A 53,798-nucleotide genomic window follows, 5' to 3' on the forward strand; every position below is an offset into this window, starting at 1 on the left:
TTGAAGTAATAGCATTTCTAAGGTATTTGAAAATCGCGCCACGGGATTCCACTGGCTGTTGAGTAGGTAGGACGCAAGCGTCCCACCTAGCCCATAGAGGTTAATGTGACTGACTTAGGTTTTGAAGTACAGGAGAAAATTCTTAACCTCACAGCACCTATAAATGAGGAACGGTGGGCTAGTACCAGTAAAGGACGCATACGACAGAAATGACCAAAAAGGGTGGTTAGGAAATTGCGCCCCGGGGTTATTGGTCCACCCAGCTCGAGTTAGTCATCAGAGGCCAGTTATAGGAGGCTAAAGTAGACACAGGGGGAGTTTTGACCAGGATGGGAGTAGCTTTGTCTAGAATGATGCTGTTGGCGTCCTCAGGGAAGTTCCAGATGAATACAAAGCTGTGAATCAAATGGGTGAAAACTTTACCACTACATTCTTTTGGTAGTTGACAGTAAATAAAAATGTGGATTGGATTAATGACATCATTGGATTAACCTGTTAGGGCTAGGGGGCAGTATTGACACGGCCGGATAAAAAAACGTACCCGATTTAATCTGGTTACTACTCCTGCCCAGTAACTAGAATATGCATATAATTATTGGCTTTGGATAGAAAACACCCTAAAGTTTCTAAAACTGTTTGAATGGTGTCTGTGAGTATAACAGAACTCAAATGGCAGGCCAAAACCTGAGAAGATTCCATGCAGGAAGTCGCCTGTCTGAGAAGTTGTGTTTCATCTTGGCTCTTTTTATTGAAGACTGAGGATCTTTGCTCTAACGTGACACTTCCTACGGCTCCCATAGGCTCTCAGAGCCCGGGAAAAAGCTGAACGATATCGAGGCAGCCTCTGGCTGAAACACATTATCGCTTTTGGCAAGTGGCCGATCAGAGTACTATGGGCTTAGGCGCGTGCCCGAGTCGACCGAATGCTTTATTTTCTTTCGTCTGTTTACCTAAACGCAGATTCCCGGTCGGAATATTATCGCTTTTTTATGAGAAAAATGGCATAAAAATTGATTTTAAACAGCGGTTGACATGCTTCGAAGTACGGTAATGGAATATTTAGAAGAAAAAAAATCACGAATTGCGCCATGCTCGTCACCCTTATTTACCCTTTCGGATAGTGTCTTGAACGCACGGACAAAACGCCGCTGTTTGGATATAACTATGGATTATTTTGAACCAAACCAACATTTGTTATTGAAGTAGAAGTCCTGGGAGTGCATTCTGACGAAGACAGCAAAGGTAATAACATTTTTCTTATAGTAAAGCTGACTTTGGTGAGTGCTAAACTTGCTGGGTGTCTAAATAGCTAGCCCTGTGATGCCGGGCTATCTACTTAGGATATCGCAAAATGTGCTTTCACCGAAAAGCTATTTTAAAATCGGACATATCGAGTGCATAGAGGAGTTCTGTATCTATAATTCTTAAAAGAATTGTTATGCTTTTTGTGAACGTTTATCGTGAGTAATTTAGTAAATTCACCGGCAGTGTTCGGTGGGAATGCTAGTCACATGCTAGTCACATGCTAATGTAAAAAGCTGTTTTTTGATATAAATATGAACTTGATTGAACAAAACATGCATGTATTGTATAACATAATGTCCTAGGGTTGTCATCTGATGAAGATCATCAAAGGTTAGTGCTGCATTTAGCTGTCTTCTGGGTTTATGTGACATTATATGCTAGCTTGAAAAATGGGTGTCTGATTATTTCTGGCTGGGTACTCTGCTGACATAATCTAATGTTTTGCTTTCGTTGTAAAGCCTTTTTGAAATCGGACAGTGTGGTTAGATTAACGAGAGACTTGTCTTTAAAATGCTGTAAAATAGTCATATGTTTGAGAAATTGAAGTAATAGCATTTCTAAGGTATTTGAAAATCGCGCCACGGGATTCCACTGGCTGTTGAGTAGGTGGGACGCAAACGTCCCACCTAGTCCATAGAGGTTAATGTGACTGACTTAGGTTTGGAAGTACAGGAGAAAATTCTTAACCTCACAGCACCTATAACTGAGGTACGGTGGGCTAGTACCAGTAAAGGACGCATACGACAGAAATGACCAAAAAGGGTGGTTAGGAAATTGCGCCCCGGGGTTATTGGTCCAACCAGGTCGAGTTAGTCATCAGAGGCCAGTTATAGGAGGCTAAAGTAGACACGGGGAGTTTTGACCAGGATGGGAGTAGCTTTGTCTAGAATGATGCTGTTGGCGTCCTCAGGGAAGTTCCAGATGAATACAAAGCTGTGAATCAAATGGGTGAAAACTTTACCACTACATTCTTTTGGTAGTTGACAGTAAATGAAAATGTGGATTGGTTTAATTACATCATTGGATTAATGACATCTATTATAATCAACAGAGATTCATGAGTGAAACCGGGGATGCAGTAAAGGGGTTCTCTGACCAATTATCCGCCACCTCCCTCATGACCTGGTAAAATAGACTGACTCTCGATATGTTATTGGCAGAAAAGGGCGGGGTATGTAGAATGATTGGGGTTCATTGCTGTACGGTTATTTTTCTAATAAACACAGCTCCAGACGGATCAGTGTTGTAATCACTGTGTTGTGGGCTGCTTTCACCTGTATGAGTGTGTTTGTATTGTGTGGTTGTTGTTTGGTCCCGTGTGCGAGAGGTCTCATTTCCAGGGTTCTGGAGAGATCGATAACGGAGCAGATGGTGAGATACGGACCAATTCCAAGTTCAGACCAGTGGGACGACAAATATCTACCGCCGAGCCTGGTGGAGGATTCATTCAATTATGAAGAGCCCATGTTAGATGAGACCATCTTTAGTGTTTAGGAAGACTGTTTCTTTCAATGAAGGTCATAACAAAAATCCTAATCCGAAGAGTTATGATTGGAGGTGGCTTCGAACAGTCATCGATAAGTATGTGTTGACAGTAAATGCATTTGTTTTCTTTGATGTCCTGAATTAGTTTGATTTTGTGTGATATTTCTGAATCCAATAAAGATAGATGTGTTATAGTGTATGTGAAATATTTAGCCAATAGGGAGGACTGTAATGGAAATTATATGATTAAAGGTTTGACTAAATGATTTCACTCAGAAACCATATAACCTGTTGAAATGTATTAGAAATTATAAGGCTATAATAAGGTGTTAAAGAGTATAATCCAATGCTGTGTGTGAGTAGATTTTTAAGACTAGGACACTGTTACTACTTCAAAATGAGCAGGGCAGAGTTGACAAGACGACCTTGGGAAAGGAACAGGAGAAGAGGCCTCCCTAAGTTAGGGAGAAAAACAATGGCCTGAGAACGGCTTAGCTGGCAGGAGATTAGAAGACAGGTTGCAAGGTTTGATAATGAATGTATGCGTACTATGGAAAAATACAGCCGCCTAAAGCGGGGTGGAGTTCTCTACTGATGCGAGTTCATTTGGGTGTGTGTGTGTTAATATAAAAGGCTTTGTGCATTGTATGGATTTTAGCACTCTCATAAATAAACGTTTTGACCATTGTTGGCTGGGTCTCCATCTGCTTCATTCAACCAGAATCTTACACACTCTGGTGGGGCAGACTGAGTAGTTTAATTGAAGTTCGGTTTAAGAACATTGATAACTTAATTCCCGTAACAGTTTTATACTCCGTAAAAGATAGAAAAAAATATTACAACAAATGTTATGGTTATACTCAAATATATTGATTAATAAAAAAAACTTCTTTATGGAAAAAATGTTTCAAAATTGTATTTTATTTATTATGATATTATGAATTGAAATGGAGTTGTCACATATGCAGTTATCTAAAATATATGGGAATGTCTGCTCAATCCAAATTTACAACCAACTAATTGCAGCACTACCACAAAAATGGAGTCGGCAAGTGGAAAAGGGAGACGGTAGGGAACTTGTTTGCCTGCCATACATTAAAGATACAAATTGGCTGAAAGGAACTAGCATAAATGGAAAAATATACCAGTTTCATCATAGGACAAAAATGTTGACAGCTGCGCCATACAGGTTGCAAAATAACAGGGAGGAGAATTTCGATGTACCAATTCCATGGCATATGGTTAATGAACTGGTACAAAAACTACACTTGACTCAACAGTTTTCAATATAAATGATTATATACATTTCTTGCCACCAACAGAATACTATATATATATATAATATATATATATATATATATATATATATATAGGGCAACAATACAACAATCTCAGCTCTGTAGATTTTGTTGTGAAGAGACAGAATCAATAGATCATTTATTCTGGTATTGCCCCGATGTAGCTAGTTTCTGCTCACAGGTTCAGGAACGGTTAAAAAAAAATCACGTGCTTAAAGTTAACCTTACAAATAGCAGTGTTGGGTGATTTGGAAAGACACAGTCAGTCAATTACAATAACCCGCATAATAATACCTGCAGGAAAGGTTTTCATCTTTAGCTCACAATCTGTGGATACCATACAATTAGAAAGGTTCAAACATTTTGTAAAACATCACATCCCAATTAAAAAATATATGGCACATGGAAATGTATGTGTAGCAAAAAAGCTGAAATAAAACTATGATATTTGTCCTCTGAAGAGGGTGGTGGAGGATTGTTGTTGCTTTTTTTACCAAGATTTACAGCCCAGTCAGATCAGGGGTGTATTAATTAGTCACCCACCGTAGCACAACGTTTTGCAACAAAATAGTAGTTTCTTTGGGACAAATTCAGGTAGTGTTGATTTAGGATCAGGTCTGTTTCCTAGTGAATACACCCCGTGGTGTTGAATAGGAGGGTTGATCTAGGATCAGGTCTGTTTCCTAGTGAATACACCCCTTGGTGTTGAATAGGAGTGTTGATCTAGGATCAGGTCTGTTTCCTAGTGAATACACCCCATGGTGTTGAATAGGAGTGTTGATCTAGGATCAGGTCTGTTTCCTAGTGAATACACCCCATGGTGTTGAATAGGAGGGTTGATCTAGGATCAGGTCTGTTTCCTAGTGAATACACCCCATGGTGTTGATTAGGAGGGTTGATCTCGGATCAGGTCTCCCCGGTCCAAATGATTCCAATTATTATATGCAATGTTTTTACACAACACTGTGTCTCCATAACATTTGTACAGTTATTTTTGTATTTTGTACCCCAACACTGTTACTATCCATTCTACCATTAGGTTGGTACCCCAACACTGTTACTATCCATTCTACCATTAGGTTGGTACCCCAACACTGTTGATCTGAAGCAGTGAACAAAGACATTGGTCCAGCTCCCCAAGAAGGTTGATCATCCTGGAACATGACTCATTTCCTTTTCTCAACATCATGTCGATGATGTCACGTGCCTTCTCTGTCCTCTCAGCTATCACCTTCACTGACTCCATTTCCTCCTGGTTGATGACTGTGTGTTGCAGGAGTACGTCCAGCAGTTCATTCAGGACAGGTCCTGATACTCGTTTCACAAACTCTGTCCGTACAGAACGCAGCTGCTGCTCTGCGGAACCAGTCAGACTGCTCTCAGTCGGACCTCCTGCCCCCAACACAGCACCTGAGAGAGTCAGGTTACAAAATAACTACATTTGAACATTTACATTTCAGTCATTTAGAAGCAGACTTCTTTCAAAGTGACCGACAAAAGTCTAAATTGCATTATTGAATCTTTGCATTGAGACCCTATTCTCGAACAATAACGACATGCATCAATGAACACATCACACCATTACTGTTTCATTCATATTCAGTTTCACAGAAAAACAGTCTGGGGCATTCAGAACCAGGCTAATCTACATCAAGTCCTGGAGGAGATGTCATTGGGTCATTCAGAACCAGGCTAATCTACATCAAGTCCTGGAGGAGATGTCATTGGGGCATTCAGAACCAGGTTAATCTACATCAAGTCCTGGAGGAGATGTCATTGTTCTTGAAGACAGTCTTTTATAATCAGGACTAGTCCAGGTCCTACAGTAAACCATGTTGACTGGCCCTCAAGTCATTGGTTTGTATCTCTCATGTTTACTTACTAGTTGAATGGGTTTCAGTGATGTATTCATCTGAAAGAAACAAAAATAGGTTATATCACTCTAAATAGCATCTGTCAGAAAATAAGTTATTGACATATTCTCCTACCTGTTCGTAGCATATCTCTCCATGCTATCCTCTCATCATCCCCAATTAACTCCATCTCAATGTCAACCCCTGTGTTTCCCATAATCATCTTACAACAGCTTGGTGTGGTGTCTGCAGGTAACAGCTGAATCTTCTGTAGAAGGCCATATGGTGCAATGGTTGCGACAACAGACAGAGAGAGAGAGAAAGGGTGAAATATAATTATATTCCAGTTATTCATATTGTCATGACTCTCCTGGCTGAGGATCCAAGGCCTAAGATCAGCTTGGCAAATGGCTGACAGATAGCCAGACCCCACAGGAGAGGAGATGGGGGAGTTGGGCCAGTTTTGACACCTTAAATAAATAAAATCTCTTTCCTGCTCTTCAGTGCCAACCAAAAGGCTCCTGCAACCAGGACATCCCGTGGTCATTTTTATGGCAGTTTGTAACTTGCAGAATCCTTCCAAGGTCGAACCCACCAGAGGTGGACTGTCATGACTCTCCTGGCTGAGGATCCAAGGGCTCAGATCAGCTTGGCAAATGGCTGACAGATAGCCAGACCTCTTTCCCAGAGGAAGGCCGGTTATGACACCTTAACACCCGGTCATAAATTAGGCAGGAGGGAAATCTCCCTCTTGCTCTTCAGTACTAACCAAAGGAATGCCTTTGTTTTCCAGGAAACTTTTTCCGCCAAAACTATAAAAATGTCAGAAAAAGTTAATATTGGAACAATATTTAAACGATAGAAATGTGGTGGGGATCTAAAGAATAATCATGTCATATTGTTTTATTATTTTGTGATGTCAATAAAAACTGTATAATGAAAATAATGTAACTTGAAGAGCTTTCACACTGTGCATGTCAGGTTTACATCCTTTACGTTGTGTAGGAAATATGAAGAACGATGAAACTATTTTTGTTAAGATAGGAATGTGATTTTCGTTTTCTAAGGAGATCATCGTTTTTCATGTCCGTTGCACATAAAACTAAACGACGCCCCCAAATGAGGTCAGAAGACTGTGTCATTGTGATGGAACCGCCCCTTTGGCCAGAGTGCTTAACCTGTTAGGGCTAGGGGGCAGCATTTGCACGTCTGGATAAAAAAATGTACCCGATTTAATCTGGTTACTAATCCTACCCAGTAACTAGAATATGCATATACTTATTATATATGGATAGAAAACACTCTAAAGTTTCTAAAACTGTTTGAATGGTGTCTGTGAGTATAACAGAACTCATTTGGCAGGCAAAACCCTGAGACATTTTCTGACAGGAAGTGGATGCCTGATGTGTTGTATTGACTTTAAACCTATCCCATTGAAAAACACAGGGGCTGAGGAATATTTTGGCACTTCCTATTGCTTCCACTAGATGTCACCAGCCTTTACAAAGTGTTTTGAGTCTTCTGGAGGGAGATCTGACCGAACAAGAGCCATGGAACGATGATGTCCCATTAGACACCTGGCGCGCGAGTTCATGTTGGGTACCCTCGTTCCAATACGTTATAAAAGAGTATGCATTCGTCCACCTTGAATATTATTCATGTTCTGGTTAAAAAAGGCCCTAATGATTTATGCTATACAACGTTTGACATGTTTGAACGAACGGAAATATATTTTTTCCCCTCGTTCATGACGAGAAGTCCGGCTGGCTTACATCATGTGCTAACGAGACGGAGATTTTTGGACATAAATGATGAGCTTTTTTTAACAAAACTACATTCGTTATGGACCTGTGATACCTGGAAGTGACATCTGATGAAGAGAATCAAAGGTAATGGATTATTTACATAGTATTTTCGATTTTAGATCTCCCCAACATGACGTCTAGTCTGTATCGCAACGCGTATTTTTCTGGGCGCAGTGCTCAGATTATTGCAAAGTGTGATTTCCCAGTAAGGTTATTTTTAAATCTGGCAAGTTGATTGCGTTCAAGAGATGTAAATCTATAATTCTTTAAATGACAATATAATATTTTACCAATGTTTTCTAATTTTAATTATTTAATTTGTGACGCTGACTTGACTGCCGGTTATTGGAGGGAAACGATTTCCTCAACATCAATGCCATAGTAAAACGCTGTTTTTGGATATAAATATGAACTTGATAGAACTAAAAATGCATGCATTGTCTAACATAATGTCCTAGGAGTGTCATCTGATGGAGATTGTAAAAGGTTAGTGCATCATTTTAGCTGGTTTTATGGTTTTGGTGACCCTGTCTTTGACTTGACAAAACATTACACACAACTCTTGTAAATGTACTGTCCTAACATACTCTAAATTTATGCTTTCGCCGTAAAACCTTTTTGAAATCGTAAAACGTGGTTAGATTAAGGAGATGTTTATCTTTCAAATGGTGTAACATAGTTGTATTTTTGAAAAATTTGAATTTTGACATTTATTTGGATTCAAATTTGCCGCTCTTGAAATGCACCTGCTGTTGATGGAGTGCACCACGGGTGGCACGCTAGCGTCCCACCTAGCCCATAGAGGTTAAAGGGAATGACTAATAATTAACATATGGGACCAGCAGATGGACAGCTGAATGTTACGAAAATGGTTGGAAACTATGAAAAACCAACACGAGGTGAGAAGATAACCTCCACTACGAGTCCAGAAACATTCAGTCTGCAGCTGTAACATGTAAAAGTAGTCTTAGAACTTTGACTAAAAGACACGAGGTGGGAAGGAAGAAATCCCATCTCAGACAATCACAGGTCTGCTCTATTTGAACAACTACCAGAGAAGCTCTACAACTAAGAAGGACATTGTGACCTCTGGTGGACAAGCTGAGAATTACGTCGAAGCGTGAACTACAACTACCCCAACAATTAGAAGACTTGATTGGTTAAAACAGAGAGACAACAAACAAAGACATCTACGCCTAAATACGTATATACATTGCATTACATTGCTTGGAGTGCTAAGTACTCTGATTACTGACTACTAGTTTCCAAATGTATCCAAGCGTTGACTCTCTATATCTCTCCCTCTATTTTTCTCCATCCCCTTTCCATTGTGCAACAAGCCGTCATATCGTTTCAGTCCACTAGGGACTTTTCATCTCATGTAAGTGTGTATGTGTATTATTATTTAGTTAGTTAGTAAATAAATAATTAAATAAATTGGTGAAGTACTGAATGATCAGAAAAGGCTTGGGTTCTTGCAGATTCAAGAGGTCTGCGACGTTCAGAATGAGACTGATATGAGGTAATGATTGATAAGTGACTAATCGAGAGGTGTGTGTGTGTGTGTGTGTGTGTGTGTGTGTGTGTGTGTGTGTGTGTGTATATATATATATCGTCTTGAGTTTAATTCAGGAGATGGTAACTCGTGAAACAACTTCTTCCGTGGTGCCCCAGGTTCCTAATGAGTTAATTGTTAAATAATTCAACTTTTTGTAATTTTTTAAATCGGGTAACAATTAATTGATTCAATAAATAAGTCATCATATTAATGATAGTCATGACATATACAATATGACAGATTCATGTCCTCAGCCTGCTAAAACTGTACCTCTGGATTGACGGAAGTGGAGAGGGGATTCTTGAGTGCAAACCAATTGTTCAGCTTTAAGGACCCATTTGGACTTGACAGGAGAAATTCAGAATATCCTTGGGACAGCTGACCTTTCTCCCGTTCCTGAACAGCCTACAAAATGAGCAATGTAGTAGTCAGTCAGAACAATGTAGTCCCATAACTCACACAACTTGCAGCTAACTGAGATACAATATAAACTATGACCAACATTTGTATTACACTGTACTAATGAATGTTCCAACAGAAATAGATTTCTCACAGAGCTGCATGTTGTCTTGGTAATCTAGAGATTTTCAACAAACTATCAGCTTTCCTTCAGTAAGTTTCAACTTACTGTTGTCACTTCAATGATAGTGCCTCACCTCTTTCTGACTGGAGTTTCTGAGGAGCAGGTACAGCCTTGAAATGACTGTTGACCTTTTTACTGCCAAATAGAGGATCACGTCACAGTGGACATCTACGTTCCAACAGGCGATATATTTCAGTACAACAGAGGCCGATGAGAACTTGGGATGGAGAATCTTAGCATGGAATCTGGTGACCTCATGCACTTCCTCTAAAGACACTCCATGTTCCTCTACATGAAGAATCTTCATCTCATTCCTCAGGGAAGGGTTGGTCCCTGAACAACACAATAAAAAGGAGAGAGACAAATATTGTATTATTCATCCAACTAAAACACAAAGAATATGCAGTACCAGATCACATTAAACTCAAACTCCCAAAATAGTTAATTCATTAATTCAGGAAGTGAAATTCAGTTACATGGAAATGTCTTTCTGAATACTATTTCTATATGGTTTTACCTAAACAGACAAAGTGTGGCAGATGAACTTCCTCCAGTTCACCTAACTCCATAGTGATGTCCAGCAATGGACCACCTTGTGTGTACTGCATGTCTTTCAGAAGTTGACTGTAGGGTTCCCAGTTCCTGAAGTGATACTTCAGAATGACATCTCTCTCACATAGCCAGCGGAGCCCAGACACTGTGCACTCATAACTCCCTTTGGGTGTCCTGTGCCTGAGGACAACAACAAGATATGGTAGAGAGGGTCAATGGTCAAATGGAGAGGTTGGATTAGAAGACTTTTACCAAAGGTAATGGGGAAATACACTAGCAGGTGGAATGAAATGTTAAAAGTAGTTACTTTACCTGAACATTGTCACTCCCTGGACAGTGGAAGTCAAGGGTTCAATCTGAAGTCTGTGTGTGGAGTCCTGAATAAGGACAAGCATGTCAGTAATACATATGGGGCCTGTTTCCTGGACACAGATTGAGTCTAGTGCTGGACTAAAAAGCATGCTCAATGGAAGTTTCAATAGAAAGTTATTTAAGGTCCAGGAATAGACTCAATGTGTCCAGGAAACTGGCCAATTAAACCAAAGTAACTAATCTAATGTATTTATTAAATGTTGCATGGAATGCTGGTGATTTATCAATTAAACTGTCTAATGACAAAATATGACAACAGCTAAAATCCTGCATGACTACAAGCAGAACACAGGACTGTCTATATCCCAGTATGAATGGTTGGTCAGTACACACCTGGCTTTGAGACTGTGTTTATATTACTAAAGCAGAACACAGGACTGTCTATATCCCAGTATGAATGGTTGGTCAGTACACACCTGGCTTTGAGACTGTGCCTGACTCCTGCAGGTATGTAAAAGTAAGAATTGACATTATGACTTACCTCAACATGGTCACAAGTCTTACAGCTCTGAGGAATCCCTGAAGCCAAAAGTATTTGTTATTTAAAAATGGACAATCTCACGTAATAATGAATTAATAATTATTAAATAGACTTGTAATAAAAATGAATATAAGTGAGCAAGTCTTCCCAACTGTCTTGGTGTGTTTTGACCATGATAGTTTGTTGTTGATGTGGACACCAAGGAACTCGAAGCTCTCAACCTGCTCCACCGTCGATGAGAATGGGGGCGTGCTCGGTCCTCTTTTTCCTGTAGTCCACAATCATCTCCTTTGTCTTGATCACGTTGAGGGAGAGGTTGTTGGCCTGGCACCACACTGGCAGGTCTCTGACCTCCTCCCTATAGGCCGTCTCATCGTTGTCTCAGATCAGGCACTGTTGTGTCATCAGCAAACTTAACGATGGTGTTGGAGTCGTGCCTGGCCATGCAGTCGTGGGTGAACAGGGAGTACAGGAGGGGACTGAGCACGCACCCCTGAGGGGAACCGGTGTTGAGGATCAGCATGGCAGCTGTGTTGTTGACTACCCTTACCATCTGGGGGCGACCGTCAGGAAGTCCAGGATCCAGTTGCAGAGGGAGATGTTTGGTCCCAGGGTCCTTAGCTTAGTGATGAGCTTTGTGGGCACTATGGTGTTGAACGCTGAGCTGTAGTCAATGAATAGCATTCTCACATAGCTGTTCCTTTTGTCCAGGTGGGCAAGGGCAGTGTGGAGTGCAATAGAGAGATTGTGTCATCTGTGGATCTGTTGGGGCGGTATGCGAATTGGAGTGGGTCTCGGGATTCCGGGATGATGGTGTTGATGTGAGCCATGACCAGCCTTTCAAAGCACTTCATGGCTACCGACGTGAGTGCTAAGGGGCAGTAGTTATTTAGGCAGGTTAACTTCGCCTTCTTGGGCACAGGGACAAGTGTGGTGTGCTTGAAACATGTGGGTATTACAGACTCGATCAGTGCAGACATTTGCCAGTTGGTCTACACATGCTCTGAGTACACGCTCTGGTAATCCGTCTGGCACAGCGGCCTTGTGAATGTTGACCTGTTTAAAGGTCTTGCTCACATCGGTTACGGAGAGCGTGATCACAGTCATCCGGAACAGCTGGTGCTCTCATGCATGCTTCATTGTTGCTTGCCTCGAAGCGAGCAAAAAAGGCATGTAGCTCGTCTGGTAGGCTTGCGTCACTGGGCAGCTCGCAGCTGGGTTTCCCTTTGTAGTCCGTAATAGTTTGTAAGCCCTGCCACATACTACGAACGTCAGAGCCGGGGTAGTAGGATTCAGTCTTAGTCCTGTATTGACACTTTGCCTGTTTGATGGTTAGTCTGAGGACATAGCGGGATTTCTTATAAGCTTCCCGGATTAGTGTCCTGCTCCTTGAAAGCGGCAGCTCTAGCCTTTAGCTCGGTGCGGATGTTGCCTGTAATTCATGGCTTCTGGTTGGGATATGTACATACAGTCACTGTGGGGACGACGTCCTCAATGCACTTATTGATGAAGCCGGTGACTGAGGTGGTGTACAACTCAATGCCATTGGATGAATCATGGAACATATTAGCATACCATAATCTGACATTAGTGTTATATTAATTCATGTTTGTGGAAGCAGGAAACAACATCGTTCTGGTCCATGTTTTGTAGATGTTGGGGGCCTGATTTCTGGTAGATCCTAGGATAAGAGCTTAAAGGTAGAGTCAGCTAAATTATGTTGTACGAGCAGCACCACAGATATTGCGATGAGCAAGATGCCTGACTTAACTCTCACAGTCACACACAGTATCTGCCCATGTGCAAGGGTTCTCTTCACTCGCTTACAGAGTGTTAGCCACGGGACCAAAACAGCGGAGAAGTTTAGCCTTGCGCTCCAACACTCTTAGTTGTTGTAGAAATTGACCCACTATGCTGTTTACTTTGTGCATCTATGTCATATTGCTGACTCTACCTTTAAGTTTGTTTTGACCAAATAGATCATGATTGTGTTCCTTGACTGGGACTCAACTATAATGAATGCTTTAAAACTATTTTCATTTTTAAACAATTTAAATCAGTTAACACTCACATTTCTCAGGTCCAGACTTGATACAACTCTCTCCACCATGGTCTCTGGTGTTGGTAAAGCAGAAGGATAGACTGTGAATAAACTAAATACAACTTAAAGGCTTTATATTGTATACATACAGTGATAAGAAATACAAAGGGTGTCAGAACAGCTCCCTATGCAGGGTGCTTTGCCAAATGTGACATAACCCACTATGTCAACTTCCATAAAGTGATAGTGACATTACAGGTGACATTTAATTAGGCAAGTCAGTTCAGAACATATTCTTATTTACAGTGATGGCCTACACCGGCCACTACCCAAACGCGCTACTTTTTTTTCAGCCAGAGCCTGCAAAGCCACGATTCAGCTTTTTACCGCCTTCTGAGAGCCTATGGCAGCCGTAGGAAGTGTCACGGGACAGCTAAGATCCTCACTCTTCAATAAACAGAGACAAGAAGAACGACACCTTGTCAGACAGGCCACTTCCTGCATGAAACCTTCTCAGTTTTTTGCCAGCCAAATGAGTTCTGTTATACTCACTAATAAGTATATGCATATTCTAGTTACTGGGTAGGAGTGGTAACCAGATTAAATCGGGTACGTTTTTTATCCAGCCGTGTCAATACTGCCCCCTATCCTAAACAGGTTAACAATCTAAACACACAGGCCAAAGTTTGTATCACAACTAAAGTAGAATAACTAACTAAATTAATCATATAGGACTTCCTGTTTCTTTGTTAACTGCTCAACACAGAATAGCCGCATGTGAACACTGCCTCAAATCATTAAGGAAATATCCTTATTTTATTATATATTTTATTTAGCTATTTTCAATTGTATTCTTCATTCTATAATATAAAATAATGCCAACAAAATTCTAAGCAAACCTTGTCTGCTAAATGAACTAGTGTATCCCACAGCCATTTGGCACAGCCAGATCAGGACCTAACATCAGGACAACTCAGAGTATGCTATTCTGTTCTTCTGAAATACTCTACATTTTCTTCATATCATGTTTCTTTAGACCCGTCTAATATAAATAATGGATTTATTGTGGTGGTGTTGACTATATTACATGGATTTATTAGACATTTTAAAAATGTAGATGTTCCAAAGGTCTGAAACAGTTGCTTGTAGGCTGTGTGTGGAAGACAGGAGATGCTAAACGTGTTTCTGTTAATTAACGGTCAATTACCGTGAGACAGACAGTTATATGCTTGACAATCACCTGCTGACAAAATGTCATGACCGTCACAGCCCTAACTACATGTTATGTAATTTGGAAATACTTCTCTTAATTAAATTAGTTGTTTAAAATAAGTATGTGTGTGTGTGTGTGTGTGTGTGTGTGTGTGTGTGTGTGTGTGTGTGTGTGTGTGTGTGTGCATAAATATAGTTGAAGTCGGAAGTTTACATACACTTAGGTTGGAGTCATTTAAAACTCGTTTTTCAACCACTCCACAAATTTCTTGTTAACAAACTATAGTTTTGGCAAGCCGGTTAGGACATCTACTTTGTGCATGACACAAGTTATTTTTCCAACAATTGTTTACAGACAGATTATTTCACTTATAATTCACTGTATCACAATTCCAGTGGGTCAGAAGTTTACATACACTAAGTTGACTGTGCCTTTAAACAGCTTGGAAAATTCCAGAAAATGATGTCATGGCTTTAGAAGCTTCTGATAGGCTAATTTACATAATTTGAGTCAATTGGAGGTGTACCTGTGGATGTATTTGAAGGCCTACCTTCAAACTCAGTGCCTCCTTGCTTGACATCATGGGAACATCTAAAGAAATCAGCCAAGACATCAGAAAAAAAAATTGTAGACCTCCACAAGTCTAGTTCACCCTTGGGAGCAATTTCCAAACGCCTGAAGGTACCACGTTCATCTGTACAAACAATAGTACACAAGTATAAACACCATGGGACCACGCAGCCGTCATACAGCTCAGGAAGGAGACGCGTTCTGTCTCCTAGAGATGAATGTACATTGGCGCAAAAAGTGCAAATCAATCCCAGAACAGCAAACGACCTTGTGAAGATGCTGGAGGAAACAGGTACAAAAGTATCTATATCCACAGTAAAACGAGTCCTATATCAACATAACCTGAAAGGCCGCTCAGCAAGGAAGAAGCCACTGCTCCAAAACCGCCATTAAAAAGCCAGACTACGGTTTGCAACTGCACATGGGGACAAAGATTGTACTTTTTGGAGAAATGTCCTCTGGTCTGATGAAACAAAAATAGAGCTGTTTGGCCATAATGACCATTGTTATGTTTGGAGGAAAAAGGGGGAGGCTTGCAAGCCGAAGAACACCATCCCAACTGTGAAGCCCGGGGTGGCAGCATCATGTTGTGGGGGTGCTTTGCTGCAGGAGTGACTGGTGCACTTCACAAAATAGATGGCATCATGAGGTAGGAAACTTAAGTGGATATATTGAAGCAACATCTCAAGACATCAGTCAGGAAGTTCAAGCTTGGTCGCAAATGGGTCTTCCAAATGGACAATGACCCCACGCATTCTTCCAAAGTTGTGGCAAAATGGCTTAAGGACAACAAAGTCAAGGTATTGGAGTGGCCATCACAAAGCTCTGACGTCAATCCTATAGAACATTTGTGGGCAGAACTGAAAAAGTGTGAGCGAGCAAGGAGGCCTACAAACCTGACTCAGTTACACCAGTTCTGTCAGGAGGAATGGGCCAAAATTCACCCAACTTATTGTGGGAAGCTACCTGAAACGTTTTACCCAAGTGAAACTATTTAAAAAGGCAATGCTACCAAATACTAATTGAGTGTATGTAAACTTCTGACCCACTGGGAATGTGGTGAAAGAAATAAAAGCTGAAATAAATCATTCTCCCTACTATTATTCTGACATTTCACATTCTTAAAATAAAGTGGTGATCCTAACAGACCTAAGACAGGGAATTTTTACTAGGATTAAATGTCAGGAATTGTGAAAAACTGAGTTTAAATGTGTTTGGCTAAGGTGTATGTAAACTTCCGACTTCAACTGTATATATTAAATTTACAACTGAACTCTTACCTCGTAGAACTGGTGTCTTGAGGCAAACTATTTATAGAGGCATTGGCCCGCTCTCTCTCAGAATACCTCCTCTTAGAGGCAATTCCTCTCTCCTCGCTCTCCCCAGACAGACTCATTTTAGAGGCAGTGGTCCCCTTCTCTCTCTCTCCCCAGAGAAACTTGTTTTAGATGTAAGTCACAGCTCACTCAGCTACAATATGAAATAACAGATTAACAGTCAATATTTCTGAAAATTGTTGGAAGTACCATTAACAATGACAAGACGTTCACTGTCCGTGGTCACAGAGTCCACACAACGACATCACCTGCTAAAGGAAATGACCTCGATAACAGCATTTGTCAGTTAAAATGTAACAACCAGAGGTTGGAACTTTAATTATTTTCCAATTGTTTCGTTCTTAACAGAACCATACATTTTCCCACTCTTTAGACGAGCAAAATTACATTCTGAACCGGTTCAAACCCCCCCAAAAAAGTAACTGTTTATATCGTTCCTTTTTTAAACCTCTGAAATCACTCTATTTGTATTTTTATTTAGCTCTACGTTAAATGACTTCACCAATCGGTGCAGAGAGAGCAGCTTGCTATGGAGCGGGCAAGATATTTAAATGCATTGGACTGTGTTGGGCGCGAGATGAGACTGACATTTAGAGTGAGGGGATGTTGGAGGAGGAGGCTGGGGCTTGAAGCGCTGGGCATCTTGGTTGTTATGTCACGCTATTTATAAAAAAAATTAAAAAAGCAATATATTAATATGGTTTTTGAACACTATTTATTTACAATCACAACTGGTAATCACCACCTTCCCACTTGGTTATGAACACAGCATAATGCCCGATGTCCATCAGATGTATATGAGGTTTTGTTTTGCTGGATGTTTAGCCAGGTTATGAAGGCAGCATAATGTCCACCAGATGTATATGAGGTTTTGTTTTGCTGGATGTTTAGCCAGGTTATGAACACAGCATAATGTCCACCAGATGTATATGAGGTTTTGTTTTGCTGGATGTCTAGCCAGGTTATGAACACAGCATAATGTCCACCAGATGTATATGAGGTTTTGTTTTGCTGGATGTTTAGCCAGGTTATGAACACAGCATAATGTCCACCAGATGTATATGAGGTTTTGTTTTGCTGGATGTTTAGCCAGGTTATGAACACAGCATAATGTCCACCAGATGTATATGAGGTTTTGTTTTGCTGGATGTTTAGCCAGGTTATGAACACAGCATAATGTCCACCAGATGTATATGAGGTTTTGTTTTGCTGGATGTCTAGCCAGGTTATGAAGGCAGCATAATGTCCACCAGATGTATATGAGGTTTTGTTTTGCTGGATGTTTAGCCAGGTTATGAACACAGCATAATGTCCACCAGATGTATATGAGGTTTTGTTTTGCTGGATGTTTAGCCAGGTTATATACGCAGCATAATGCCCGATGTCCACCAGATGTATATGAGGTTTTGTTTTGCCGGAGGTCTAGCCAGCATTTTCCATAGCTGACACACGTGTGCTTTGCTTTTCAACTCGCTAAAAGCTAGCTAGGTGGAGTCTGTGTGTATTCTTCCATGTGTACCACCGCACGGTAAAGCAACGCACAAGTTTAAGATATTGAATTCATGCAGTACACAGAACACACCGCAGCCTAGTGCGACATCCCCAACGTAGCGTTGTGGAAAGCAAAGAGTTTGATGCATCTGATGGACGTGAGGCGAGTACGTTTGATTGAGCCTGAGCTGGGGTGTATTCATTAGTGCACACTGTAGAAAACCATAGTAAAAACGGTCTGCAAAGGAAAACGTTCTGCAACAAAAAACTAGAGTTTCTATTAGACAAATTCAGGTAGGTCGCTCTCCGTTTTGTTCTGTTTACTGAAAAGGCCCACGGCTTGAGTTCACATGAGGTGCGATCAGATTATCTCCACCTGCACACTGGCTGGTGGGGTTTGCATTAAAGACGAATGGTGTGTGCTGACAATCATTGAACACATCGGCTCAAGTTAAATCGAGTGCACCTGAAGTGAGCAGAACGGACAACCGCCTTTCTGATCTGTTTAACCAGCAAGCTCCCAATCTAAACGTTTAACACGTCATTCAGCCCTATAATATATTATATTAAACTACCGGTACGTCATTCAGCCCTATAATATATTATATTAAACTACCGGTAGTTCATTCAACCCTATATTATATTATATTAAACTACCGGTACTTCATTCAGCCCTATAATATATAATATTAAACTACCGGTACTTCATTCAGCCCTATAATATTTTATATTAAACTACCGGTACTTCATTCAGCCCTATAATATATTATATTAAACTACCGGTAGTTCATTCAACCCTATAATATATTATATTATATTAAACTACCGGTACTTCATTCAGCCCTATATTATATTATATTAAACTACCGGTACTTTATTCAGCCCTATAATATATTATATTAAACTACCGGTACTTCATTTAGCCCTATATTTAACTACCGGTACTTCATTTAGCCCTATATTTAACTACCGGTACTTCATTCAGCCCTATAATATATTATATTAAACTACCGGTACTTCATTCAGCCCTATATTATATTATATTATATTAAACTACCGGTACTTCATTCAGCCCTATAATATATTATATTAAACTACCGGTACGTCATTCAGCCCTATAATATATTATATTAAACTACCGGTACGTCATTCAGCCCTATAATATATTATATTAAACTACCGGTACGTCATTCAGCCCTATAATATATTATATTAAACTACCGGTACTTCATTCAGCCCTATAATATATTATATTAAACTACCGGTAGTTCATTAAACCCTATAATATATTATATTATATTAAACTACCGGTACTTCATTCAGCCCTATATTATATTATATTATATTAAACTACCGGTACTTTATTCAGCCCTATAATATATTATATTAAACTACCGGTACTTCATTTAGCCCTATATTTAACTACCGGTACTTCATTTAGCCCTATATTTAACTACCGGTACTTCATTCAGCCCTATAATATATTATATTAAACTACCGGTACTTCATTCAGCCCTATATTATATTATATTATATTAAACTACCGGTACTTCATTCAGCCCTATAATATATTATATTAAACTACCGGTACTTCATTCAGCCCTATATTATATTATATTATATTAAACTACCGGTACTTCATTCAGCCCTATAATATATTATATTAAACTACCGGTACGTCATTCAGCCCTATAATATATTATATTAAACTACCGGTACGTCATTCAGCCCTATAATATATTATATTAAACTACCGGTACGTCATTCAGCCCTATAATATATTATATTAAACTACCGGTACGTCATTCAGCCCTATAATATATTATATTAAACTACCGGTACTTCATTCAGCCCTATAATATATTATATTAAACTACCGGTAGTTCATTCAACCATATATAATATTATATTAAACTACCGGTACTTCATTCAGCCCTATAATATATAATATTAAACTACCGGTACTTCATTCAGCCCTATAATATATTATATTAAACTACCGGTACTTCATTCAGCCCTATAATATATTATATTAAACTACCGGTAGTTCATTAAACCCTATAATATATTATATTATATTAAACTACCGGTACTTCATTCAGCCCTATATTATATTATATTATATTAAACTACCGGTACTTTATTCAGCCCTATAATATATTATATTAAACTACCGGTACTTCATTTAGCCCTATATTTAACTACCGGTACTTCATTTAGCCCTATATTTAACTACCGGTACTTCATTCAGCCCTATAATATATTATATTAAACTACCGGTACTTCATTCAGCCCTATATTATATTATATTATATTAAACTACCGGTACTTCATTCAGCCCTATAATATATTATATTAAACTACCGGTACTTCATTCAGCCCTATATTATATTATATTATATTAAACTACCGGTACTTCATTCAGCCCTATAATATATTATATTAAACTACCGGTACGTCATTCAGCCCTATAATATATTATATTAAACTACCGGTACGTCATTCAGCCCTATAATATATTATATTAAACTACCGGTACTTCATTCAGCCCTATAATATATTATATTAAACTACCGGTAGTTCATTCAACCCTATATTATATTATATTAAACTACCGGTACTTCATTCAGCCCTATAATATATAATATTAAACTACCGGTACTTCATTCAGCCCTATAATATATTATATTAAACTACCGGTACTTCATTCAGCCCTATAATATATTATATTAAACTACCGGTAGTTCATTCAACCCTATAATATATTATATTATATTAAACTACCGGTACTTCATTCAGCCCTATATTATATTATATTAAACTACCGGTACTTTATTCAGCCCTATAATATATTATATTAAACTACCGGTACTTCATTTAGCCCTATATTTAACTACCGGTACTTCATTTAGCCCTATATTTAACTACCGGTACTTCATTCAGCCCTATAATATATTATATTAAACTACCGGTACTTCATTCAGCCCTATATTATATTATATTAAACTACCGGTACTTCATTCAGCCCTATAATATATTATATTAAACTACCGGTACGTCATTCAGCCCTATAATATATTATATTAAACTACCGGTACGTCATTCAGCCCTATAATATATTATATTAAACTACCGGTACTTCATTCAGCCCTATAATATATTATATTAAACTACCGGTAGTTCATTCAACCCTATATTATATTATATTAAACTACCGGTACTTCATTCAGCCCTATAATATATAATATTAAACTACCGGTACTTCATTCAGCCCTATAATATATTATATTAAACTACCGGTACTTCATTCAGCCCTATAATATATTATATTAAACTACCGGTAGTTCATTCAACCCTATAATATATTATATTATATTAAACTACCGGTACTTCATTCAGCCCTATATTATATTATATTAAACTACCGGTACTTTATTCAGCCCTATAATATATTATATTAAACTACCGGTACTTCATTTAGCCCTATATTTAACTACCGGTACTTCATTTAGCCCTATATTTAACTACCGGTACTTCATTCAGCCCTATAATATATTATATTAAACTACCGGTACTTCATTCAGCCCTATATTATATTATATTAAACTACCGGTACTTCATTCAGCCCTATAATATATTATATTAAACTACCGGTACGTCATTCAGCCCTATAATATATTATATTAAACTACCGGTACGTCATTCAGCCCTATAATATATTATATTAAACTACCGGTACTTCATTCAGCCCTATAATATATTATATTAAACTACCGGTACTTCATTCAGCCCTATATTATATTATATTAAACTACAGGTACTTCATTCAGCCCTATAATATATTATATTAAACTACCGGTACGTCATTCAGCCCTATAATATATTATGTTAAACTACCGGTACTTCATTCAGCCCTATAATATATAATATTAAACTACCGGTACTTCATTCAGCCCTATAAAATTTTATATTAAACTACCGGTACTTCATTCAGCCCTATAATATATTATATTAAACTACCGGTAGTTCATTCAACCCTATAATATATTATATTATATTAAACTACCGGTACTTCATTCAGCCCTATATTATATTATATTAAACTACCGGTACTTTATTCAGCCCTATAATATATTATATTAAACTACCGGTACTTCATTTAGCCCTATATTTAACTACCGGTACTTCATTTAGCCCTATATTTAACTACCGGTACTTCATTCAGCCCTATAATATATTATATTAAACTACCGGTACTTCATTCAGCCCTATATTATATTATATTATATTAAACTACCGGTACTTCATTCAGCCCTATAATATATTATATTAAACTACCGGTACGTCATTCAGCCCTATAATATATTATATTAAACTACCGGTACGTCATTCAGCCCTATAATATATTATATTAAACTACCGGTACTTTATTCAGCCCTATAATATATTATATTAAACTACCGGTACTTTATTCAGCCCTATAATATATTATATTAAACTACCGGTACTTCATTCAGCCCTATATTATATTATATTAAACTACCGGTACTTCATTCAGCCCTATAATATATTATATTAAACTACCGGTACGTCATTCAGCCCTATAATATATTATGTTAAACTACCGGTACGTCATTCAGCCCTATAATATATTATATTAAACTACCGGTACGTCATTCAGCCCTATAATATATTATATTAAACTACCGGTACGTCATTCAGCCCTATAATATATTATATTAAACTACCGGTACGTCATTCAGCCCTATAATATATTATATTAAACTACCGGTACTTTATTCAGCCCTATAATATATTATATTAAACTACCGGTACTTTATTCAGCCCTATAATATATTATATTAAACTACCGGTACTTCATTCAGCCCTATATTATATTATATTAAACTACCGGTACTTCATTCAGCCCTATAATATATTATATTAAACTACCGGTACGTCATTCAGCCCTATAATATATTATGTTAAACTACCGGTACGTCATTCAGCCCTATATTATATTATATTAAACTACCGGTACTTCATTCAGCCCTATAATATATTATATTAAACTACCGGTACTTCATTCAGCCCTATAATATATTATATTAAACTACCGGTACTTCATTCAGCCCTATAATATATTATATTAAACTACCGGTACTTCATTCAGCCCTATAATATATTATATTAAACTACCGGTACTTCATTCAGCCCTATAATATATTATATTAAACTACCGGTACTTCATTCAGCCCTATAATATATTATATTATATTAAACTACCGGTACTTCATTCAGCCCTATAATATATTATATTATATTAAACTACCGGTACTTCATTCAGCCCTATAATATATTATATTATATTAAACTACCGGTACTTCATTCAGCCCTATAATATATTATATTATATTAAACTACCGGTACTTCCTTCAGCCCTATAATATATTATATTATATTTAACTACCGGTACTTCATTAAGCCCTATATTATATTAAACGACCGGTAGTTCATTTAGCCCTATATTATATTAAACTAGCAGTAGTTCATTTAGCCCTATATTATATTATATTATATTAAACTACCGGTAGTTCATTTAGCCCTATATTATATTAAACTACCGGTAGTTCATTTAGCCCTATATTATATTAAACTACCGGTAGTTCATTTAGCCCTATATTATATTAAACTACCGGTACTTCATTCAGCCCTATAATATATTATATTAAACTACCGGTACTTCATTCAGCCCTATATTATATTATATTAAACTACAGGTACTTCATTCAGCCCTATAATATATTATATTAAACTACCGGTACGTCATTCAGCCCTATAATATATTATGTTAAACTACCGGTACGTCATTCAGCCCTATAATATATTATATTAAACTACCGGTACGTCATTCAGCCCTATAATATATTATATTAAACTACCGGTACTTCATTCAGCCCTATATTATATTATATTAAACTACCGGTACTTCATTCAGCCCTATAATATATTATATTAAACTACCGGTACGTCATTCAGCCCTATAATATATTATGTTAAACTACCGGTACGTCATTCAGCCCTATATTATATTATATTAAACTACCGGTACTTCATTCAGCCCTATAATATATTATATTAAACTACCGGTACTTCATTCAGCCCTATAATATATTATATTAAACTACCGGTACTTCATTCAGCCCTATAATATATTATATTAAACTACCGGTACTTCATTCAGCCCTATAATATATTATATTAAACTACCGGTACTTCATTCAGCCCTATAATATATTATATTAAACTACCGGTACTTCATTCAGCCCTATAATATATTATATTATATTAAACTACCGGTACTTCATTCAGCCCTATAATATATTATATTATATTAAACTACCGGTACTTCATTCAGCCCTATAATATATTATATTATATTAAACTACCGGTACTTCATTCAGCCCTATAATATATTATATTATATTTAACTACCGGTACTTCATTAAGCCCTATATTATATTAAACTAGCAGTAGTTCATTTAGCCCTATATTATATTATATTAAACTACCGGTAGTTCATTTAGCCCTATATTATATTAAACTACCGGTAGTTCATTTAGCCCTATATTATATTAAACTACCGGTAGTTCATTTAGCCCTATATTATATTATATTAAACTACCGGTAGTTCATTTAGCCCTATATTATATTATATTATATTTAACTACCGGTAGTTCATTTAGCCCTATATTATATTATATTATATTAAACTACCGGTAGTTCATTTAGCCCTATATTATATTATATTAAACTACCGGTAGTTCATTTAGCCCTATATTATATTATATTAAACTACCGGTAGTTCATTTAGCCCTATAATATATTATATTAAACTACCGGTAGTTCATTTAGCCCTATAATATATTATATTAAACTACCAGTAGTTCATTTAGCCCTATATTATATTATATTAAACTACCAGTAGTTCATTTAGCCCTATATTATATTATATTATATTTAACTACCCGTAGTTCATTTAGCCCTATATTATATTTAACTACCGGTAGTTCATTTAGCCCTATATTATATTAAACTACCGGTAGTTCATTTAGCCCTATATTATATTAAACTACCGGTAGTTCATTTAGCCCTATATTATATTAAACTACCGGTAGTTCATTTAGCCCTATATTATATTATATTAAACTACCGGTAGTTCATTTAGCCCTATATTATATTTAACTACTGGTACTTCATTAAGCCCTATATTATATTAAACTACCGGTAGTTCATTTAGCCCTATATTATATTAAACTACCAGTAGTTCATTTAGCCCTATATTATATTAAACTACCAGTAGTTCATTTAGCCCTATATTATATTAAACTACCGGTAGTTCATTTAGCCCTATATTATATTTAACTACCAGTAGTTCATTTAGCCCTATATTATATTATATTATATTATATTATATTAAACTACCGGTAGTTCATTTAGCCCTATATTATATTAAACTACCGGTAGTTCATTTAGCCCTATATTATATTTAACTGCCGGTAGTTCATTTAGCCCTATATTATATTATATTAAACTACCGGTAGTTCATTTAGCCCTATATTATATTAAACTACCGGTAGTTCATTTAGCCCTATATTATATTAAACTACCAGTACTTCATTTAGCCCTATATTATATTATATTTAACTACTGGTAGTTCATTTAGCCCTATATTATATTAAACTACCGGTAGTTCATTTAGCCCTATATTATATTATATTAAACTACCGGTAGTTCATTTAGCCCTATATTATATTTAACTACCGGTAGTTCATTTAGCCCTATATTATATTATATTATATTAAACTACCGGTAGTTCATTTAGCCCTATATTATATTAAACTACCGGTAGTTCATTTAGCCCTATATTATATTATATTTAACTACCGGTAGTTCATTTAGCCCTATATTATATTTAACTACCGGTAGTTCATTTAGCCCTATATTATATTATATTAAACTACCGGTAGTTCATTTAGCCCTATATTATATTTAACTACCGGTAGTTCATTTAGCCCTATATTATATTATATTATATTTAACTACTGGTAGTTCATTTAGCCCTATATTATATTAAACTACCGGTAGTTCATTTAGCCCTATATTATATTATATTAAACTACCGGTAGTTCATTTAGCCCTATATTATATTTAACTACCGGTAGTTCATTTAGCCCTATATTATATTATATTATATTTAACTACCCGTAGTTCATTTAGCCCTATATTATATTATATTAAACTACCGGTAGTTCATTTAGCCCTATATTATATTTAACTGCCGGTAGTTCATTTTGCCCTATATTATATTTAACTACCGGTAGTTCATTTAGCCCTATATTATATTATATTTAACTACCGGTAGTTCATTTAGCCCTATATTATATTTAACTACCGGTAGTTCATTTAGCCCTATATTATATTAAACTACCGGTAGTTCATTTAGCCCTATATTATATTTAACTGCCGGTAGTTCATTTAGCCCTATATTATATTATATTAAACTACCGGTAGTTCATTTAGCCCTATAATATATTATATTTAACTACCGGTAGTTCATTTAGCCCTATATTATATTAAACTACCGGTAGTTCATTTAGCCCTATATTATATTATATTTAACTACCGGTAGTTCATTTAGCCCTATATTATATTAAACTACCGGTAGTTCATTTAGCCCTATATTATATTATATTAAACTACCGGTAGTTCATTTAGCCCTATATTATATTTAACTGCCGGTAGTTCATTTAGCCCTATATTATATTATATTAAACTACCGGTGTGGGAGAAAAGCAGACGTGCTGAAGGAAGGAAAGACATAAATACATTAGCTATGGGAAGAGAAGACTAACATCTGGTCCTAAGTAGAGATAACAGGATGTTAGGGACCACACAACGGCCAGGCAAGCTAAATGTATGGCCGGATGGATGAACCCAAGCTAAGTAAACAAGGCCCGGATATACTTACAGAGAATCACACGGGAAAGGATGACAGTAACACAACCAAGCATAACCATGCAATGCATGCATTATTTTTTGATACCAACATGAGGAGATTTCAGCCACCGTTATGTTAGAATTGAAAGCAGATGTGGGCGTTATCCTCAGATATGGGCGTTATCCATAGTGTTGAAAGACAATGGTGGCGGAAAACATAAGAGAAATGACTTCATTTACATAAAGGATGGACCTATGTATTGTATGTGTATAAAAGCAGAGCCGGGGCCTGAGGAAGGCAGTTGTTTCCGCGGACCGGCTCGGCTTTACTACTCTGTATTAAAGTCTATATTGAATTTACAAGTTCTTGTAAGAGTGTTATTCTTAAGACAATTTTCCACGACACCGGTAGTTCATTTAGCCCTATATTATATTATATTTAACTACCGGTAGTTCATTTTCCTTTTGTTGCACATCACTTTTACTTGGTTGACTTCATGAGAGACTTTTCTTATTTTACGGTCCATGGTCACAAACAATTAAGACAGCCCAATCTGTTGTTTGATTTAAAAAGGATCCCCATTAGCTGACTCCATAACAGCTAGTCTACCTGGTTGGATCCCCATTAGCTGACTCCTTAACAACAACTAGTCTTCCTGGGGTCAACACACACAACTGACAAAGACTTTACATTGAAAGATGGTAGTAGACATTATAAACGTTTTACCAAGTAGACGTTACAGACCGTTAAAATAGCTGACAGCTATTTATTCCTAACCCTTTAAGAGAACAGTGTACACACACACACACACACACACACACACACACTTTCGTTTCTTGTTCTGGTTTAGTAGTAGCCTAAAAGGAGAAACCGTTCCCAAAACGTTTCAGAACGACAACGAGAGTTTCTATTGGATAATTCAGGTTGGTCCTTCCTCGTATCGTTGAGTAAATTAACCCATACACCGATTGGATTCACGCCCGGTGCACCGAGACTTGAATTCATGAGAAAATGGTGTGACGACAACGATTCAACATGTGCTTTAAACAATGAGCACCGGGGCGGCGCACCAACAGCGACCCAAAACGGACCACCGCCTTTCTGATCTGCGTCACCAGAAAGCTTTTCCCAACATAAACTTTGATTTAGCCATCGTTTACATAGTTTTACGTCACTTTTACTTGACGAAACGGACTAGTTTCTTTAGCGACAGCTTTACTAAGAATTACAATGTTCGTCTTCTTCCTGGAAAGTGAAAGAACAGTTTCGACTGGATCATGCGTAATTATTATAATGTGCTGTCAATCGCCTATAATAATAATACCACATCTCAAAGACAAAAACAAAACGTTATATTGATTAGGTTAATCAATATAGGAATCAGCATAAGCCTAACACGATCATTATTGAAAGTTGAAATCAGTATTGTATAACTTTATAATTCTGCGGATGTTTTACCACCTAAATCACCTTTCTCTTGAATAGTCTAACTTCTCTAAAACACTTTTCTATGTTAAATTGTAAAAGAACGCTACAGTACAAACCTCAGAAACGTTTTTCTTTGACCGACCGTGTCCATTTCTTCCTCTATTTCCGTATAAATGTACTTCCTATTTCAACACAGTGGGCGGGTTCAACAGGTATAGGTTTATATTATATGTTTATATTTATGTCATGTAAAGTCTTCATACACTTAATGCAGGTGTTCAGCCCACAACTTCATATTCTATCTGGTAAGAATTGTTTTTCTTAAATGTTTTATTTTATGATATCATTAAGTGATGTTCTGCAGTGCTACCAGGAGAGGGCAGTGTGACAACAACAATGTTTGGCAGAAAGATGCCAAACGGTCATATCTGTGTTGTTGTGGTCAATCAATAAATCAATTACATGTATTTATAAAGCCCTTTTTACATCAACAACAGAGTGCTGTCACAAAGTGCTTATACAGAAACCCAGCCTAAAACCCCAAACAGCAAGCAATGCAGATGTAGAAGCACGGTGGATAGGAAGAAACCTAGAGAGGAACCAGGCTATGAGGGGTGGAGATTAGAAACCTAGAGAGGAACCAGGCTCTGAGGGGTGGAGATTAGAAACCTAGAGAGGAACCAGGCTCTGAGGGGTGGGCTAGTCCTCTTCTGGCTGTGCTGGGTGGAGATTAGAAACCTAGAGAGGAACCAGGCTATGAGGGGTGGGCTAGTCCTCTTCTGGCTGTGCTGGGTGGAGATTAGAAACCTAGAGAGGAACCAGGCTATGAGGGGTGGGCCAGTCCTCTTCTGGCTGTGCCTGGTGGAGATTAGAAACCTAGAGAGGAACCAGGCTCTGAGGGGTGGGCTAGTCCTCTTCTGGCTGTGCCTGGTGGAGGTTAGAAACCTAGAGAGGAACCAGGCTCTGAGGGGTGGGCTAGTCCTCTTCTGGCTGTGCCTGGTGGAGGTTAGAAACCTAGAAAGGAACCAGGCTCTGAGGGGTGGAACAGTCCTCTTCTGGCTGTGCCTGGTGGAGATTAGAAACCTAGAGAGGAACCAGGCTCTGAGAGGTGGACCAGTCCTCTTCTGGCTGTGCCGGGTGGAGATTAGAAACCTAGAGAGGAACCAGGCTCTGAGGGGTGGAGATTAGAAACCTAGAGAGGAACCAGGCTCTGAGGGGTGGAGATTAGAAACCTAGAGAGGAACCAGACTCTGAGGGGTGGAGATTAGAAACCTAGAGAGGAACCAGGCTCTGAGAGGTGGGCTAGTCCTCTTCTGGCTGTGCTGGGTGGAGATTAGAAACCTAGAGAGGAACCAGGCTCTGAGAGGTGGGCTAGTCCTCTTCTGGCTGTGCTGGGTTGCGATTAGAAACCTAGAGAGGAACCAGGCTCTGAGGGGTGGCCAGTCCTCTTCTGGCTGTGCTGGGTGGAGATTAGAAATCTAGAGAGGAACCAGGCTCTGAGGGGTGGCCAGTCCTCTTCTGGCTGTGCTGGGTGGAGATAAGAGTAAAAGGCCATTTCAGACCAGATTGTTCTTTAAGATGTTCAAACATTCATAGATGACCAGCAGGTCCCGTATGGCTCAGTTGGTAGAGCATGGTGTTTGCAACGCCAGGGTTGTGGGTTCGATTCCCACGGGGGGGCCAGTGCGGAGAAAACAAAATTATGAAATGTATGCATTCACTACTGTAAGTCACTCTGGATAAGAGTGTCTGCTAAATGACTAAAATGTAAAAGCTACACTAAACTAATCACACTTATCAATGATGGACTGACACATATTCACAGAGATAAATACATTCCATGCCTTTTCATTTTATTTATTGAAAATGTATTTGACAGGGATACTGCACATCAATCAACATTTCTGTAAATGTGCCAGATTTAGCCAGCTAGCTAGTTTTCAACTGTAGTCCCTGGGCAGGTCAGATAACAGTCTGGATGGTGGTTATAGTCTGGGTCAGATAACAGTCTGGACAGGTAGGGAGGAAGACGGTGGTGGACGAGACAACAAACACTGTGAAGACAGACAGACAGACAGACAAGACAGACAGACAGACAGACAGACAGACAGACAGACAGACAGACAGACAGACAGACAGACAGACAGACAGACAGACAGACAGACAGACAGACAGACAGACAGACAGACAGACAGACAGACAGACAGACAGACAGACAGACAGACAGTGTACTATAAAGGGAACAGTGTACTATTTGGGACGCAGTTGAAGTGTTCTACTAACTACTGTCTTCCAGAGTGATTGTGTCGAGGCACAGATCTGGGGAAGGGTACCAAAAACTGTCTGCAGCATTGAAGGTCCCCAAGAACCAAGTGGCCTTCATAATTCTAAAATGGAAGAAGTTTGGAACCACCAAGACTCTTAGAGCTGGCGTCCCGGCCAAACTGAGCCATCGGGGGAGAAGGGCCTTGGTCAAGGAGGTGACCAAGAACCCAATGGTCACTCTGACAGAGCTTCAGAGTTCCTCTGTGGAGATGGGAGAACCTTCCAGAAGGACAACTATCTCTGCAGCACTCCACCAATCAGGCCTTTATGGTAGAGTGGCCAGATTGAAGCCACTCCTCAGTAAAAGGCACATGACAGACCACTTGGAGTTTGCCAAAAAGCACCTAAAGACTCTCAGACCATGAGAAAAAAGATTCTCTGGTCTGATGAAACCAAGATTGAACTCTTTGGCCTGAATACCAAGCGTCACGTCTGGAGGAAACCAGGCACCATCCCTACGGTGAAGCATGGTGGTGGCAACATCATGCTGTGGGGATGTTTTTCAGCGGCGGGGACTGGAAGACTAGTCAGGATCGAGGGAAAGATGAATGGAGCAAAGTACAGAGAGATCCTTGATGAAAACCTGCTACAGAGTGCCCAGGACCTCAGACTGGGGTGAAGGTTCACCTTCCAACAGGACAATGACCCTAAGCACACAGCCAAAACAACACAGGAGTGGCTTCGGGACAAGTCTCTGAATGTCCTTGAGTGGCCCAGCCAGAGTCCGGACTTGAACCCGATCTAACATCTCTGGAGAGACCTGAAAATGGCTGTTCAGCGACGCTCCCCATCCAACCTGACAGAGCTTGAGAGGATCTACAAAGAAGAATGGGAGAAACTCCCCAAATACAGGTGTGCCGAGCTTGTAGCGTCATACCCAAGAAGACTTGAGGCTGTAATCACTGCCGAAGGTGCTTCAACAAAGTACTGAGTTAAAGGGTCTGAATACTATTTTTTTGTTTCTTTATAAATTTGTATAAATGTCTAAAGACCTGTTTTTGTTTTGTCATTATGGGGTCTTGTGATGTCATCATGGGGTATTGTGATGTCATTATGGGGTATTGTGATGTCATTATGGGGTATTGTGATGTCATTATGGGGTTGTGTGTAGATTGATGAGGGGGAAAAAAATATTTTATCAATTTTAGAATAACGCTGTAACGTTAAAAAAAAAAGTGGAAAAAGTCAAGGGGTCTGAATACTTTCCTAATGCACAGTAAACTCTCATGTTTACTTACTTGTTGAACGGGTGTCAGTGATGAACTCATCTGAAAGATAAACAACATGAGGTTATATCACTATAAATAGCATCTGGTACTAAAGTACAAAGTTATGATTGACATGTGCTCCTACCTCGTGATACCATTTCTTACCTTACTATCTATCCTCTCATCGTCACTGTAATTGTTTTGTCTTTAGACAACGTCGGACATGTACTGCGTTGGAGCCGTCAAGTCGGTGTCTGCTCTTGTGGTCATGCCATGAAGCCACACCCCACCCGCGTTAGAAGTTCCCGAACCAGGAAGTGTAGTCTATACAGTAGAAATCATAACTCTCTATCAGCCTAATAGAGTTGTAGAATAAAAAACACACAGGGTTTCCAACTGGTTAAAAAAAAGGGCTGCAAGGGATTTCTTCTTTACTGGTGCAGCCGATGTCCGCCATAGGAGACGCTTGGCGATTTGACCGCTCCAACGCAGTAACACCGTCGACGTTCAACCTAAACCAAAAAAATAAATAAATAATCTGCTGTTGTTTATCGTCGGTGTAAAGCAGCACTGATTGAATCTAGGGACCTTGTACTATACAAGGAACTGCGTCGCAAAGAAATAGAAACCGTAGAGAATTGGTCCCTTCTACACATTTTGAATTCTAATGGTTGAATGTCAACAGAAACAAACAGTGTGTGTGTGTGTGTGTGTGTGTGTGTGTGTGTGTGTGTGTGTGTGTGTGTGTGTGTATATATATATATAGACTATAGGTCAAAGTATCTGAGACACACACACACAGTTTTGTTTCTGTTGTCTGTACATTCAACTATAGAGCGATAGGTGTCTACAATACAGACTCAAGCTAAGCTATCGTTGCTCCTACACCAAGTGGTGATGCAGCCGGTCAGGATGCTCTCGATGGTGCAGCTGTAGAACCTGTAGGCCCAATGCAGAATCTTTTTCCGCCGCCTGAGGGTGAAGTCGCGTTGTTGTTGTTGTTGTTGACGACTATGTTGGTGTGCGTTGGACCATGATAATTCCTCAGTGATGTGGACACCGAGGAACTTGAAGTGCAATAGAGATTGCGTAATCTGTGGATCTGGTTGGGGAAGTATGTGAATTGGAGTGGGTCTAGGATTTCTGGGATAATGGTGTTGATGTGAGCCAAGACCACCCTTTCAATGCATTTAATGGCTACAGATGCGAGTGCTACAGGGCAATATTAATTGAGACAGGTTACCTTGACATTCTTGGCAGACTCCTACCTTCTTCTGGTCTTTTTGAAACATGTGGGTACTACTGCCTCGGTCAGGGAGAGGTTAAACATGTAGGTATTACAGACTGGGTCAGGGAGAGGTTAAACATGTAGGTATTACAGACTGGGTCAGGGAGGGGTTAAACATGTAGGTATTACAGACTGGGTCAGGGAGAGGTTAAACATGTAGGTATCACAGACTGGGTCAGGGAGAGGTTAACCATGTAGGTATTACAGACTGGGTCAGGGAGAGGTTAAACATGTAGGTATTATAGACTGGGTCAGGTTGATACATGTAGGTATTACAGACTGGGTCAGGATAACTTCTCTAGGGCCAGTGGGACGATTTCGTCCCACCTACGTAACAGCCAGTGGAATCCCGTGGCGCGTTATTCAAATACCTTAGAAATGCTATTACTTCAATTTCTCAAACATATGACTATTTTACACCATTTTAAAGACAAGACTCTCGTTAATCTAACCACACTGTCCGATTTCAAAAAGGCTTTACAACGAAAGCAAAACATTAGATTATGTCAGCAGAGTACCCAGCCAGAAATAATCAGACACCCATTTTTCAAGCTAGCATATAATGTCACATAAACCCAAACCACAGCTAAATGCAGCACTAACCTTTGATGATCTTCATCAGATGACAATCTTAGGACATTATGTTATACAATACATGCATGTTTTGTTCAATCAAGTTCATATTTATATCAAAAAACAGCTTTTTACATTAGCATGTGACGTTCAGAACTAGCATACCCCCCGCAAACTTCCGGTGAATTTACTAAATTACTCACGATAAACGTTCACAAAAAACATAACAATTATTTTAAGAATTATAGATACAGAACTCCTCTATGCACTCGCTATGTCCGATTTTAAAATAGCTTTTCGGTGAAAGCACATTTTGCAATATTCTAAGTAGATAGCCCGGCATCACAGGGCTAGCTATTTAGACACCCACCAAGTTTAGCCCTCACCAAAGTCAGATTTACTATAAGAAAAATGTTATTACCTTTGCTGTTCTTCGTCAGAATGCACTCCCAGGACTTCTACTTCAATAACAAATGTTGGTTTGGTTCAAAATAATCCATAGTTATATCCAAATAGCGGCGTCTTGTTCGTGTGTTCAAGACACTATCCGATGGGTAAAGAAGGGTGACGCGCCCGACGCGTTTCGTGACAAAAAAATTCTAAATATTCCATTACCGTACTTCGAAGCATGTCAACCGCTGTTTAAAATACATTTTTATGCCATTTTTCTCGTAAAAAAGCGATAATATTCTAACCGGGAATCTGTGTTTTAGTACAAAGAGAGAGAAAATAAAAACATGGGGTCGCCTCGTGCACGCGCCTCAGTGTCATTGTCCTCTGATCGACCACTTACCAAAGGCGCTAATGTTTTTCAGCCAGGGGCTGCCTCGACATCATTCAGCTTTTTTCCGGGTTCTGAGAGCCTATGGGAGCCGTAGGAAGTGTCACGTTACAGCAAAGATCCTAAGTTTTCAATAAGAAGAGTCAAGAAGCCCAAGGAATGGTCAGACAGGGCACTTCCTGTACAGAATCTTCTCAGGTTTTTGCCTGCCATATGAGTTCTGTTATACTCACAGACACCATTCAAACAGTTTTAGAAACTTTAGGGTGTTTTCTATCCGAAGCCAATAATTATATGCATATTCTAGTTTCTGGGCAGTAGTAATAACCAGTTTAAATCGGGTACGTTTTTTATCCGGCCGTGTAAATACTGCCCCCTAGCCCTAACAGGTTAAACATGTAGGTATTACAGACTGGGTCAGGGAGAGGTTAAACATGTAGGTATTACAGACTGGGTCAGGTTGATACATGTAGGTATTACAGACTGGGTCAGGTTGAAACATGTAGGTATTACAGACTGGGTCAGGGAGAGGTTAAACATGTAGGTATTACAGACTGAGTCAGGGAGAGGTTAAACATGTAGGTATTACAGACTGGGTCAGGTTGATACATGTAGGTATTACAGACTGGGTCAGGTTGAAACATGTAGGTATTACAGACTGGGTCAGGGAGAGGTTAAACATGTAGGTATTACAGACTGGGTCAGGGAGAGGTTAAACATGTAGGTATTACAGACTGGGTCAGGTTGAAACATGTAGGTATTACAGACTGGGTCAGGGAGAGGTTAAACATGTAGGTATTACAGACTGGGTCAGGTTGAAACATGTAGGTATTACAGACTGGGTCAGGGAGAGGTTAAACATGTAGGTATTACAGACTGGGTCAGGGAGAGGTTAAACATGTAGGTATTACAGACTGGGTCAGGGAGAGGTTAAACATGTAGGTATTACAGACTGGGTCAGGGAGAGGTTGAACCATGTTAGTGAAGAAACTGGTCTGCACATGCTCTAAGTACGCATCCTGGTAATCCATCTGGCCCTGCGGTTTTGTAAATGTTGTAAACCTGTTTAAAAAGGTCTTACATCAGTTACGCAGAGTGTAATCACACAATCATCCGGAACAGCTGGTGCTCTCATAAATGGTTCATTGTTGCTAGCCTCAACGTGAGCATAGAAGGCATTTAGCTCATCTGGAAGGCTGTCATTAGTGAACAGGAACACGAAGGCAATCAAATGTGTCCTGTAACAACTGTGTAGTCTATACTTTGGACCCTAGCCAGGGGCACACTCAAACATCATTTACAGATGAAGCATTTGTGTTTAGTGAGTCCTCCAGATCAGAGGCAGTAGGGATGAACAGAGATTTTCTCTGTTTAGTGAGTCCTCCAGATCAAAGGCAGTAGGGATGATGTCGTGGAAAATTGTCTTAAGAATATAATACTCTTGCAAGAACTTTGTGATTTCAATATAGACTTTACAGAGTAGCAAAGCCGAGCCAGTCCGCGGATCAACTGCCCTTCCTGAGCATAGGCTCTGCTTTTATATACATACAGTATGGGAGTACATTCCATATGTAAAAGTTACTTCCCTCAGTCCTTCTGTCACCATTATCTTTCATCCCTAGTTCTTTGCTTGTTCACGCCCAATAACACCCATCTCTGATTCCTTTCTGGCCAACCTCACATTCAATTCGCGCATATATGTACAAAATGTATTTCAGCAGATTTCGTGCGTTTTTGTGCATTTTTGTGTGGTTCAAATCGTGCGAAAAGACACGAATTTAACCAGTAGGCGACACACAAGCATTTGCAACAACCATAGACGCGATAGCCTGTATTTCACTATTTCTTTATTTTACGTTATGAATATATAGATATTTTGTATTTTTTTTTAATCCTGTCAGGTCGCGTCAATTCGAATCTGGTATCAGAACAAAATAGTCAGCACATAGTAACTTCTGATTTCTTTGTACTTTAATTAATGCAAACACTTGAATGGTAAATATGTGGTTCGTATATACGGGCTCACTGTAACACCACGCAGGGCAGACAGAGATCTGGTATGACATTACAAGTTCTTCCTTAAATACTGGACAGACTTAGTTCCCTCTCCCTGAGGGCCTGTCATAGTAGAGGCTAGAATATGGTTTAGACTTATTCCAGCCTATCGTTGGCGTGCAGGTTGGCCCCAACCTCTAGACGCACTCCAGCTTCCTGGCGGATGTCTCATCTTGTGACTGCACAATGCACAGTTCTCTAAAACCCTTACACCCCCATGCACATACATTTCACCCATATCCTGTTATTGCTGTTGTTCAGCAAAAAGCTCTTGCAAAACCCTGTTTTAAAGCATCAGTATTCTTTCCACATGACCCACCATCACATGAGCCACTTCCTCTTAACATATAGCAGTACTCAATTATCTATAGTTTATATACTTCATATTATAGCATAGCTGCTCTGTTATTTTATATAGGTTATGCTAACAAATAGTTGGTCAAACCCTAACAATCCCCCTTTTCACACCTGATAGGTGTGAATACATAAGTTCTTAAAATTTCAAGGAAATTTTGAGATTCCCCCTTTTGACACCCCCTAGGGTGTCACTCAACACAATTGTACATTTTCGATTTAATGATTAAATGATTAGTTTAAAAAACCCTCAAGTCCTTCCGGCTGCACCTCACTTGTACTAGGTTGACTACCAGTCACCCAGGAACTTCAAACCCTCACATCAGGAAAGACAAATAGTACACAGGATAAATTCAGAACATATTATTTAAAAAAAACGTATAAAAAGAGGACCTTCTTATGGCAGGGGCTACACCTAACATGTGTGGGACAGACTCTTTGTCCCAGAACTTAAAACCCTTCACATCCACCTGCCACTACATTCAACACATATAAGAACATTTTGGATAAGCTTTATTCAATCACTTCCTCAACAGCAAACCAAGGATCATTGCCCAGAGCTGGATTCAGTGTCCTCTGGGGTCACTTCCATCAAAGGCATCATTCCGGTTGCCCATCTGCTCCGTTATCAATCTCTCCAGAACCCTGGAAATGAGACCTCTCGCACACGGGACCAAACAACAACCACACAACACAAACACAATCATACAGGTGAAAGCAGCCCATAACAACACTTTTCCATTTCCCAAACATGAGCTGTGTTATCAGGAATGTACGTACAGCAATGAACCTAATCAATCTACCTACACCATCCTCTTTTCCCAGTAACATATCGAGAGTCAGTCTATTTTACCAGGTCATGAGGGAGGTGGTGGATAATTGGTCAGAGAACCTCTTTACTGCATCCCCGGTTTCATTCATGAATCTCTGTTGATTATAAAAGATGTCATTAATCCCATCCACATTTCTATTTATTGTCAACCACCAAAATAATGTAGTGTTAAAGCCTTCACATGTTTGATTCATAGCTTTGTATTCATCTGGAACTTCCCTGTGGATGCCAATAGCATCCATCTAGACAAAGCTACTCCCATCCTGGTCAAAACTCCTCCTGTGTCTACTTTAGCCTCCTATAACTGGCCTCTGATGACTAACTTGAACTGGTTGGACCAATAAACCCGGGGCGCAAGCTCCTAACCACCCTTTGTGGTAATTTCTGTCGTATGCGTCCTTTGCTGGTACTAGCCCACCCAACATCAGTTATAGGTGCTATGAGGTTAAGCATTTTCTATTCATCTTTCAAACCTAAGTCAGTCACATTAACAATTACTTTCCAGCTATTAAAATCATCCAAGTTCTCGGTGCCATTCTTGTATCTATAACACTGGTACTCATCAGGAGTTAAGGTGAACCTAGGTGGGTTGGCCGAGTACCTCAATCTGACCCACCCAGTCCCTGTACAGTTGTCTGCTTTCCTAGGAAGTTGTTTAATGTTTACCTTAAATCCTACATCTTGATCTTCTTTGACTCCTTATTCTGTAAGTCACTCATCAGTGTATTATATAGTTTATCTTTTACTTCTTCTCGATGACAACGGTATCGTTTGATTAGTACCGGAATCTGGTGGATCTGAATGTATCAGAAAGATTAGACTATGATGCAGCTCAGAGTCTCTACTCTTCCCAAAAACCGCCAACCCTCTCCTGCCCTTAGTCGTTCTGCTAGGTACCACCCCATACTCACACCTCTAGGAGCACACACAGTGATGAACGGTCGGGATAGGGAATCTTCGTTAAGGAGGTAACCCCCGGACCCTGTTGGTACTCGGTTCTTCTCCTAACTCTGTGTGTGATCAGCAGTGCTCATATGTGTACATACCTTCTTGCAGTGGGTAACGTGGACCCAAGTGACTCTCTCAGCTTTTCTAATGGCAAAGGCAGTGGTTTAACAGCACCTGGTACGGGTCTTCCCAACGGTGTTGCTTCCTGTCTTTTCTCCTCAGGGACTGGATCCACACCCAGTCTCCTGGTTGGATTGAGTGAATCACCTTCTCCTGTAATTCACCTGTTGGACACAAAATCTTGGACATACGGGTTTGGTTAACAAACAGTCTTCTCATGTGCTCTGCTAGTATATCTTTAACTTCTATGTCTACCTGTTCCGGTATCTCTAACTCTGGTATTCTATAGGCTCTACCTGATTATCTAAAATGTCATCCATCATTTAAAGAGATAGATAATAGTAAACCAACACTAGGGATAATATCTTGACCTCATTTTTTTTTTACCATAATCATGTCCACCAAGTAAGTTGGGAACGCTTCTACCCATTTGCTATGCTTATCTGTTATTGTTAAACACCCCTTCTTCCCCTCAATTCGGAATAGTTCAATAAGTCCATTTCCAAATGTTGGAATGGATATTCTACAAAAAAATAATTTGTTTAAGTAATATGTTCTTGTTTAAGTAATTATCCTAACCTGTTCTATTGCCTGCTCTACCATACTCCCCCTATTTATACATGGCTCAAGCCATGTATCAATTTTGCTGCATATCTAGACAGTGTCTTTGGTAAGGTTAGTAAATTATCCTTATGTCCGCCCTTCTCTTGTAGGATTGCCCCCTTGTCACGTCCTGGCCAGTATAAGGTCAATTGGTATTGTAGTTTGGTCAGGACGTGGCAGAGGGTATTCGTTTTATGTGGTTCGGGGTGGTGTGTTTGTTGAAGGGGCATTTGATTTAAGTATTCCGGGGTTTTTGGGCACTGTTTGGTTTTCAGGTATTCTATGTTTAGTCTAGTATGTCTGTTTCTATGTTTGGTTAATTGGGGTTGGGACTCTCAGTTGAAGGCAGGTGTTGTCTATCTGCCTTTGATTGAGAGTCCCATATATTAGGGTGTGTTTGTTATTTGTGGGAGATTGTTCTGTGTTGAGCCTTATGCTTTGCAGACTGTCAGTCGATCGTTATTTCTGTTTGTTATTTTGGTGTTCATTTTGTATTCATTAAAACGTCGAGATGAGCATTCACATACCTGCTGCGTTTTGGTCCTCTTTAACCGACGACAAGCGTGACACCCCTTTCATTTTCCACATGTCCAATTCTCCCTGGGGCATTCATCCTTAGCTACCCTGTAACAATTCTCTGTCAAGTGTCTTATCTGCTTTAAGATTTAACTACTTCCAACAAAATTATCATATATTTTCCTAGCGAATTTTACCAAAACATAACTTAAAATCAAAACTAAAATACATGCCTATGGAGCCGATAGTCTCTCCATGAATTAATATCCTAAAGTTAAGCGATCCAAACTAAATTCTCTTCCTATCTTCTATTCTTATTATGTCTTTTCTGTCTGTCCCAGTATTATTTCTGTCCTCACCTGTTTATAATTTAACTATGCTGGTCTCCACTCACTAACCGTTATCTAATTCTTCTGTGTCTCTTTTATCTTCTCTTCCTTGCTTATGCTCTCCTCCTGCTACTTCCAACCCATCAAGGTCTCAGCAGTGCAGGGGAGGACTTCTCCGTCTGCTGTCTTATTCCATAGCTACTTAAATTTACACTACCCTTGGATAAAATATTTTACTTCCAATCTATGAAACCCCATATTTTAACGTACTATTTGACTAATTTGACCCAAGATTGCTTAAAAACCCCTTCAGTTTGTCTGCAAACCGGCCCATTCTGTTTGCTAGGAATACCCTGCCATTATACACAACTGTGTTTAATGTGCACCGTCCCTGTAAAAAATAAAATTAACTCCACCTGCAATTCACTTTAATGACTTGATATTTTTCCATGCAATGTTCAATTCACCGGTGTTACTAAACAATCAATACCACGACTCAATAACCAGAATTTATCACAGAACTTTTACAATTCCATTATTCAGACCAGAATCGCTTCCAGCCACATACTCATAGGAAAAAATATTACCTCTTTTCTAACAGCGTTCTGCCTTTCCTCTATCGCAAGATTAAAACCAATGTTACAACTGTATCTCTCATTTCGGCTCCACATACCTTATGCATCTTTCTTACCATTAGTCCCAACTTTAACCCATCCAAACTTCCATCAAATTCATACTTCCTTCTCCACCTTGGACCGAAATAAATATTTATTTTATATCATTTAACTCCATGTATCGCTCATCTCCCGTTAATTCCTGCACCTCCTTTAAGGTGTTTGTTAAAATTACTATCGTAGTTATTCTGCTCCTTTTCCCACTCTAGAATTTTTAGAAGGAGTATTCGTATGAATCTTAAATTATATTTTATTCTATGTGTTGTTTTTTTTTGTTGGTCAAACCCTAACAATCTAAATGCAAATAAATACCTGCAATCTTCCGCCAGGGGTACACTAAAAAAATGCTCCACACAAGTCAATCACGGTAAAGTATTTGGCATCATGGGGAACATTAGTCAACAGTGTGTGAGGGTTTGGACCTTCCGCAGGGCAATCCTGTGCAATATCCCTTCTTCGGCTTCAGGCTTCATAGGATACTGGGCTGATCCATGGGGGTTTAGCATCCGGGTTTAACTTTGATGTTCACAGGACTTGCTGATTTTACTAGCCCAACATCTGTATCATGTTGTGACCATACCTCTGGTGGTATGATGTTTTCCATTTCTTCTCTAAGTTCACTGATCAAATCCCATTCCTTCACCCAACACTACCTGTTGGCCTGCACTGACCTCTATTTCCCTAGGAACACCAGTCATCATTGTAGTGTTTATTATCTTGATAAATGCCTTATCTTCTGAATGGGAAAAAAATCAACGGATTGTCTGTTTCATCCCATCTCTTTCTCTTAGCTTTCTTCATCATAGGTTCCTAGATCCCTTGATGTGAACTCCTGATTTACCAGCGATGTGATGTGAGGGACAGAGTCGGAGACGTTGAACCATTTTTTGCACAAATTCAGATCCGTCTCCGTCCATCACATCCATGGCCGCTCCCTGTTTCTCCAATGATGACATACTGAGACATCATTGGTGCTTTCCTAGCATTTGCCCCCATAGTCCATAGCTGCTCTAACACGGGATCCTGATGAGGGTCATATTGCATTGTGCAGTGATATTCAGATTTTGCTCCCCTCGCTGCTTTAAGTATTTGGGCTCGAATGAATCTGCCCCATCTGCTTACAGTTCTGTCTATATCTGCCTCAATGCCTCCCGACCAATATACGTTAGCTGTTTCTCCTGTAGCTATCACTGGTAATTGTAGTCCTATTCTTTCTATTAATACCCCCTCGGGAGAACATTTAATTTGCATTCCCATTTTGCATAGAGCATCCCTTCCTAGCAGATTAACGGGTCTTTGATCCGATACTAATATTGGAATTGTGGCTGATTTATCATCAGCAGTCAGACGAATTGGAGCAGTCATTGGAATTAGCTGCGTATTTCCCGAGAATCCTATTGTTTTGGCATATTTACCGGACATGGGGAGATGAGAGGCGTAATTTGAACTTACACATGTGTAAGTGGCTCCAGTATTTATCATCATGGGTGTGCCTCTGTTCTCTATTTGAACCTGCAGCATAGGTTCTTGGTCAGCTCTTGTGGTTATCACTGGGAACTGACCCTCCCCTGTAGGATTCTCTGGGCATCCCTAGTATGTTTGGTTAGGCCCTGACCATGGGTTCACAGGGCCCGAAGGTTGGCTTTGGTTGCCGGGCCATCCACCATTCCCGTTTGTATGCGGCTGCCAGCCACCTGGATTGTTGTTTGTTGGTGGCCGCCTGTTGTTTGTGTTTCCTCCAGTCAGATCCTGCCAGGGGTTTGTAGGGCATTCTCGTCTGGAGTGTCCTGATTGGTGGCAACCCCAACAGACACCAGGTGGCCCCCTAGGGTTCCTGGGTCCCTTTCTCTGATCTGCCTGTGTATTTTTCTGTTGTTTATTTCCACCATTCCAATTAGGGGGCTGTGTGTATACATTTACTACTAGCAGTACGGTAGGCATTTGGGCCCGCCTGGGGGTTGACGGTTGCGGGCCTCCTGGGGAAACGGCAGACATTGTTCCTACCTCGGGCACAGGGGTGGTTACTGAGGCATGGACTTTCTTCTTTCCTTTGTTGGTTAATTCATCCAGCTGCAACTGGGCCAGCTTTCTCTGAATGTCTTTTCCTTGTTCAATCTGTCTCTGTTCGTCCTTCCTGTGTTTTTCCACGGCATGAATCACATAGTCACAGAACTCTTTGTAAGGTTTTGAAGTAAGCCCCACCACATCCTCCAGTCTGTTCCTTACCGGCTCGGGCATGGCTTCCATCACAGAAGTTCGGAACATTGCTGTCATTAGTTCATTTCCTTCTGGATCTTGTTCTGTTTCCATTCTCCATCTTTCCAAATGTCCATGTAAGTACGTGGCCGGGTTTTCTGTAGCTCCAATAGCTTCACCTCTCAGAGCTTTGAGGTCAAACTTCGTTGGGTATGCTGCCCTTAATGCACGCCAGACGGCAGGTCTATACCTGTCGAACATCAGTCCATCCTTCGTCACCTCCCAATCTGTGCCGTTGATCGCACCATCCTGCATGATTTCTCTCAGTTTCTGCACGCTCGTCACCCTCCCTAGTAATGCCTTTATGTCACCCACCACCACCAATTTCCCCATCGTGTATTCTTCAAAGGTTCTGATCCACTTCCCTGCTCCCTCATGGAGATCTGGCAAGCGGAAAACCAACCCCTCCATGTCCTGTGCAGCCCATGGTATATAGTGTCCTTGCTCTCCTTTTATCAGGATCTGCCACTGTTTTTCATAATAACCAGATTCTTTCCTAGACCCATTCCTACGAGCCCTGCAATATTTCCCTGCAGGCTCATTTCTCAGGCTCTCATTCATACTACGGGCCAAGGCCTCATCCTGTCTTTCTTGCCTTCTTATGTTTTCTTCGTGTGTTGATTTTGACCGTCCCAGTTTCTCTTCTATTCTTTGTGCCACTATTTGTCCTTCTCTCTCTATTTGTACCCTACAGGATGGATCATTCTCTTCCTCTTCCTCTTCCTCTTCCGCCTCGCTCGGACTATTACCTGATGCCCATTCTGCTAGTGTGTTTTGGCTTTTCCTGGAGTTGCCCTCCGTTTGGTCTTTTGTTATTTTTGTTTGCAGCTCTGACGTCTCCCTTTCTCCTATTTCCGTTTCCATTGCTGTTAGGGCTTTCCTCAGGCCACTATAGCAATCGAAACCTTCTTCTTTTGTTCCTATATGCTTCATAGTTATTTTCTTGCCTTGTTCTGTTGAATGTGAAGGTGCACACGTTGCTCTAGGTGTGGTGATCCCTTCCTTTTCTTCCGTCACTTCCACTTCCCCTTTTATTTCCACGTGTCCAGTTATCATGGGAAACTGTCCATCGGAATACGGCGGGGGGCTGGTCCCCCACTCCGTTTTCTCTTTGCTTGTGTTATCGTTCTTCTTTAGTACTTCTCTTGCTGTCTTCATGCTTTGTAACAAACCCACTCTTTCTTCCTTAAACATTTTTAGTATTTCGTTTTCTCTTTCTCGTTTATTTTTCCTTTTTTGTTTCTTGTCCTTGGGTTTATAGTTCTTTATCAGCGTTTCCATTTCCTCACACACAGTGACATCCAACGTTCCCACTGCGGGCCATTTGGTGTTTAATTTTCTGGTGCGTTTTTCCCATTTTATAGACGTTTTTATTATTTCTTTTTTACTTAGGGGGTATCTAGTCCCCAAAATCTCTACCGGTGTCCTATTCATTTTAATGATGGTCTATAGTTTAGCCTTAACTTGTTAAATCCTCCTTGATATTTTTTTTCCTTTTGTTTTTAATTCTTTGTAATGTCTATCCTTCTCATTTATATTTATTCACTCACTTTATCCTATCCTTATTATTACTTATTGTTTTGCTCCTGTTTCACTCTATTTATTCTCAGTCCTAGGTCCTACTTTACCAGATTTCTCCAGACCCCTCTCTCTCTCTCTCTCTCTCTCTCTCTCTCTCTCTCTCTCTCTCTCTGTCTCTCTCTGTCTCTCTCTCTGTCTCTCTCTCTGTCTCTCTGTTCCCTCTACTCTCTCTCTCTCTGTTCCCTCTACACTCTCTCTCTCTCTCTGTTCCCTCTACTCTCTCTCTCTCTCTGTTCCCTCTACTCTCTCTCTCTCTCTGTTCCCTCTACTCTCTCTCTCTCTCTGTTCCCTCTACTCTCTCTCTCTGTTCCCTCTACTCTCTCTCTCTGTCTCTCTCTCTCTCTCTCTGTCTCTCTCTCTCTCTCTCTCTCTCTCTCTCTCTCCTATTGTAATCTGACTCTTCTCGTCCTTTCCCAGGCTGCAGCTCCATTAGGGTCCTGCAGCTTCAAAGTGTTTAGTTGGCCACTGCTTCCCCCATACTGTCCTTTATGGTGCAGTAATATCTCTAGTAGGTTCTATAGACCTATACCATGATGCTGTTCTCTATGTATTTGTTGATACTATTTATTCTAAATAGCCTGAGTTAATTGTTTTTACCATATAGTATATATCTTATGCCTTATCTGTAGGTTTTAATCGCTCTACTTCACACACCAGTATATACTATATGTGGCTTATTTAATACTTTATTCAACAAGTTCTATGCATTCCAGAATTGTTATTTAACACCTGTATTATGTAAATGTTCTACCTTTTCATAGTTTCCTTTTAATCAATATCCTTTCATTTATTTTTTTCTTCCCAGCATGCTCTATACGCAATCCTTTTCCTATTACACTCGATCTATTGTCACAGAAAGGCTTGCGCATTCCTCTTCCATTCCACCGACCGACACACACACACACAATCTTTATTTCTCCCTGCCCTGTTTCACTCCCACTCCAGAGAAACTTTCACTCATTCAAGGCCTTTATTTTTCACTCATTCAGACCCCGACCCCGTTAGCTAGACGGAGCGTTTTATCTGTAGGTGGTGAACCTAATCGGGTCGACGTTTTCCTGCTCTCTAACTATTCACCCAGACCGACCCCCATCTTGGGGCGATATTGTGAATTTACTTATTTATTTGTTTTGCCCGATCAGCGCAGGCGCAAGCCCCCTCCGCTAAACACCCGACACCAGCAAAGTTCACAGTTTACCACACTTTTTTTAGCCCTCACAGATGTACATATTTAATTACATTTAACAACCCCCCAAAATTCATGGATGCATGCAGTTCTATTGAATTCAAAAGCTCTTAGTATTTCTGTGTTTTTAGGAGTTTTTAAAGAGAGACCTACGTGACGTCCCCTCCGCTGAGACAGAATCCCTGAAGCAATCTACACAAACATTTCAAACTATCGTAAGAACAAGCTTACCTGTTTATAGTTGGGTGGCCACCCGTTTGTGAGATTGTCCAGAGAAACCGTCACCAGCCAAGAACGACACTGTCCGAGGTCTCTTCGATCTCCTGGCAAGCTCGCCAAATATGTAGTGGGAAATTGTCTTAAGAATATAATACTCTTGCAAGAACTTTGTGAATTCAATATAGACTTTAATACAGAGTTGCAAAGCCGAGCCGGTCGATGGATCAACTGCCTTTCCTGAGCATCGGCTCTGCTGTTATACACATAGAGTATGGGAGTACATTCCATATGTAAAAGTTACTTCCCCCACGCTCAATAACGCTTGTTCACGCCCAATAACGCCCATCTCTGATTCCTTTTTAGGTTATAATGGTGGCAGGACCTCTTCATGTTACACACAAAGAAATGCATTGTATGTTCAGGTTTCAGCCCCTTCCTATGTCGTTCTGACATTGGAATGTTAGCTGTTGTAAATGTACTCATGGCCTTGGCTGTTCCTGCTTGTTCGCTCTGCTTAATGTACGCTTTGGCATGTTACCCTTTCCAGAATAACAATTGTCGTGGAAAATTGTCTTAAGAACATAATACTCTTGCAAGAACTTTGTGAATTCAATATAGACTTTAATACAGAGTAGCCAAAGCCGAGCCCTTCCATGGAAGGACCCTATTACACACGCAACAGGGCCGAGCCCTTCCATTGAAAAATACTAAATTCTCATATTACAGTCCTCTCTTTATAGGATTCTGTCTTTGCTTAACGTATAGAGTCCCTTCCTCTCTATATGAAAATAACTTCCCTAGACCGTTCTTCACCATTATCTTCTAGTCCGAGAATAACGCTCATATCTGCTTCTGATTCGATTATAATGATAGCAGGGCTTGGTCCTATATGTTCCAATTCCTTATAGAGCCATTCTGTCTCAGCTCTTCAAAGTGGTAACAGCCTAAATGCTGCTAATGTAACAGTGTTTTGGGTGTCAGGGAAAATGTAAGGAGTAAAAAGTACATTATTTTCTTTAGGAATATAGTGAAGTAAAAGTTGTCAAATATAAATAGTAAAGTAGATACCCCAAAAAAACTATTTTAGTACTTTCAAGTATTTTTACACCACTGGGCATAACCTACAGACAACAAACACAATTGCGTTATATAGATGGAAATTTGAACACACAGAGATACCGTGACGAGATCCTGAGGTCCATTGTCGTGCCATTCATCCACCGCCATCACCTCGTGTTTCAGTATAATAATGCACGGCCCCATGTCGCAAGGATCTGTACACAATTCCTGGAAGATGAAAACGTCCCAGTTCTTCCATGGCCTGCAAACTCACCAGACATGTCGCCCATTGAGCATGTTTGGGGTGCTCTGGATCGACATGTACGACAGTGTGTTCCATTTAATACAGATTAGGGTCTAATGAATTTATTTCAATTGACCGATTTCCTCATATGAACTGTGCGTCTGGTAGCCTAGTGGTTAGTGTGTGTTGGGTCAGTAACCGAAAGGTTGCTGGATCGAATCCCGAGCTGACAAGTACCCTGCACAAGGCAGTTAGCCCACTGTTCCCCGTTAGGCCGTCATTGTAAATAAGAATTTGTTCTTAACTGACTTGCCTAGTTAAATAAAAGTTATAAAAACTCTGTAAATTGTTGAATCGTTTCTATTTTTGTTCAGTGTAGATGTACGTCACCCAGTTCAACACTTAGAGGTTTATACTACAGGCCTCCATTCAGGTTTATACTACAGGCCTCCATTCAGGTTTATACTACAGGCCTCCAATCAGGTTTATACTACAGGCCTCCATTCAGGTTTATACTACAGGCCTCCATTCATGTTTATACTACAGGCCTCCAATCATGTTTATACTACAGGCCTCCAATCAGGTTTATACTACAGGCCTCCATTCATGTTTATACTACAGACCTCCATTCAGGTTTATACTACAGGCCTCCATTCAGGTTTATACTACAGGCCTCCATTCAGGTTTATACTACAGGCCTCCATTCAGGTTTATACTACAGGCCTCCAATCATGTTTATACTACAGGCCTCCAATCAGGTTTATACTACAGGCCTCCATTCAGGTTTATACTACAGGCCTCCATTCAGGTTTATACTACAGGCCTCCATTCAGGTTTATACTACAGGCCTCCATTCAGGTTTATACTACAGGCCTCCATTCAGGTTTATACTACAGGCCTCCATTCAGGTTTATACTACAGGCCTCCATTCATGTTTATACTACAGACCTCCATTCAGGTTTATACTACAGGCCTCCATTCAGGTTTATACTACAGGCCTCCAATCATGTTTATACTACAGGCCTCCATTCATGTTTATACTACAGGCCTCCATTCAGGTTTATACTACAGGCCTCCATTCATGTTTATACTACAGGCCTCCATTCAGGTTTATACTACAGGCCTCCATTCATGTTTATACTACAGGCCTCCATTCAGGTTTATACTACAGGCCTCCATTCAGGTTTATACTACAGGCCTCCAATCAGGTTTATACTACAGGCCTCCAATCAGGTTTATACTACAGGCCTCCAATCAGGTTTATACTACAGGCCTCCATTCAGGTTTATACTACAGGCCTCCATTCAGGTTTATACTACAGGCCTCCATTCAGGTTTATACTACAGGCCTCCATTCAGGTTTATACTACAGACCTCCATTCATGTTTATACTACAGACCTCCATTCAGGTTTATACTACAGGCCTCCATTCATGTTTATACTACAGGCCTCCATTCAGGTTTATACTACAGGCCTCCATTCAGGTTTATACTACAGACCTCCATTCAGGTTTATACTACAGGCCTCCATTCAGGTTTATACTACAGGCCTCCATTCATGTTTATACTACAGGTCTCCATTCAGGTTTATACTACAGGCCTCCATTCAGGTTTATACTACAGGCCTCCATTCAGGTTTATACTACAGGCCTCCATTCAGGTTTATACTACAGGCCTCCATTCAGGTTTATACTACAGGCCTCCATTCAGGTTTATACTACAGGCCTCCATTCAAATTTATACTACAGGCCTCCATTCATGTTTATACTACAGGCCTCCATTCATGTTTATACTACAGGCCTCCATTCATGTTTATACTACAGGCCTCCATTCAAATTTATACTACAGGCCTCCATTCAAGTTTATACTACAGGCCTCCATTCGGGTTTATACTACAGACCTCCATTCATGTTTATACTACAGGCCTCCATTCATGTTTATACTACAGGCCTCCATTCAAATTTATACTACAGGCCTCCATTCAAATTTATACTACAGGCCTCCATTCAGGTTTATACTACAGGCCTCCAATCAGGTTTATACTACAGGCCTCCATTCATGTTTATACTACAGGCCTCCATTCAGGTTTATACTACAGGCCTCCATTCAAATTTATACTACAGGCCTCCATTCAAGGTTTATACTACAGGCCTCCAATCAGGTTTATACTACAGGCCTCCATTCAGGTTTATACTACAGGCCTCCATTCATGTTTATACTACAGGCCTCCAATCAGGTTTATACTACAGACCTCAATTCAGGTTTATACTACAGGCCTCCATTCATGTTTATACTACAGGCCTCCAATCAGGTTTATACTACAGACCTCAATTCAGGTTTATACTACAGGCCTCCAATCAGGTTTATACTACAGGCCTCCAATCAGGTTTATACTACAGGCCTCCATTCATGTTTATACTACAGGCCTCCAATCAGGTTTATACTACAGACCTCAATTCAGGTTTATACTACAGGCCTCCATTCACATTCATCCCATTCATTCAAGTAACTAAAAGTTTAGATTCTATTTAGCAAAACCATGATTAAAAAAAAAAAAAGATATTCTTGATTTGATGGATGTTCTGCAGTGATACCAGCAGAGGGCAGTGTGACAACAACAATCAGGTTTGGGAGAAGGACGCTAGACGGTCATATCTGTATCTGTGGTAATAACATGGTAGAATGTAGCCAACAATGATTTAGCAAATACAAAAAAAACCTGAATAATTATACATTTATAGCACAATGTACATTAAGGAAAATAAACAGTGGGGGGGGAAATGTATTTGATCCCCTGCTTATGTTGTACGTTCGCCCACTGACAAAGAAATGATGGGAGACAGAAATCTTTCTGATTGAGATGGGGGTCAAATACTTATTTCCTCATTAAAATGCAAATCATTTTATAACGTTTCTGACATGCGTTTTTCAGGATTTTTTGTTGTTGTTATTCTGTCTCTCACTGTTCAAATAAACCTACCATTAAAATGATAGACTGATCATTTCTTTGTCAGTGGGCAAACATACAAAATCAGCAGGGGATCAAATACTTTTTTTTCCCCCCACTGTAAGTTTAAGGAAAGAGACTGCATTTTAATACAAATGGTTTATTATTATACATTATTGATCCATCCCTGGGTAGGAGAGAGAGAGAGACGGGGAGAGAGGGAGACCGGGAGAGAGAGAGAGAGACGGGGACGGGGGGGAGAGAGAGGGAGACTGGGGGAGGGGGAGAGAGAGAGAGACCGGGGGAGGGAGAGAGAGAGAGACGGGGACGGGGGGGAGAGAGGGGGAGGGAGAGGGAGACCGGGGGAGAGAGAGAGAGGGAGACCGGGGGGGAGAGAGAGAGACGGGGAGAGAGGGAGACCGGGGGAGGGAGAGAGAGGGAGACAGGGGGAGAGAGAGAGGGAGACCGGGGGAGGGAAAACAGAGGAAGGTGAAAGGCATATTCTATCCAGATGGAGGGAGGACAAATGGAGGATTGGGTGGAAGGCATTCAGGCATCCTGTCAAATCAGTTGAGGAGAGGGTGGAAGGCTTTGGGGTGTCCTCAGGTGAATTGAGAGAGGAGAGGAGACAGACAGGTGAGAAAGGAGAGGAGACAGACAGGTGAGAGAGAGGAGAGGAGACAGACAGGTGAGAAAGGAGAGGAGACAGACAGGTGAGAGAGAGGAGAGGAGACAGACAGGTGAGAGAGAGGAGAGGAGAGGAGACAGACAGGTGAGAGAGGAGAGGAGACAGACAGGTGAGAGAGAGGAGACAGACAGGTGAGAGAGGAGAGGAGAGGAGACAGACAGGTGTTTATTTGTGGGTGTTGACCAGCTCCTCCAGTTTGACCTGATTGGACCCAGAGAACTCCTCCACCTGGAACACAACAACCAATCAAATCAGTTAATCAACAAATCAACCAATCAACAAATAAATGAATCAATCACCTAACCAATCAATGAATCAAATCAGTTATTCAACAAATAAATGAATCAATCACCTAACCAATCAATGAATCAAATCAATCAACCAACCAACAAATAAATGAATCAATCACCTAACCAATCAATGAATCAAATCAATCAACCAATCAACAAATAAATGAATCAATCACCTAACCAATCAATGAATCAAATCAATCAACCAATCAACAAATAAATGAATCAATCACCTAACCAATCAATGAATCAAATCAGTTATTCAACAAATAAATGAATCAATCACCTAACCAATCAATGAATCAAATCAGTTATTCAACAAATAAATGAATCAATCACCTAACCAATCAATGAATCAAATCAGTTTCAACAAATAAATCAACCAATTGTATGTATAAGTAGAGACAGCGATGCACGAAGTAAACAAACAATACGGGAATATGGGGTCGATTTCCACAACAAACTAAGAGATTTGAAGAGCGAGTAAACGTCTCTGCTGTTTCCTGTCCCGTAGCTTAACCCGCGCTCAACCTCTAAATCTCAGAGTCTCAGTTTAAATAGAGCTTTTTACAGCAGAATGTGTCACAAAGTGGTTTAAGATTAGGAACTGTCTCTTTAAGACTACCAACAGACTCCCACCTTCTAGTTAATATTAGGAACTGTCTCTTTAAGACTACAAGCAGACTCCTACCTTCTTCTGGTTAATATTAGGAACTGTCTCTTTAAGACTACAAGCAGACTCCTACCTTCTGGTTAATATTAGGAACTGTCTCTTTAAGACTACAAGCAGACTCCTACCTTCTTCTGGTTAATATTAGGAACTGTCTCTTTAAGACTACAAGCAGACTCCTACCTTCTTCTGGTTAAAATTAGGAACTGTCTCTTTAAGACTACAAGCAGACTCCTACCTTCTTCTGGTTAAAATTAGGAACTGTCTCTTTAAGACTACAAGCAGACTCCTACCTTCTTCTGGTTAAAATTAGGAACTGTCTCTTTAAGACTACAAGCAGACTCCTACCTTCTTCTGGTTAATATTAGGAACTGTCTCTTTAAGACTACAAGCAGACTCCTACCTTCTTCTGGTTAAAATTAGGAACTGTCTCTTTAAGACTACAAGCAGACTCCTACCTTCTTCTGGTTAAAATTAGGAACTTTCTCTTTAAGACTACAAGCAGACTCCTACCTTCTTCTGGTTAATATTAGGAACTGTCTCTTTAAGACTACAAGCAGACTCCTACCTTCTTCTGGTTAAAATTAGGAACTGTCTCTTTAAGACTACCAGCAGACCCCTACCTTCTTCTGGTTAAAATTAGGAACGGTCTCTTTAAGACTACAAGCAGACTCCTACCTTCTTCTGGTTAAAATTAGGAACTGTCTCTTTAAGACTACAAACAGACTCATACCTTCTGGTTAAAATTAGGAACTGTCTCTTTAAGACTACAAACAGACTCATACCTTCTGGTTAAAATTAGGAACTGTCTCTTTAAGACTACAAACAGACTCCTACCTTCTGGTTAATATTAGGAACTGTCTCTTTAAGACTACAAGCAGACCCCTACCTTCTTCTGGTTAAAATTAGGAACTGTCTCTTTAAGACTACAAACAGACTCATACCTTCTGGTTAAAATTAGGAACTGTCTCTTTAAGACTACAAACAGACTCCTACCTTCTGGTTAATATTAGGAACTGTCTCTTTAAGACTACAAGCAGACCCCTACCTTCTTCTGGTTAAAATTAGGAACTGTCTCTTTAAGACTACAAGCAGACTCCTACCTTCTGGTTAAAATTAGGAACTGTCTCTTTAAGACTACCAGCAGACTCCTACCTACTTCTGGTTAAAATTAGGAACTGTCTCTTTAAGACTACAAGCAGACTCCTACCTACTTCTGGTTACAATTAGGAACTGTCTCTTTAAGACTACAAACAGACTCCTACCTTCTTCTGGTTAAAATTAGGAACTGTCTCTTTAAGACTACACGCAGATTCCTACCTTCTTCTGGTTAAAATTAGGAACTGTCTCTTTAAGACTACAAGCAGACTCCTACCTTGTGGTTAATATTAGGAACTGTCTCTTTAAGACTACAAGCAGACTCCTACCTTCTGGTTAAAATTAGGAACTGTCTCTTTAAGACTACCAGCAGACTCGTACCTTCTTCTGGTTAAAATTAGGAACTGTCTCTTTAAGACTACCAGCAGACCCCTAACTTCTGGTTAAAATTAGGAACTGTCTCTTTAAGACTACCAGCAGACTCCTACCTTCTGGTTAAAATGAGGAACTGTCTCTTTAAGACTACCAGCAGACTCCTACCTTCTGGTTAAAATGAGGAACTGTCTCTTTAAGACTACCAGCA

At 39.7% G+C, this 53,798-nt stretch overlaps 2 protein-coding genes and 1 long non-coding RNA gene across 4 annotated transcripts in view; all 3 read right to left on the reverse strand.

The window, feature by feature from the left end:
• Positions 1-3,693: 3,693 nt before the first annotated feature.
• Positions 3,694-28,566, reverse strand: LOC106594836 (NACHT, LRR and PYD domains-containing protein 1b allele 2). Its single transcript, XM_082978248.1, has 11 exons — positions 28,490-28,566; positions 16,397-16,586; positions 13,364-13,407; positions 11,293-11,330; positions 10,752-10,816; positions 10,405-10,619; positions 9,961-10,220; positions 9,575-9,709; positions 6,077-6,209; positions 5,971-6,000; positions 3,694-5,498 (listed from the first exon to the last, which is right to left on the reverse strand). The coding sequence occupies exons 2-11, from the start codon at positions 16,510-16,512 to the stop codon at positions 5,164-5,166; spliced, it is 1,371 nt and encodes a 456-aa protein (XP_082834374.1). The 5' UTR covers positions 16,513-16,586; positions 28,490-28,566; the 3' UTR covers positions 3,694-5,163.
• Positions 28,567-36,501: 7,935 nt separating this feature from the next.
• Positions 36,502-48,362, reverse strand: LOC106610573 (uncharacterized). The gene is made up of 2 exons (XR_014393020.1): positions 46,234-48,362; positions 36,502-40,084 (listed from the first exon to the last, which is right to left on the reverse strand). It is a non-coding gene; the product is annotated as an uncharacterized LOC106610573 (long non-coding RNA).
• Positions 48,363-50,613: 2,251 nt separating this feature from the next.
• The window catches only part of zgc:56493 (thioredoxin family protein), a 19,678-nt gene continuing 16,493 nt past the window's right edge, over positions 50,614-53,798 (reverse strand). The window contains exons 5-6 of one of the 2 annotated variants that reach the window (XM_082978272.1): positions 51,319-51,385; positions 50,614-51,241 (exon numbers count right to left, since the gene is read on the reverse strand). In XM_082978272.1, coding sequence (XP_082834398.1) covers positions 51,323-51,385 — 63 coding nt within the window. In that variant the 3' untranslated portion in view covers positions 50,614-51,241; positions 51,319-51,322. Of the gene's footprint in view, positions 51,386-53,798 lie in introns of both variants that reach the window. The other variant, XM_082978271.1, reaches the window with a different exon arrangement.

Source organism: Salmo salar, chromosome 08 (genome assembly GCF_965601325.2).
Source record: "Salmo salar chromosome 08, fSalSal1, whole genome shotgun sequence".
Classification (NCBI taxonomy): Eukaryota; Metazoa; Chordata; class Actinopteri; order Salmoniformes; family Salmonidae; genus Salmo; species Salmo salar.

Bases quoted from the DNA above. Each gene is read 5' to 3' on its own strand.
- LOC106594836 (XM_082978248.1), bottom strand. From the start codon at position 16,512: ATGAGTCTGTCTGGGGAGAGCGAGGAGAGAGGAATTGCCTCTAAGAGG. The intron at 13,408-16,396 runs GTAAGAGTTCAG...TACCAACACCAG, and splicing joins CAAGACACCAGTTCTACGAG to AGACCATGGTGGAGAGAGTT. The intron at 6,210-9,574 runs GTACAGTTTTAG...GGCCTTCTACAG, and splicing joins CCACTTCCGTCAATCCAGAG to AAGATTCAGCTGTTACCTGC.